Source organism: Amphiura filiformis, chromosome 12, assembly GCF_039555335.1.
Source record: "Amphiura filiformis chromosome 12, Afil_fr2py, whole genome shotgun sequence".
NCBI lineage: Eukaryota > Metazoa > Echinodermata > Ophiuroidea > Amphilepidida > Amphiuridae > Amphiura > Amphiura filiformis.
Genome location: NC_092639.1, coordinates 12,946,933 through 13,004,127, shown reverse-complemented (window position 1 = coordinate 13,004,127; position 57,195 = coordinate 12,946,933). Strand labels below are relative to the sequence as shown.

General features: G+C 36.6%; 2 protein-coding genes across 2 annotated transcripts; one reads left to right on the top strand and one right to left on the bottom strand.

Annotated features, from left to right (window-relative positions):
- Positions 1 to 21,411: 21,411 nt before the first annotated feature.
- LOC140166634 (uncharacterized) lies at positions 21,412 to 27,773 on the bottom strand. The gene is made up of 4 exons (XM_072190133.1): positions 27,339 to 27,773; positions 25,614 to 26,625; positions 25,006 to 25,161; positions 21,412 to 21,716 (listed from the first exon to the last, which is right to left on the bottom strand). Exons 1-4 carry the CDS (start codon positions 27,537 to 27,539, stop codon positions 21,412 to 21,414), a joined length of 1,674 nt encoding a protein of 557 aa, XP_072046234.1. The 5' UTR covers positions 27,540 to 27,773.
- Positions 27,774 to 36,709: 8,936 nt separating this feature from the next.
- On the top strand, positions 36,710 to 52,537 carry LOC140165811 (guanine nucleotide exchange factor for Rab-3A-like). The gene is given in 11 exon segments (XM_072189134.1): positions 36,710 to 36,907; positions 37,602 to 37,797; positions 38,904 to 38,964; positions 38,967 to 38,998; positions 40,488 to 40,565; positions 42,091 to 42,270; positions 43,327 to 43,467; positions 45,689 to 45,903; positions 47,614 to 47,713; positions 48,314 to 48,380; positions 49,310 to 52,537. Coding segments are annotated over 11 exon segments (1,182 nt in total). The 5' UTR covers positions 36,710 to 36,866; the 3' UTR covers positions 49,381 to 52,537.
- The last annotated feature ends 4,658 nt before the right edge of the window (positions 52,538 to 57,195 follow it).

The window sequence follows — 57,195 nt, the reverse complement described above, 5'->3', positions numbered from 1 at the left end:
ATGTTTAAATGCTTGAACCATATTTTGTACTTTGTTCGCAATTTACCAACCCCCTTTTATGGAGGTCCAAAACCCTTTAAGGGGTACTACACCCATGCATTTTTTGTGCATTTTTTGCATTTTGTGAAGAAATGAGAAAAGAAATTGGACAAAGTGGTATGCAAAATGAAGGGCAAATCTTCTCGTTCAATTGGTGGCATCAGTATCAATGAAGCTACATGTACATGCTTCTAATGATATAAGCCAAAAGGTGGTACATCACTGATGTTTTAAATTCACTTCATTTTGGAAAGCTTACTATCAACGGATTTCGTTAAAATTTTGGATATGTGTTGCTAACACATTAGGGAAATAATGTTGATATGTAAAATGGGAATAAGTGGTCCCTGATTTCTTTTATGACTTCATGAACTTGGTGCTCCACAACTATCAAAAACGAACCGGTTAAAATGCTTCTATTTTCAATGTTGAGCTATATTTTGTATTTTGAACTTGCGACACTATTTCAATGTCACCCATACCACCATATTAGGTAGTTTTCCGTAAGCTTCATTTTTGTGATTTTGGCCGGGGATTTTGGTAACTATTTTATATTTATTTGCCCAATTCATCTCAACTAGGCAATCTAAATTGTACTCACCATTTACATCCCAAGGTATTTTAGTATATCTACCTCACATATTTCCATTATAGACAAAATATCAAAATTGATGCCTCATTATGACATGTATGATATCACAGACTACCACATGTTGATGCCTGAATTTGACCTGAACCAATTGACCTATAACCTGACCTTTGATGACTTTATAGCCTTTTTTAATCTCTTTTCCTAACACCACATTATAGAAGATAAATACATGGTGTACTATTAAATTGTCTATGTGGAAGAGATTAGGCCTATTTAATTTATTCAGTGTTATAATCAGTGAGTACATTTCTATAGATGGTATAACAAAGGATTTAATGTATTCTATTCATGCACCCTACTTGAACATGTTGAAAAGAATAAATTATGGACAATTTATGGTTTGTTATGAAACACGCATCTGAGTTACCAGGATACATGTAAACAAAAAATATATAGGGCTAAAATGACTTACTATACAATGGTTTAAAAGCACCTTTTTTTATTATTATTTTATTTTTTTCTTTATTTCACATGATCCGTGCATATATTGCCGAGCTATAAATGAAAAAATATTTTTTTAGACCAATCAAACCAATACATGTAAGAGACCCCAAGAAATCAGAATGTTGTGGGTTCGAATCCCATGCTGACACACATTCCATTGCATTTTTTTTCAAGTTAAATTGTTAGTGTGCCGGTAAATATTAGGAAAAGGGTAAACATTTAATTTTGGGTCTTTCTTGGCTTAAAAATCACCTGAAAAAACCAGAAATGCGCAAATGAATTTATTGGGGAAATTATGGGTCTTTAGAGCCGTGGAACTTTCCAATTTTGGAGCTGCAAAACCCAAAAGGGGTTCCAGGGAACATAAGGGGCTGTGCAATAATAATACCCGGGGGAGGGTAAAATTCATTTTTGGCGAGCCAAGGTTTTTTGCGAGGGGGGGGCGCAAGCAATTTTTGGCACATGGCGCCTTTAAATAAAATGCTCTAAAACAGCTTGGGAAAACATTACGGAAACGCTTTAATTATACAAATTTTCCTGCTCGCTATGCTCGCAACATATATCTAGACCATTTGGGATTTGCAAATTGGGATCCAAAGAATTTGGTAGCCCGAGGAACCGGTACTCCATCGCTACGATTTCCACTGGCCTTATCCGTAACAAACACGAATAGGGCCATGATGTGTCGGGGCGGATTTAGACCCCCCGGCACGCGCCCCCTCTAATTTTTGCAGAGCGGCGCCTGAATTTGTGTATTATTGCAGATCGGCGCCTGACTTTGTGTGGGCGCCCCCTCTATTGAAAACTCCTGGATCCGCCCCTGTGTGTCGGGCTAGTGCAAGGGGGGGCAAATATTTGGCAGGCTGAGAGGGGGGGGCAAGCGATTTTTGGCAGGCCAAGAGGGGGGGACGATTTTTGGCAGATTATTGCACAGCCCCTAACCTTATGTTCATTTGTGTTAAGTGCACCCCCCCGGCAACAACCGTGCAGATCATTGATTTGTTCGACCGAAATCTGAACGTCCCTTTAATCCTGGTCTCGCGCCCACCCTGTCTGGTCGCAAAATGTTATGGTATAGCTCCCTCATGCGGTGTGTTTATGTTTTGTAACGTTTTTAAAAGTAGAAAATAAACACAAATTACCTTCAAAAGCTGTAAAACCTGAAGTAATGCCTCCTAAAATAAATCAAACTGTTTTATATTCTCAATTTATTGATTAACTTGGAGTTTCTTCTTTAATGGTACATATTTGAAAGGTTAAATGAAAAAATTGATAATCATTCTTAAAATAAAATAGGAATACTCTCAGATGGCGTTTCCGATCTCAGGAAGTGGTACATTTTCAGTCACAAAATCACTAAATGTTTTTATGGAAAATGTCATATTAACATAGCTATTTGGATGTACGAATTGGAATTTGAGTGGTAAGAGGTACGTATAATTCATTCGTTTTAGAGGAAAGAAGTGACGCCTTTTATATGTCGGCGAATCCATCTGTTACGTTCACTGCCGGCTTATCTTCTTAATAAAACTATGAAATCACACCATCAGGCGAAGTTTTACCATAGTTCTTAGACTAGTTAGAGTCCTTTTATTCCTCTCTCCATCCTCTCTCCTCTTTTCTCCCATTCCATAGTTTTACGACATCACGGTCGGACATTACATTCAAAAGTGAATTACAATAATAAAATACATTCGCAATCATGGCGCTTACGCAAATCTGCGGACATAGCGCGCCACGCCGCGTACTAGTTTGAGCGCATGTTGCAATTAATCGCGCATTGATAACATTACTACATGACACCATCTCTCAGATCTTGTACATTTTGCACTATCTTCATCTTGTGACTGTCAGTGTCATGACTGTACCATGTCCATGGTACGTCTTGCAATGCTTGACAGTGTCAGTGACACTTCAACTTCAAGTTCAACTTTATGTTTACTTTAATTCAGCCTGTCGACTGAATAGTGAATGCACTGCATTCAGGTGTTGGTGATGTAAATGTTGCGTTGTGTGGGATTATTATTATTATCTTGATTTACTTGACTTGATGTGCCTAATAAAACTGCCTATATGTCAATCATGATGTGCACACAAATGAAATAGTTCCACATTTAAAGGCTTGACTATTGACTCGGTCCAACATCCGGGCTATCTCTAGTCTCGGGCCCAAACTGCATGTGGCTCACGGTTTGTTATGAACAACAGAAACCAGCTGTGAAGGAGGCTACATAGTAGGTATGCTAGGTGAATTCAAATTTGCCATCAAACTGCATCATTTTACATATCAAATTAAAGCCTGAGTTAGGGGTAGGTTAAACAGCATTTTAAAAAGGGTGATGTTTCATATTTCTTAGGGAACAGGCTTATTTGTGCAGTATGATCTCCTGAGCATTTTGACACCATTTTCATCCAAATCAGCCAAAAAATGAGTTGGTGCCGGCCAAAACAAGTATTTGGACAGGGGGGGTCTGAAAATCAATATTTTTGACAATAATCATTATTATATACTAATTCTGTTAAAGTTGGTGCTGATTTGTATGTAATTGATGTCTAGAATTCCATTTATGAAAGTTGCATAAAAATTGGAGTTGTCGCTTTCTTAGAAAGTAAAGCCAAAACTGAAAACATTTTTTGTCATAGCACTTTCCGTAACAAAGTTACCTCTTGTCAAAGATTGACTTTCATCAAAAAGATTCTGCTAGCAAAATTCCCAAAACGGCATTTAGGGGTGTTTCTAGATCTTAGTCTCATGGCGATAGCAGCTTTTTTAATGGAACTGCTATCAAAATCCTCTAAAATTCCATGTGCGACTTGATTATCACCATAAAAAATCATATATTTGGGTCAAGTGAAGTATAGAAAACATATTTATGTAGGTTTCCTTCACCGGCCTATTCTCGAAAAAAATTCAAATTTCTATGTACATTTGTAAATATGCATTGTGTTTGGGCCCCGGTCTCGGCGAATTTTGCTGACTAGCAAATGTGTTAACTAAAGTTTGCCTGGGATACCTATACATAGCGATGTTGTTGGAGTGACATTCAATTTCGGAAAAAACGACACTCGACCATGCAATTTAATTTTAAGTTTGTCAGTATATAAACGGTAAATCAAGTAAGTTTCTTCCACTCAGAAGACTTAGAAACGGTTGTTTGATTCCACTGACTATTTGCGATCAAAATTTACATAACACCAAATGGCAGAAATCATCAACAAAAATCGAATCAGGGACTTGTTTTCACTCGACCGTGAGTCGCATCATCAACCGGAAGTGACGTGGCACGGACCGACAGAATAGTAGGAATTCCAATTGAATGAACGCAGCTTTCAATAGCGTGACATTTTTTTGCGTACACTGCACGATGTACACCAGCGTGTGCGATTGTGCGTAAGCAACATGGAAGTGAATCCAACCATGCCAACGCAATGGTGATTGGTTAGCATTGTATCCATTCCAAGGTTGTGCGTTCATGTTGTAGTTTGAAATACGCGATACGATCATGGTTGGATCGAGTACAGCTGTTGAAATCTGCATCCATAGAATTCCTACTATAGAGTAGAGGGCTAGAGGCCTTTGGTTTGCTATCGTTTTTCAGCAGCTGGCATGGCTGGCAGATTCAGCACTGTCATTTTTCACGAAGCATGGTATAAACTTTTCTGTTAGTGTTAAGGGCTGGGGTATGAACGTTTGGACAGTATTTATTTTGGGACATTAGAGCACATCAGACATATCGATTGCATTCTGAATACGAAGAATGTCATTCTGATATCAAATAATTTTGATTTTTGAAATTAGCAATTTAATACACATTTTATGGCAAATCATTAAAATTGATATTTTTGATATTTAACAGTACTTGAAGTAAACTTTGTAAATTTGATGATTTATACTTAAAGTGTATGTAGGTGGGATGAAAAGCCGACGATCAATTGAAAATTTTGACCTTTCAGATTGAAGATATGGATTTTTTTCCCAAAACACCAAAAAAAATTAGGTCTTTTTTATAAACAATTCCATATCTTCAATATGAAAGGTCAAAATTTTCAAATGACCGTCGGCTTTTCCTCCCTGCTACATACACTTTAAGAATATATCATTAGATTTATATAATTTACTTCGAGGACTGTTATATATAAAAAAATTGAAAATATCAATTTTTATAATTTGTCATAAAATTTGTATTATATTGTGATTTAAAAAAATGAAAATTATTTGATATCAGAAAGACATGCTTCAGTATTCAGAATGCAATTCGATAGGTCTGAGATGCTCTCATGTCCCACAAAAAATACTGTCGAAACGCAATAAACGCTCATTTTGGATCCCTTAATGTTTAATATTGAGTGATATTTTGATGAGTCAACTGTATCATTTAGGTTTAGAGGAAAAGTTGCTTAGGTTGAATAGTTTAAATTTGAGTTGAATGAAACAACATTTTTGATGCGATCATTCTTATGTTCGCCAGCTGTGTTTACTTCCGAACTTCCATTGCTTTACACAGTGTTATGGAGACTTTACTCAACAGATCATGAGATGCAACAGGACCGTGATTATAAAGCATCTCTGCAACAATTTTGTTTTGTTTTGTTTTGTTTCTTGCCAATTGTTCAATGGAAAAAATTTTAACATTCACTTGGAGCACTACACGCACCTGACATAACTTGCTTTTGCTGTAAGTCAATCTTCAATTGCGAGATACCGGTAGTAGGCATGGGAACGTTAAACGCATGTGTCGTTAAACGCACGCACGATCCGTTAAACGTTTAGCAATTGTGGTAAACGTGTAACACACAAGTCATTATCAACCTTCAATTTTCCATTTTTCTATGCTAATCAACAGTTGAAAGTAACAAAATCTGAAGACGACTAATAATTTACATGAAACTTACTCAAAACATTCATTATTTAACACTAATACGTCAAAATAATGCATAGCTTGGGCCGTTGACTTCGCGAATTTTACCTTATGTACGGCGCCATTGGTACTAGCATATTCTGTTAGAAATTCCGGTTTTGTGAGGTGCACCGCACCTATCGTTACATATTCATGAAATCTTGCCGCCAGACGGGGCTGGATCAATGCGTATTTTGTTAAACGCACGCATCACTGATGCGTTAAATGTGTAGGAAAATAAATGGAATAACCCATCCCTAACCGGTACCTTGATCTTGTCTAATTGTTGTATGTTCTATCTCTTTTAGGTTGGTGGATACATTGTGCATTCCTGTACCAACTTGCTACTGCTAGTTCAATTGGATTCTGGGTTCAGTTTCTCCCGAAATGTCTCTGCAGCCACCAAGCATGAATTCAGTGACCTTTTCCATCATTTCAGTATCATACTGATAATGCGTGTACCGTCAAATTGAACAAAAAACATACGCTCCCTTAAATTGCTGACATTTTTGTTGTGCAACTAAATCTCGTGAGTTAAAATGGCAGCTGCAGCCCATCTCACTGTTCAAACGACAAATCTGAATGTGATGAAGTCGCACAGTGATTCCATGCTGGATGAGTACCGTCTCGATTGTGGTTTCCGCCAGAGACAGGACTGGAGAGGGAGACGACATCGTCAGAGGAAGGACCGGAAGATGAGGTGACGGAACCAGAAAAGACAGAAAGGTAAGCGGCAAACTTGTGAAATCTTGGGTGAATTGAAGATATGTGTAGCATTTTTGGTATTATGGGTATTAAACAGGGATGAGGTAAACACAACACAAAAAGAGAGTCCTCACTTATGTAACCTGTCATAAATCTAAACCTGCTTATATGATGTGACAATCTCATTGACACGGTCGTGTGGAGCATCTTGTTAGCTCCAATTTGATACGGGACCACTTTGCTACCAAACCTCTAAATTGACAAAGATACCAGTATTATGAAATTTGGTGCATAAAGTTGCAAATTAAAAAAGGAGTACACAGAGCTGTAGAGGTGAATTGCAGAGCGCAACCATCCCATAGCCCAAAACAACCAATAGGTCGTATCGATCCCACCATGGCCTGGTATTCATCAGTACTTAAAAGCATTGTAACATTTTGTGCGTTTTAAATTAACAATTGAATTAAATCAGGTACTTGGGATAGCTGACAGGGGCTCGTCGTGGGCAAACAAGCTTGGCCATGCATAGAATTCCAACTGTGTGATCATTTTGAATTGCAACTTTTGAAAATGCACCAAATTTTGCAATTTTTGCATCAATCTGGGTCAACTTGCCCAGTTTAGCATGCACTACTTTATAACCAAAATTGACTTCACTTCTGCAGATGTATGAATGAAAAATTGTTATGATGTGATCTTTTGGAAGTATGTTATAAAATAACTATTTTGGGCAAAACCTCCCCGAAAAAAAAAAAAAAGTGGTTTGCCAGTGACAGTGAGGTCAAATTATTGCTGGATTTTCAAGTGTAGGTTATTGAACTATTTAGGGAAGTGATCAATGCTGATTTATTTATTTCAGTAAGGACATTTAAATTGAACAATTTGCAGGTCTTAGGATTAACATCATATGAGCCTTTTATAGTACAATAAATCTTGAGCAGAAGAAAAAAAATTCCTGATTTGTAAAGCTTGTCATTGTTGTTGAAAACTATAATCTTCATTGTCATCAACTTGAAAGAGGATTTAAAATCTGGTTGGCTTACAATGACACTGCAATTGTTGTATGCATTGCATGTTTGGAGTGTTAGAGTGAACTCTTTTGAATGTGGTTGACATTATTAAATTCATCCTACATGTATGTGTGGCACAACCATGATGCCGCTGACCTTGACTAAAAGTGTGTAAAAATAAAAAAATAAAAGAGGACAATTGTGACATGATCAAGAGGAATGAGTCGGATGTCGCTAATATTGTTTTCGAGATATTGGCAAAAACAGTGTTCAAATTATTTTGTTTTATATTGTTTTCAGCCATTGATAAATTGCTCATAACTTGGTAACCAGATGTCCGATTTTGACGGGGTTTGCATCAAAATGTAGCATTTATAAACTGCCAGAAAATGATGTAAAAAACTTCTTATTGAAAATTGCCGATATGTGACTCATTCCCCTTGATCATGTCACAATTGATGTGTGATTTTTAAAGATGAAATTTAAGAGGACGTCCACTGTACATCATGTACATAGCTTTTGTCTAGCTCATCACCATACATCAAATTGCACGGTACCAACACTGGAAGTAGTTCAGACCCCCGGTACAGACCTGAGATGTATGGTTTTCACAACAACTTTGATTTAATGGCGCACAATGCCGCAAATAATACACGTCTCATCACATTATTTTCGCTAACAGTAACAGTAACAACATTATTTTGTATTATGCATTTTTCACCTGAACCTGAAATTTCAACTTCTTTCCCATGGCCAAGATAATTTGGGTCATGGGAAAAAATGTTAAAGAAGCCCTGGTCAGTCTAGGGGTTATACAGATACCTGAGAAACCAATTTGAATTTGCAGAAGTCTGGAGTCATTCAAGTGCAACATCTCAGTGTCTTCTGTCCTTTCTGTTTGTTTGTTTGTTTGTTTGTTTATGACTCAATTGGACACAATTGGGTTCAATGTTTTTTGTAACATGAACAAAAATTAATGAGGAAATGTTGACACAGTTAACTTGTATGATAAAAACTATCAAAGTTGCTGCAAATGGCTTAAAAGCCAAGTTACAGTGTAAAAGAATATTATAATCCCGGGGAAAAGTCAAAGTTAATCAAGGTACAATGTACATGTACCGTATATTTCATCCTGCAAAAGTCTGTGAATGGTCAGGACATTGGGTTCATTTTGCCATTAATCATGTCTGCGTCTGACATACCTGTTGACATTGCTTTGTTGATGCAGTTTGCATGAAGTGGGACATTGGTACATTTAAATACTGGTCTCCATTACTCATTGGCTTAGCCATTGACTTCGTCATGAAGAGGGCAACAACAAAGAATTAATCCTGTTGCCAGCTAGGAGTTCAAGATATCCAGAATAAAAGTTAGCTTCTTTGGATTATGCTGATGATATAGCTCTCTTTGAAAAGACTGATGCCAAGATGGTAGAGACAATCGAAGCCAGTAAACTAGGACTGCAGATAAGCTATAAGAATACAGAGATCATCCATTGGCGATTCGGCCCATCCAATAATTTCAGTGCTTACTGCAGTGCTGAGGGGTCTGATATCAAAGAGCTGAAGAACAAATAGGCAGAGCCACAGGAGCCTTCAGAGAGCTGGACAAAGAGTGGAAGGATCGTAACACCTAGCACTACTTTCGGGCTCTGTTGCAGAAAAAGCGCTTCGGTTGAAAGCCTTGCGCTACACGCTGAGATGCTCACGCTACGGGCTCGCTATAAGTCCGCGGGGGTCACATACTGCGGCTACGTAACATCAACCTGGAGACCAAGCTGAAGTCCTACTATGCTTGTGTACTCTCCACACTCCTTTATGCTGCAGACTTTCATTTCTAGAAATTGGTGGAGCTCTATTAAATCACTCTACGGACTTAATCATGGAGCTCAACAAGGAGCTCAATTTACAATGTCCAGCATTTAAAACATGATATTTTCAAGAAATGAGGAGCTTGATAAATATCACTCCTGAATTGTTGTCAGGAGCTCTCCGAGGAGCTCCGGAGCTATAGAGCTCCTTAAAAATGAAGGTCTGATGCTGCTGATGCTGAGTGCTGGACACTCACAGAGATGGATGAGGCTAGACTAGATGCTTTTGACATGCACTGTCAATGCAAAATCCTTCGTGTGATATGGTCACACATGTATCAAATAGTGTATACAATCTTAAGACCAAACAGCCCCAACTCACATCAGTCATCCGGAAACACCGCCTACAGTGGTTTGGCCATCTGCAGCGAATGGATAAAGACCGCACCCCCAAGAGGCTCTACCTTTGGGAGCCAACCAATGGGAGACACAAACCTGATTGTCCAAAGACATCATCATGATCATGGAGAGACATCATCCACAGAGACATCTCAAGGGTGGACCTAAGGGATTATACATGTAAAGGAGGCTGAGGTTATAGCTCCGGATCGTTGGACTTGGAAGCATCTCTTACAATGTAAGCCATACAGCCAGAAGGTGCAGAAATGCATGATGCTGACTGGTGGATCTATTCAACTGACTAGAAATTGTCACATACTATGTATTCCATTCTTGGGATTTAAGGAAGATGTATGAAAATGAACATACTCTCCTACCCCCTATTTTGTACAACTTTATGTGCGGGGGTGTGTGGGCCGTGGGGGTTGTAAACTGTTAGACAACATTTAATGTGGTCTTACAAGTTGAAAATATTGAAACAATCTTTGTGGAAGCAGGAAACATTTAATAATTTGTTGAACTCTTAAATTTTCAAAAGATTTTTGCCAATGCAAAGATATGATTTTGTTTCACAATACAAATGTTATGATATGAACATAGTGAGTTATGAGCAAAGGTTGATGATAACTGATAAAGTAAGATACAACATTGAACTTGTCAAAAGTGCACTCTCAGGTACCCGAGGTATTAACCATTTCTTGTTTTTTAATAATCATTTTTGCTACATATCTCAAATGGTAAATGGTATTTAACCATTATTATGAGGCCTGTGCCCCAGGCACTCACCTTTGTAATGTGAAATAACCAGAAACTTACAATGTAGCATCATGTTTGCACACTGCACTTGTGTTATTTGCTTTTCTGCAAAAGCGACCAAGTGTAAAATCAGCTTAATAAAACTACAGAGAGAGCTCTAGGTATCTGATGAATCCTGTTTTAATTTAGGGTCTGATGTGGATGAAAGACTTAGCACACATTGGCAAAATGGATCTTTAGGTCAAATTGTCATCAGAAAATCACCTACATATATGGGGGCTAGGGCCAGTTTCTCAAAGCATGGCTTGTGGCCAGGCTTCCTAGGCCATCAGGCTTAAGCCCAATTAGTCCTATACCAGTGCTTACCAATTTCACACCTTGCATCACTTCGAAAGATAAATCAATAAAGTGGATCCACATTGGCAGGGCTAGTCTACTGGCTTAGGAAGCCTGACCACTAGTAGCGAAGCTTCGAGAAATCGGACCCTAGGGTCTTTGTGAAAAAATATTTTGTGTTATCATTCAATGTAAAAAGAAAACATGAAATAGAGTGAACAATAGCACACTCTTCTGTCACCCTGCATGTTTGATAAATCCAAAAAAATGTATTATTATTTATTTATTTTATATGTTTGAGAGGATCTTTGAAAATATGAAAGATATTGAAGATTTGAAACATATTTTTAGATTTCCCCAACAGGTGGAATTTTACATGCTTTTTAATTTAGTGGTATAGTTTTGTATGTTGTCTGTTAACATTTAAAAACAAAGCTTTTCCATTTTATTTACTTGTTATACATGTATCAGCTAGCTAGTGTACAATTTTAGTGAATCATAATGCAGCTTCCCAGAGAGGGGCGGGGAGAGAGGTGGACACACCTTAAACTGTGACCTAAGCATTGTGTGTAAACATAATGCATTGGGTGTACATCCATTATTTTATTATATTTGTGCATGCTTGTCATTTTTATAGTTTTTATTGATTTTTTTGTCCCATTTATTTGTCAAATCAATGAGTGAGATACATTTACAGGATTACACAGTCAGTATTGACACACTTTTAGTAGAACTTAGTGTGTGGCCATAATAAAACCTAAATGGTTAAGGGATCTGGAATGAGCGTTTTGAGCGTTTCGACAGTATTTTTTATGGGACATAAGAGCACATCAGACATATCGAATTGCATTCTGAATACGAAGAATGTCTTTCTGATATCAAATAATTTTGATTTTTTGAAATTCGCAATGTAATACACATTTTATGACAAATTATTAAAATTTGATATTTTTCACATTTTTGATATATAGCAGTCCTCGAAGTAAATTTTTATAAATCTAATGATATATTCTTTTAGTGCATGTAGCTGGGAGGAAAAGCCAACGATCAATTGAAAATTTTGACCTTTCAATGAAGATGGATTTTTCCCAAAAAGACCTTAGAATTTTTTTTGGTGTTTTGGGAAAAAAATTCCATATCTTCAATTCGAAAGGTCAAAATTTTCAATTGATCATCGGCTTTTCATCCCACCTACATACACTTTAAAAGTATAAATCATCAGATTTATAAAGTTGACTTAGAGTACTGTTAAATATCAAAAATATCAATTTTTAATGATTTGCCATAAAATGTGTATTACATTGCGAATTTCAAAAAATCAAAATTATTTGATATCAGAGGACATTCTTCATATTCAGAATGTAATTCGATATGTCTGATGTGCTCTAATGTCCCACAATAAATACTGTCCAAAGGTTCATACCCCACCCCTTAATATCCATAAAGTAATTTAAATCCCTTAGAATTGTATTGTCATTTGAATAATCTTAAGTTGTGAAATAGTTCAATTGTATGTTAGGAAAAGCAACCTTTGTTATCATCTTTGCAAAGAGATTAGTTGAGAAACTGAAAATGTCATGAACTCGACTTGTGTAGACAGAAAGCGGATTATATCTACTCCCTATTCCAGAAAAATACAGCACTAAATTTTTGAGATTAAAAAAATATTATCAAGTTCTGCCAAATGAAACATAGCTCAATCCTAATTATTCATTTAGTACTAACTGGAGATAAAAGAAAAGAAAAAGTTCACTATTTTACTAATTTCTTGAAAAAAGAGCCAAAAACATGCATTTTCAGCATGTTTTCTGACAATCGAGTCACAAAAATCAAAAAGCATTCAAAATCTTGAGTATGCCGAATTTTTGGTCTAATTTTAACTTTTTTGTATTAATTTAATTAAATGATTGGTTATAAGTTCATGAAACATGTATTTTCCAAAAATAGAATGCGTAAACTGAAATTAGTCTGAAGTCTTTGGGCTTGATTGTCATAGCATACGAAAAACACGCTAAAACACATGTTTTTGGGCCTTATTTCCAAAAATTGGCCAATTATGAAACTTTGACTTTTATTGCTAGTTAGGACTAACTAAAGGATTAGGATTTAGCTATGTTTCATTTGGCAAAACAGGATAATATTTTTTAATCCCAAAAATTAGTGCTGTATTTTTCTGGAATGGAGAGTACTGTACTGTTCTGATTGAAAACCAAACCAAGGCGAAAGACCCTTTCAAATTATTTCGAGAATATTTCCAGACTTGGACCAACAGATCGAACTGACGTACTAATTAATTTGAACCTGTCTCCACATTGGTTTTCAAGATCTAAATTTACACACCATCTGACAACAAAATAACTTGATCATGTGTCATACATGTACTGAATGTTTGTAGTCGCAGGGAACCCCAACCACAAATCATTGACAATATAAATAGAACTAGTCATCTGTGTGAATTGCCAGTGCAAATTGTCATGAATTGCTCATGCAAACTTGCTATTTTTTAATCACACTAATTTCACTGAAACTCCGCACTATGGCTTAAAAAAACTTTTTCCTTGTTTCTCTAAAAAAAATCACAAATTTATGACAGGAACCCCGATATTGTACATGAAATTTGTGTAAAATTTTATTTTTTGGTAAAAATATCTGCAGTTGAATAGTCATGTACCATTTTGTACTGCTACAGGGTGTCCCCAAAAAAGAGAACCCTCATTGCGCCCTCTTTTTCTCCTATTTCCGAAAAGGGGATCAAATATATTTTGGTATAAGAAGCTATTTATTGTTTTTAACCAAAACAATTATTTCAATCAGCTCAGAACTTTTGAAGATACCATAGCAAAATATATTTGATCAACTTTTTGGAAATAGGAGAAAAAGAGGTTGCAATGAGGGCTCACTTTTTTTTCGGGGGCACCTTGTAGCTACATGTAGTTTGGGGAAATATTTGAAATAGTATGCAAGTTTGAAGACAATCCATATCCTAAATATTGTACTTCAACTCCCAACTGAGGACACTAGTGGTCCACGATAAACACACACGCACGCACATAGCGGCGCGGTACAGAAGAAAGCATGCACGCACCTGTGACCTTGCATTGCATACACGCTTAGTACGCTACATGGGTTCAACAGGTATGTTCGAGCTTGGCCAAGAATTATGGTACATCAGTTTGTAAAATATCAAGACATGGTAGTGAGCCTGGGTAGCAAGTAATGTAGGCCTACTGTAAATGTCATGGACACATCTTTGCTGGCCTCAGGTTGCCAACATTTATCAGCCTGAATCACTGATGGTCATATCACCAGAAAACATGGTTGTATGTAGCTACGCTGGGCGGTGGCGGGCGGACCCTGGCACCCTTGATTTCCACCTGGCACTCAAGTTAATTTTGAGCTCAAATACCCGGCACTCCAGTCTCAAATGTTTCAAAATCAATGAATAATCAGAATAAGAATTAGCAATTCTTATCATTTCATTTTTTACCATTTCATATAAATTTCACCCGGCACTAAAATTTGCCTAGCTATAACCCTGCCGGAAAAGTATCCAAATTTTCTCTTTTCCAATTGCTTTTCTATTTAGAGATGCCACTTTACAGGTTTTAGCCTGAATTCATGTTTTTTGTGAGTCCAAATTCCTGTGTTTTTAATTATTTTCAGCCAGTTTTCAGCTTTTTTGCTTGCATTTACGTGCTTTTCAGGTTTTTCTCACCAGTTTAAGGTTTTTTGATCAAACTGAGTGGAATCTCTGTTCTATGGAACTGTGGAACAGGAAATTATGGAAAAATCAAGCGAGCCAATGTTAAAATGTTGCATTTATGGGACATGCGATGGTCAAAAGTCGGGAGGGAATCTTCAAAGTCGTCCAATTGGACTACCAATTTGGTAACACTGGTCCCTGGTGTTTCCTCCAAATGGCATCATGGTAGTGCAATGAAAACAAACTAAAGGTGAATGGAATACGAAGGCACTGGTCCATGTCAAATGGGAACAGGGAGTTTCACAGTTCGCAAGCAGTCCTTTACTTTTGATTTGACCAAAAAGGTTGTTCATGAAGGTTGTTCAAAGTGAGGTCTTTTGTATTTGTTTGAACAAGCTTGAAAGCTCTTGATGAGTCATTATGTGACTGGCCTGGGCATAGTTTTCACAGAGTTCTTGCCGGAGTTCTCTCTCGAAAGTTACTAAAGAGCTGTTTTGCTTGCATATAATATAAATTGGATATGGATGGGAACTTTGTGAACTTAATCGCTTAATTTGGTTTGCAGAGATTTTTGTTTGATATCTGTCACAGCAATTAGGCTCATCAGAACAACTAAGCAAAACAACAAAACATCAATAATTATAAAAATGCCATAATTAAATTATGTACTCTATATTCAATTATGTCAACAAATATTTACACATTGTACATATCTCTACATCTACGTACAGGTATGCATACATAATGGGCAGTTCAGCTCCGAGAGACCTTTTGTTTTGTGCGCTTTATACATGTCACATACATTTACAATAAACTATTCTTACAATTTCAGACTACTTGACCTTTTTGCATAAACTCAATATTTTGAACATTTTCTTTATGTTTAAAATATCCCATCCATCATGCTTGTCTCATTGACAACGGTACCAGTCTGTGCTAGCCCTACTAGATGGGTCCTTTTAAAACCATGGATACTACAGCTACGGGCCTTTGCATGAAAACCGGTATCATAGGAGAACCATGGGGGCACTTGACTTAAATAATTATGTGTAGCACGGAGCAGCCAACGGAGCGCCAAATTTTGAGAAATAAGAACTGATTTTCGGGCAAAATAGGGGCTTAATGAACTGAAATTAAACTGATCAATTAAAATTGAGCTGACATTGAGGCGGTCACATGGAGCTAAATAATTCGAAATGTTTTCCAAATTTGAGGTATTAAGAGCCAAATGTGGGTCTTAAACTGCTGGAGAGCTTGAAAACAGGGTCTGAATGTCCCGGGGGGGGGGGGGGAACAACCTAGAACTGGTTCTGTTTTCTTGAGGGGTACAAGTGAAGTGCAAGCAGCCATCGCTGCAAGGAGAAATTTGACTAGCGTAAGAGAGGGCCTGTCACAGGCCCCTCTGCACTGAACATGTGCTAAACCAACCTGGAAAACCAATCTACCCATGTTATACAGTATTGTCTTTTCGGAAACCAGTAAAAGGGACCTATAGTAGGGCTATTTGTATTTCAGATGTGGTTTTAGTTGGAAAACAACCTCAGTTAGTTGATCCTGGTTAATGCAGAGGTGATGACCCACAACAGAAAACTATGCCATACAATGTACATAATATCTGAGCTGGAAAATCGAACCCCAAATTGTGTGTGTGGCAAATGAAAAAATTGGCATTTTATTTAATAGTGCTAAATTGTGATATATAACAAGATCTTGAGATTTATATTCCTTCCTATTAGATACATTGAGAAAAAAACCCAGCTCATTTAAATCAGGGATCCATGAAAAAATATTTTGTTGATGTACTGATAAAAAACAGAACATCACTATGCTGAATGAAGACGCCGTGATGGTGTCGCAAGCTATGTCGCTGCTCAATGAAGACTCTGAAAAAGGTAACTTTTAAATCAAATGATATACATCACTTTAAATTGTGTGCATGTCTGCTTACACCATATGCTTACACCATTAATGATAAGCAGGGGTAGTGCAATAATTACATGTACCGTACCTTGGAGATGATAGTAGGGGAAAAGATTTTTTGGCAGGTCAAAAGGGAGCAAAGGTTTTTTGGCAGACCAAAAGGGGGGGAGCAATTTTTTACACAGATACCTGTCACGGCCCTGCATCGTCTATTTCCGTTCACAATACATTACACCCAATTTGGACGATAGAGGGCCGCATCAAATGTCACGTGACCACGCTAATGAGCATTGTTGTTTACAGTTTGTTTGCTACTCTAAAAACAGGGATATCCCCGGTCAGAAGCCAAAATTAGAAAAAGGGTCTTTAGAAACTATTGTAGGAAGGCCGTACGATCAATTCCAAGCCATTTTCCTTCAGTATTTGAAGTTATTTTCACCCCAAAATGAGTAAATGAAATATGCAATCCATAGATATGGCGTCACATATCAGATTATTTTGTTTTTATTTGAAATTTTGGCCGTTATAGCTCAAAAGACACCCCTTTGAAGCCTGTACGATGTTCTTGCATCTATTTATAGATGGCATGCGGTGTTTCTAGAATGAGAGTAAGATATTTCGTCTGTAAACTGAATTCTAAAAATGAACCGAAATGCCAGCAAATCGGGTTATGTTTTTCATTGTTCTCATGGCAACCCGACACTATTTTAACCCTAACTTTAGTTTTAAAAGTCCAAATTCCACCAGGATTTCGATAACTTAGAGAAAACTCATGTCTAAACACATTTGAGCAGTTTCTAGACACCCTGCGACCTTTAATAGCTTCACAAATGACGTCAACGGGGTCACGATGTCGTCATTTCATTCAGATCCCGGAACTACCAATTTTCGGCGTGAATTTTCCGTCACAAATTGGTCCATTTTTTATATTTGGGGGTCAAAAGACATATGTCTTGTTCAATATTTTCAAACTATGATATGTCTGTGACATGTAACAGAAGAAATTACGTTCCTAAGTAATATTCTTTAATTGTTTTGGACCCATATTCATAAATGAAAATTTGTGCAGCCGACACCTCTCGCGTGCGCGAGCAATGCATTGGGCATTTAAACATGGCGACCAATGTTTACGTTTATTTGCGGCTAATTAAATGGGAATAAAATTGGTTAAATCCTTGATTGTGGGAACCAATTTCAGCATAATTTAACCAAGTCGAGCAAATATTACTTCAATTTAATTCCAAATTGAGCGTACACCACCTTTTTATATGAAATTTTAACCCCCTTTTTGGTCGCATGACTCGACCGTGTGTATATTGAAGCTTACTGTATACAATTTCTATTGCTATGTAATTCACGTATAAAATCATCATTTCTGTAACATCTAAGTCATTCAAAAGCGTTATTGTAACATGTGAATAGTTTGTGTTGTTGTGAAAACATTTGAGAATGTTTGCTTATATAATTTGAAATGTGATAAATTCAAAACAATAAGGACACACTGTCTTGATGTATTGCAACTTTTGTTGACGTCGACATGACAATACAAAAAGCAAGTGCTTGATTCCAATTCAAATTAAACCTTGGTTCACGCTAAGTTTGGTTGGGCCGTAGGTTCCTATTTTGCTAATCACGATCAATCGTAATGCCTACTTGGGGCGAGCGCATGAGCGTTGACAATACGCTCAAAGCAAATACCTAAAAGTACCATTACCAAATTTATGTGAACCAGGTTTGGGGTTCATAGTTCGGAAACATATTCAGGACACATCTGAGGGCTGGCTATGTATTTCGGGACTTTCCAAATTCTAAAACTGATATACCGGCCCAGGTGAAGTGGACAAAAAACAAAAAAATTTCCTGCCATTCTGTAAATGATAATTGGTTTGTATCATTTTAGGGTAGCCTATTTGATTTGTATTTATATGTTCCATGCACATGTGAAATGAAGAGATGAAATAAAATTTAGCAATATCAAGAATAAATAAACAAAAAACCATGTGAGGAGTGTTTTTCTTCTGTCGTGCATGCGTGGTGTTCTTGTGTGCTCAGTGGCGTAACGTGAGTTATCATATTGGGAGGGGGCACCGACCATGATGGGGGTGGGCACCGAGTCTGATTTGGTGGGGAGGGGCACAAGCCATTTTTTCTATTTCAAGCTATTTTCCAATGGGATTCTCTATATTTTGCGATCTATGACGCTACGCCACTGGTGCTCATTCAATGATTTGCAACCTTTTTGATGGACTATACCAATGCCATAATAATTGGGTTGAAAAATCTTTTCATGCAAGTAACGTTTAAGCTGGAAGAAAAGAAAACGACACCATAGTTCTATGTACAAGGTGTTTAATGTTGTAATCTCTCATATTTTACATATTTACAACTATTTGCATATTTACAGTTTTAAATTCTCTCATTATATTTTACATATTTACAATGTACAATTATTTTCATATTTACAGTTAAAAATATTTACATTCTCTCATTATATTTTACATATTTACAATGTACAATTAACTATAAACATTTAGATTTTTTTTTTAAATATTTTTGATTTTTTAAATTACTGCACATGACAAATAATGACAATTTTTTCCGGAACCCAAAAGCCTAAGGATTGTTGAAGTGTCGGATAACATGCCTAAAACATGAAACATGTTGAAAGACCAAAAGGCATACGCTGTGTCCGACATAATCCGACACACTGTAGAAGACCTTGGCATCACAGGATTTTACAGTTTCCACACACAGCATAGGCCTTTAGTGTTTCAACATGTTTATATGTTTTCAGCAGGTTAGCTGACACTCAATTCAACCCTTTCTGGAAAAAAATTGTGTTCCAAAATCTATTTACAATGTACATGTTGTTTTTGGTCTCTCCTTAAATCTGCAAAATTCTAATTTCAAAATTGAGAGCAAAACATTCAGGCTTTTTATTCCAAGAATAAAGCAGTGTAGTTTTAAAAATTTATTAGTCAATTTACAATAATATTAAAAACAACAGCAAAAACAAGTTGTTGCTGGTGGTTGACTTCCACATTAACATTGTGACACAATTGCGATGTTCAATTCATATACTTGCAAGCAAGATTATGCGGAAGCGCTAATTACATTAATGTTATTGCACTGCATGATGATCGATAAATGCAGTATAGTAACAAAATACATTGTAGCGCTTCCGCATAATCTTTTGCTCATTAGCATGTTAACTGAATATCGCAAGTATTCCACATTGCAAATACTATTTATCATACACACATGGATAGCAAAATACCTGTTGTATTCTACAATCAAAAAACTTGCATGCTTGAGTATTATTTACATGTTAAAGTATGCAAAATTTAAGTAAAAATATGGCAAAATGATCTTTTCAGGTTTTGATATTATAAAATTATTATCCATGCCTATAGCAGTCACAGAAAACATGCAATAAAAAGTTTTCCATGACTTGCTGAATGTTACAAATTGTACACAAAACTGCACCATGCACTGTCACAAGTTTGAACAGTTTAAAATTACTTAAGCCCACTCAAAATGTTGTGTTGCCTCATGGTCAGCATCTGACGAGCAGGAATATCACGGGTTGAGGCAAACATACGCTCTAATTTGTTGACATATGGATGGATGCTCTCCGAGACCTGCTCTGTCAACATCCCTATGGTACGCATTCGACGTACTTGGCGAGGAAGTTCCACAGTCAGCATATGGAACTTGGGTTTTATAGATTCTTCCGGAAAATTAATTGGAAACCAAGTTCCATATTCCATACATGCGGAACACAACTGTTCAACCTCGTGACAACACAATGGTGCATTTTTTGTGTACAGTTTGTAACATTCAGCAAATTTTGTCAGAAGCCCTGTCACTTTACTGACCATCACATCACTACCAAAGGCTTGCATGCCATTTTTAGTATCTACTTCTACTTCTTCAAAGATCTTACCAAAGCACTCAATACTGGCTGGTTGCAGCACTTTGTGTACATCGGGGCCTATGAGTGCCCCACTGTGGTAAACCACTCGCTTCAATTTTAGCTCATTCATGGTTTTGTCAAACCTGGCTTTGAATGGCCCACTTTCTTTAGCTATTTTTGACAATACCCTTCTAGCTGTGCTTATGCGTTTCATCAAGTGCTTTCTTACACGCTTTTCAAGTCTTTTTGATGACTGGTTTTTCTTGGCGGTGTGTTTTCAGCCGACCTCGAAGTGATAGCTTCACGGGAAGTGTCCACTAATGCACGATTTTCACGGCGAAAGTGCTCGGGGTTCAGTCGTTTCAGTTCATCTTCTTGCTCTGCGCACTCGCCGATTTGCCGATCCAAATCGCCTTCATCTTCCGCGAGAGACTGTATATGCTCTAAAAGTGTACCACGGCTAGTTATTAGCTCCGTCAGAGCATCTGACGTCAAACCATCAGCTGCTTTGACCTCCGCATCGAGCGCAATAGCCATATTTTCAATGGCGTTTACATTTTGAAGCCCAAGCCCAAGGCTGATATGCAGCGGAGTCACACTTACAGTGTCTATGATTGGACCCGTGTCCCAGTTCAGCGGTTCGTGAATACAATTGTTGTACTCCGCTGCATTAACCCCACCTGCAGCTGTGAACAAGGCTTATATTAACCAGGCACCCAGGCTCTTTTTACCCCATGGTTACCCAGTTTTGGCTCCTGGTGTATCCAATATTTTACTCTACAAACTATAGGACCAGGAGCCATCTTTGGGACCAGGAGCTCACTTAGCTCCTGGTCCAGGCATACTTAATATAAGGCCTGGCTGTGAAGAGAGCATTTGATGCACAACAGCCTTCATAAGTACGCAATGTACTTGCACCAGATGAATCATCGTCATCAGCCTGTATTTGGTCATCGGAACCATTGTTTAGCTCGTGCATCCCATATGACGACCCTTTCTTCAAGTCGGCACGAGGGCAAAGGCAATGGAGGCAGAATTGTCTTCCGTTTGGTCCAGATAATCCCAGTAGTCTAGCCAACCATTCCCAATCTCCTCCAAATGTGACCCTTAATTTCTTGTACTTGGCACCTGTGGTTAAAATAAAAGAAAAAGAAGGTGTAAGGAAACAACCACATTAGGTTTCATCAGTGCTGCGCATGCGCATTAATTAGGATAGTACCATTACCTCAGGATGGAAACAGTTAAGACACCATGTACCACTGCACCGGCACCACATGAAAGTAATTGTAAAAAGCTAAATGGCAGGATTACTAGCTGCTAGCACTACATGCAACCCAGGTTTTGCAACACGAACAAAGCACAATTAATGTTTATGTAATTCTATATCTACAGCAAACTCCAACCTGAATGGAATGTTTTGCACACTATGTACACCGTACCCGCTGCCACAGAAAGTCGGCATTTTTTATACAAAAAGAGAGCTAATGAAAATGGGAAAAGCGGGTGAAATCTATACAATTTACACTACAAAGAGATTGCAACAGTCTTTTATGTTGAGATCTCTTGGAAGCTTGCAAAAGGGAATGTGCTGTGAAAAAGAAAAGTATGGAGAAACAAGAAATGTCTTTAAAAAAGACGGCGCAGTGAATGAAGAAAAAATGTTGGATTTCACATTCACTGAGAGGACCTTTGGCTTAAAAATGAGCTTTTAGAAACGACACTGTAAAAAGGAGAATTATGTTTGTTTCCTTTATTTTATTTTGTCTTAAAACCCACAATGAGGGCACAAATTAATTTATATGCTGAGTACTTAGTTCATTTCTTGGTATACTTAATAACATATGATGACATTTACTTAAAATGAAGAACATATTCTCAAGTTTGTACTTAACATAAATGAGTTAAAAAGTTGTATGCATTTGAGCCTTTAATAAGGCCTAGGAATGATTATAAACATAATACTGTGGTATGGGGTAATAGCAATTCCTCATTGATAGCATGGATAGTGTCTAAGTCTGATGACGAGTCTTCAGGTTCATATTGTGGTTTGGATATACCATTGACTGACATCGGGTATGGCCATTGCTTTCAATTTTGCGATGAATAGTTATATCATTTTATGAACCAATTACAGGTAGGCCTATTTCTGGAAAGCATTAAGAACAGAGATTAAACTGACCAAAATTCAAATCAATATTCAGGGTGTACTAGGCGATATACAGTGTGTAAAAATGAACTTTTAAGGAACATGTGGTATATTTTTCTTTTCAGGAATATTTTCTCAATCTGAGGACCACAAAATCAAACAGAGCTTGAATTGAAAAAGCCAACCAGAAATATACTTTATTTTGGGTGCGATGTTTGCTTCTATGTATACAGGGTGATCAAAATTTACTTCATTAACAGACCTAATTATTTATTCAAAAGGTTTAATTAGTGCTAATTAGCTGCTTAAACTGCTTTCAGTCATAAATACTCATTCCAAACCAGAGAATACAATATCTCTTTGTCACTTTTAGACTACACTTGCAATTCTGATAATTGACTGTTTTACATAGACCCCTATGAGGGGTGTAAGTATTCATTTTGAAAATATCATTATCATTTCATTTGTTCAAGAAAAATGTCACGCCGTCAGTCTTTTGGGAGTCTCAACTTATAACCGCATGGTCCTTTACACTGCACCATTAGGCCTATCAATTTAATATCCAGACCGAATAGGCTATTTAGTAATAAATAAAGCAACTTGAAACAAAATGATGGAGAAATTATCACTTTCAGTAAAAACAAAATAGTATGGTCCACAACACAGAAGTCCTAAACAAACTGTAGGCGAAACAACGGCGAAAATTGCATAAAAATAGCTGACATGTACCGCAATATCAAAAACTGCATTTGGTACATTTTACAGGTTCACTTTTAATACCATGCTTACAGCACGGTGTGTCAATTGCGGGAAAATCCGTCAAGGTGTCCCGAAGAATAATCATTTACAGTTGAGTCACGGTCACCGGCCATCTCGTTTGCATATCCATATTAAACTACAGCGCCTCTAATGACGTGCATGCACTGTTACTGTGCGACTGACAACAACCTTTGTTTATTACTTTAGACAGATCAGCACGCTGTGATTGGATGTACTATGTAAATAAGTAAGTTGTTGTTGTAATGGTAACACACCATACTTTGGTAACACGAAACTTCACCCATCCCATCCACATGTAATGACACGTGATACAGTTTTTGAAAGCTAACTCCCCAGGCTAAATCCATATTCCTCCGCCGGCAAAAATATAGCCCATGATAAAATTAATCATCATTAGTTATAATTATTTTCTTCAAATGTGGTTGTCGGGTTCAGTATACCACAATTAATACAACAATAAAACAATTCCCACCAGATAATTACTTGATATGTATACTTTCTCAATCTAAACCTGAGGTATAATATGGTTTCAGATCTAAACCAAAATCAGTACCACTGACGTCATCTCTGTCTACCAACCAAGTTATCAAAATTTTTCTATGGCATATGCAAGGTATTCTACCGGGGCAATACACTAGGATAAATTATTACTTGTGCTGTGATAGTTGCCATCTGCGACGTGATTGGAAATTATGCACATTTACAGAAACATAGGCCTACGTTTAAACTGTTAAAATACATCACGCATTTTGACTATAAACTCATCTATACCATTTTACTAGAAATGTACTATCTCCAAGGGCGCTACGACCAACTCAACGAACTCATGCATATGCAAACGAGCCCAATCCCTATGCTAAATCAGGGGTGTGAGAGTAGAAATTGACAGGACGCATGCTCAGCTAATGCTTGTAGCTAATATACCTCATGCAAGGAGCCCAGGTTGAGTGTGTTGTTGAAAATCATTGCATTAAAAAACACTTCTTTCAATGAAATCGCATATAAAATCAATGGATACACAACCAAAATTCTACAAAAGTCAATCTTTATATTAATAAAGCTACCGATGTGTACGAAAAACTTCAGTGGTACAAAATGCCTTTCACATTCAAAAATTTCAGTATAGTAACACCCAGCCAATTCAGAATTAATGCAGCACTGCTGCAAAAACCACAACAAACTATAAAGACTTCAAACTATGTGGTACAAGAAGTATAAAGATGCATAGAGGAATCAGCAAAAAGGGCAGCAAGACTTCAAATGGGTGCTAAACTATGTAGCTCTTGATCACTGCACACTTTTTCCATACTTACATTAGATTTGAATTCCAATTTGAGTATCAAAATGTGCCTATAAAATAATTATAATAATTATTAAAACATTTTATACAAATGCATTTTTTATCACGAAGAAAAAAAATACAAATTTTGAATTTTTGAAATTGCTAAGAAATTTAAAAATTTAAATCTAATTAACCAGCAACCCACTTACCATTATAGGCATACGATTTCTCAGAACTCGAAGGGCAACTTTGACAGCAGTACTGGCAGTCTGAGCTACGTGTGCGGTTGCTAGTGTCAAGGGGCTGCAAGGTGTTGGTCATGTGATCTTGAATCTCGGAAGCGGACATCGGCTCAGGAGTTGGACCTGTAAAACAAAAGTATCACAATTTAGGTCTAAAAACTTTTTTTTTCACAAAACTTGTCAAATTGTAAACAAGATAATCAATAAAAAATATGTTGACATTTTTCTTGCTCATAACATGGATGCTTTTTATGAAATATCCGTGTTTATTTACAGATAGGGTGCATGGTTAACAAAAACATGTAATTTGCTAAATAGCGTTCGCTAATTCGATAAAGGCATTGGAACTTTTTTCTTATTTAAAAAATAAATCTGTTTTTTTATTTATTTTTTTTTTCAAAAATAAAAGGCCTAGGGTCAGTCATGTTATGCCAATCAAACTATATTTTTGGGGCCTTATTATTAACATTTATTTATTTTTAATTTTGGCTTTTTTCTGTTTTTCTGCTTTCGTACTTGTATACATGTTTGCCTGGATTATCAATAAATCAAATCAAACATTAAAAATTACTCACTCTGTAATTGTGTTGGACGGTTCACATCAAGATGGAAGTCTTTGGCAAGTTCCTGGATTTGGTCAAAAATAGGCTTGAATGCCAGCTCAATATTCTCCCTGGAGTCTTTACCTCCTTCAAACATTCCTAGCATCTTGGCCGATTTGATAGAATGTCTATTTGATGCGTTCACTACTTGCAGCAAGATCTTTGTTGCTTTGCCTCCTTTGTCACCAGAGATGTGTATCCATAGTGTGTCGTCATCATTGTTGTCTAAAAGTTCCAATTGGTTTCTTTCTTGCAAAAGTTCCAGTGTTCTTGTAATGACATCGTTCACATTAGCTGCTCGAATGGCGTGGATGGGTTTCCCTGTATTAGCGTCATTAAAGCTGATGCATTCATACTCAAATTGCAGAGCCTTTATCTCCTCCTTCAGCTGTCTTTCTGTCCCCATTAAATTAATTCCCAACTCCTTTAGCAACACACGCTTCACATACTGCCACGATTCCATTGGCATTCGGCTTCTTAAATCTAATACCGTCTCTCTAGTAAATTTCCCAAGAGTCTTAAAGCCCGCCTTTTCCAAAGCTTTAGCATAGCCTTCACGATCCCGTTTGAACATTGTTGCTCGCTGCTCAGTTACAGCCGTTGTTCTTTCCTCAGGTGTAGAAGTGGCATCACAAGCTAATAAAGATTGGAACTCCTCGATAGCTTCACTTCTATTGGCTAATGTCTGTCGCGAACAGTTTGAGCTGGAGACGCGTGCTTTAGGACCACAAAACAAGTTCAGTCCAGGACCACGTGCTGGTCTTGTCGTGAAATTTTTCACATGTTTTCCACTGGCCTGTGTATTAACTACCTTGGTAGCCATCTGGTGGAACAGGATTTCTTGATCGCGGGTCAGATATGAAGTTTCTGGTGAGCAGTCCATCAATCGTGCAAGCTTCTTCGCCGCCACACCATCTGCACCAATTTCATCATTAGTCCCAACCGCTGCGTTGACAGTACTGGGTTGGCTGGATGTGGTGAGCTCCTACGATAAAACACACACAGAAAGAGAAAAATAAGTAAGACTGCTTTTTTCAAGTCCCATTCAGTTTTTATAATACTACCGAGCTAGCACCCTCTCTCATCGCATCTGCAGCCAAGGGCGAGAATGAGAATCAAAAGGAAAAATGTGTTAATACAATTTAACATGAAAGGCCTACAATTTTTTTAATTTTTTTTTTTATAGAGTTATTTTGGTACCAAATGAAAATTTGGGCATAGTGGCCCCGCTCGGCGCATGCCAATAAGTATAATACATGCAAATGACACACGCAAGTATGCATCGGCACATATTAATATTTTCAAAAATCACACGTTTTTGACGCAATTGAAAATTTACGCATAATTTTTTAAAGGCCTATTTTTCATGCATGTGAACATAAACATCATGATCTACTTTGAATCTATTTTATAAAATTGAAAATAAAATGATGTATGTTTTTATTTTAGTAAATAACTGCAACTTCTGATATTTTTCTCTCTTCCTTTTTCAGCTACCGTACCGTCATGGTTCGGTCAAGTCCACTATTTAAAGCATTGTTTTAGTTTAATTTAAAAACAGCCCATTCTGATACATGTGTACAGTTACAGCTTTTATTTGCAGATCACACTCATTGCAATGTTTCATGCAGTTGAAATTGAATCATGATGATTCATGGTTTAACAAAAACATTAAAACTAAAGCTTAAGCTTACTTACAGGTTCAGGATTCGTTGTTGGCTTTCGCTTTCCCCCTATTTGTTGATGTCCGTGATAACCTTGCTGTCCCTGGCTATCAACACGATCTGGACGAAGTGTACCATCACTTCTGTACTTCATAATACAGCCATGACATGAATGACAAATACGACTGTTTTCATCAACAGCGACCCGTTCATTTACTCGTACACCAAAACACATCAATATATCAGATTCGTACTTCGTTGTTGGATGCGTACGTTTCTTAGCACGAGCGACAAATACAACACCGAGGTGGTTGCATTTTCAACACAAAATACTGCTCAAAAAGCGCGTAAATTTGTCGGAAAAGTAGTAAATATTTCCTCGCTACGCAATCGCATTTGTTTACTACACAACCAGCTGATCGAAATATTTCCAATATGGCGCCGGTCGGCGCTCTGCGCATGCTCCGTACGAAACCTGAACGTGGTAAAACTGTGAGGGCAGGCTTAATCTCTTGACATGTCGACGGCCCGTGCTGTATGTGGGCACCATTTCGATATTATGCCCTGAAAAGAGCATAGGGGTAGAATTTTGTGAGAATCCTCTTGGATTCTTGCAACAGCATTTTACAAGAATCGTTAGATTCTCTCCTATTAAGGTGGCTGTGTACTCTCAGACATGCATGTAGTAAAAGTGCAATAACTTTGTAATTATTCGCATAAAACATATAAAAGTATACATTTTTATGAAGGCAAGACATCAATAAATCTTAATATAAATACAGATTTGGGGTAAAAACAACAATTTTGAAGAAAATCACAAAAGGTGAGTTTTTGGCAATATTTGTTAGGTACATCATAACAAAAAAACACTCTTTCCAAAATATTTTATTTTGTTTTTAGCTCAATCTTGAGGCTCCATTCCAAAAACGGTTTTTTATTTTTTGATATTGGCCTTATTTTTTGAGATATTGACCATATAAGGCATCAAAATGAACTTTTTAAAATTCAAAAACGCCTATTTGCCCAAAATGATGCCCAAAATCGGAAATAGACCAAAATATAAAAAAATGAGAAAACCGTTTCTTGAGTTGATCATACTTTTTACGATGATCATATTTGCTTACCTATAGATGCTGTATTTATTGAGTTATCGTGTACCTAAATCGTCATTTTACCGAGAAAATGAACATTGAAATAATGGCCGTTGAAGTTTAAAGTGGTCACATTTTGCACTTTCATCGAATCTCACAGGAGAATGCGACAGTTTTCGTTTTTGTAACTTATATTGCGTGAACATCGGGTAAATCCACAGCCCCTTGAGAAGTTTGAGCGAAATCCATTCATAACTTGATATTTAAATCGGGGAAAGAACTTGAAAAACCCACATTTTATCAGCTAAAAGCGGAGCCATTTGACCACTAGGTTTTTGTGAAATCATTGCTTCCGTGGTGTTTCCATAAGATGCTTGCTGCGTGCAGATAAGCGTCAGCGTATCAAGGCCGCGTATTTGTCGTTAACAAATTGCGCGATCACGCAACGCGATGAGTTGTTGCGTGCGTGTACCTTGCTGGTCAACAAAGATTTTCTTTCCTTTTCAATTTCAAACACGAGTGGAATAGTGAAATAAAATCCTTAAAATATTGCAGTTGGAGTTTACAAATCTGGATTTTCATTCCTTGTATTTATAAAAAACATAACAAGGTACAAACATATCATAAAACCTCAATTTTGAGAAAGAAACAATGGCTAGAGTACACAGCCGCGTTAAGATTTACTCTAATGTGTACATACATAGGCTCACAAAATCTATGAGAATCTCTGTAGATTCATGCAAGTCAGTTTAGGAGAATCTTGTGAGAATGGATTCCTGGATTCTTGCTGAATTGCTGAGCTTGCTGAATGTGATCGTTGTTTCTAATACTTTTTAAATGCTGTACATACGATCTGTAAGTGTTTGTGTCCTCATTTGCGGATGTTTACCAAAGCACTCACAAACAATTGATATATCCAAAGCTCTGCATATTCCCCCACCATGGAACCTGAAGTACTGCTTATTATACATACCAAATCAAATTATGAAACACAACCTCAGACATCTGCTCTACCTATGGACGCAATAGCACGGGACATTCCGACAGGCCACAAAACAAGCGCAGTGTATCAAATTAACTTGTTCATTTTTGAATGAGTTCAATTTATTATAAATTATTGCTTGGCAAATTGCCGTGTTTATATTAGTAGGGTGTTAACGATGTCAGCTACGCTCAGTGAATATTTGGGAAGATAAAAAAGATACTATTTTTCTGCATTCATATGTCAAATGTGGGTTGTTTTTTTTGGTATGTCCATATTGTTTTCAGTTGATACATTTCTTTAGTTGCGTGTAAATTATAATGAGAATATGTAAATTGCATACACATGTAATTCTAAATATGAAAGATCTGCAGTGCTACATAAAATACAGTAATATAGTAATGTTATGACTGTTCTTCATGATCATCTTTTTCATTGAACAGTATCAAATTACTACCGTCATATCACAGATTTCAGTCATATCACAGATTTCAGGAAAACAAAATTAACTCAGTCACTAGCTTTGTCGTTCATTTTGCTTTTTGTGATAAAGTCCCATACATTTTGTGATGATAATTTAACAGATAATACACTGGCTCACCCTGTATACCATCCATTAGATGTGTAATAAGGTTAGTTCTCATCTTTAGATGTGCTAAATAGCCCCAGGCTCTGAATGAACTGAAAACCTAGCAAGCTAGTATGAACGTACGGTGATGTACCATGCAGGCACACCACCTTGCAAGAAGCAACTGACGTCACTGATGAGCAGATTTAGCAATTGGAACGAGTGCTTTAACCCTTAGCAGGAATACGTTGTACATTTTATATATATGTGACATGATCAAGGGGAATGAGTCACATGTCGACCCTGGTCGAAAATGAGTTTTACATAATGTAGATAGAGGACATTTAGAGCTTTAAGAAACTGAAAACCCTACGTTGATACGACTTTTCTTTACAAAGTAACATCAATTTATCAACCGCTGAAAACAATATAAAACAAAAGAATTTTAATGCTTTTTTTGCCAATATCTCAAAATCAATATTAGCAACATCCGACTCATTTCCCTTGATCGTGTCACATATGTTTGAGATGATGTGTGATACAAAGTCATGTGACTAAACAATTTTTAGAAAATCAAAAATTTTAGTTTATAATTACACCAGTTTGATTATGATGATGATAACACAACAATAACAATGATACCAAGGAATGGTGATGACATCGATGATAATGATGATGATGATGATGATGATGAATTATACATGACAAGGAGAAGTAGGAGGAGGTATAGATGGATAACAGCTTGTTTCATGATGATGATGAACATTATTTTATATTTCATTGATCTGAAAATCATTTAGCACAAAAATGCAGGGACATGGAGAGAATGCAATATGTACAAGCATTCCTATCAGTTTGACAGTTGCTAGAAAGAATGGATGTACCTCTTGTTTATGTTAGGATGACTTCTCAATCTCAACCATATTGGGCCATAGGGGATATGAGGGAATGTGTGAATTTCCCTCTGAATGTGGACCCAGAGTGAAGAAAAACTTATAAATAACAACTATCAGTGCTGAATGTGCCATATGGTAGAACAATTTCAATGTATAGGCAATTTTTATTTCTTTGTTTAGTTTTTTCCATGTTAAAAATTTTGAATTCAGAGAAAATCTTTTAAGTCACTTGTGGCCCAGAGTAATTGAAGGGATCGATTTATAATCCATTGAGCCAACTGGTTGATTGCACATACATTACACTACCTTCATGGTCTGTGGTTTGTTGTTTTTATCATAATAATATTATGACATCCCTTTTAGTAGGGATAACCATCAAAATTTCATGTTGACCCTATTGCTACAAAAGATTGTGTTCTGAGTAGAACTAATCAACAGAAGTATTTTGGTGGTTAAATGGTCAAAATCGGTCAAAAACTTTTCAATTATGAATTATCAAAGTTTCCCATTCTGACCGGTCATTGGAGCGAAATAAAATGACAAGGTCCAAAAATAGCAGTTGGGAGCAAAATTGGCATAAGCATATATTTACCTTTATATATTTCTTTATTTTAACATATTTGCAAACATGAAACAAGCATATTGTGAAAGTATCAAAGGGTTTCTTATGAAATGGCACTTAACTAGTCACTGGCATAACTTATTTTTTCAAACCAAGGCATTGAAATCATGCATTTAGAGGACATTTGCCAAAAATCATCCAAGATAGCCGATATGGCACAAAATCAAAATTGCACTAAGTAGGTGAACTTTTTTTTCACAACCAAGAATTTCAATGTTATTGGGTTTAATATGACCAATTAGTAGGTGTTAAACAAAATCTTAAATTTTGAAGGTCATTGACTCATTCACAACAATAGAGATTATCCTCATCATGCTCATGAATGTGTATTCCTGCAGTATTCCTCATTCAAACCAAAGTAGCACTCAATAATTATGAGTATCTTTGTTCAAACCAATTCAATGCTTGACCTCGGAGTTACCTGCATGACTATCGCGGGCTATTTTGAAACAGTTATGGTTGCACATTCAGGTACTTCTTTTGAAAGTCCTAAACAAGGTATAGCCAGCAGCAAGTTGTAGATGTTATAGGCCTAAATATAAGAAAACGTTTAGGGTTAAGATCAGGTGAACAATACATCGAATGAGCACGAAACTTCACATTTATGTTCAGAAAGGTGTCTTCTTAACATGATTTGAAAGGAATATAAAAATTCCAAAGGGAAGCTGGTGATTTAATTTGTAACTCGAGATCTACTTGTTCAATTTTTTAACCTTTTTACAGAGGGTATGATAGAGGTATTACTGGCAACTCTGCCAAATTACAGCTCAGTAGGCCACGTTTTTCACCTGATCTTACTGATTTGAATATTTTGTGCCATTCTTGAGCAGTGCTAAACTCAGCCACTGGCAATTAAGCGCACTGTGGCGATGGACCAATTTTGACTCGCACTTACAGAAAAACAAAATAAGTTATGTTGCTGTAATTTGCAAGATAGTTACAAAATATAATTGGCAGTAACTTCCCTAAATTTTACAGAAAAATATTGAAAAATAAAAGAATGAGATCAATTTAGAAATGTATGTGCAAGCAGTGCACAGTTGAGCTCCCTGCATGTCTATGGGAGTGTTCTAATCAAGTTGATGGTTCATTGGTCATCCCTACTTTTAGAATTGGGAATTGCTTTGCTCACTTCCCTGCTTTGCTGAAGCATTCTGAAATAAAGAATTTTGACCCATCAACAGCCTCATCCCCCATTTTCTCCAGCAAAACTGAGAATTTGGTATCAGAAGAAAGCTCATATTTTTCTCATTACCCCATCAGTCAAATTTAATGCATAAGGTATGTTTTCATTTTGATCTGAATCTGAAGGATATATTCTCAACGCGTCTCATTCAAAGTCAACCAAGAAGATATGGTGTGCGCAGTGTGCACTACGCAAGAATGGTGTGAATAAAAACATGGTGAATTGTGGTAACCACATCGGAAGTGTATGTACTATCCTTATCCTATGGGGCATTGTTATAGATGTTTTTGCCTTTCATCAAAACCACTTGATACAACTCGATCAACATTTGGAATGTAACTGTAAGCATTTTATATTCTTCCATGCTGTAAGATAGAAAATAGAACATGAAAAATCGGACCACACCTCTTTTAGTCCCCATTAGTCTATCCACTTTCATTAATATGTGTGAATTGGGTTGTTGTGTTATGACCCGATGTTTTGACCTCGACGTCAGAAGTCTACTTAAATGATGTCCCACAACTTGTGGCGATTTCAAACTCAACTTTAAATTGCGATTTTGCAGTGTAAAAGAGTAGGCCTATGTGATGATTAGAAGTCAAGTTCATAATGTTTATAATTGAAACATGAGCAAGTGATGACGTAAAGTCAAATTCCCTCTCTGTTTTGAAGTCAGGCTGCTTGGTGTACATGTATGTGGAGTAAACACTCCGTCAACAAATAATTGATGCTAATTCTTACTCGCAATCTGGATTATAGCAGCTGAAGTATACTTCTCTCTGCGTAAATAGGGTCTAATAATTATGACGTAAATGCTGTGAATGTTTATTATTTTTGTATGTGTTTGAATTCAGGGAACTTAAGCCAGACACTATTTAGGTGTTTTACAATCCAAACATACCCATTGTCGTCAATCCATTTGTTTATCTGCTTGTTTGTTTAATTCAATAAAGATAGCTCCTAAAGATGTCATAGGTATAGTAGGCCTATGTATAACTCAACATGACAGTATGAATGTCTTGTGATATGTCATGTGATTTGAAAGAGCACAGTGGTTGTTATTTTAATAAAGATCTTGTATCCCTTTTCAATGACATCATGAACATCTTGTGATACATACAGTTGTAGAATTCTAGATGACATCAATTCATGCCTGTATACAATGTATGTTTGAATTCAGAGAACCATTACACCTTTGGTATCTCCGGTTTCTCCAGCTTATGGCCTCAAGTTCAGTGATCAGAGGTCTTTTAGAGTGATGTAATATCATTATGACGGGTGTGGTTTATGTATGAGTTGCCAGTTGCGAGATATGAGTTTCAAGTTGCGAGTTTAGAGTGATGTACTTTGATAGGAGCAAATCAGACTATCAGCTTTGGGAAATTTTAGGCCTACATGTACATGCAAGTAAAGTCTTCCTTAAAGATATCTGTGAAATAGAAATATCATATTAATTTCTCTTTGCATTTTAAAACCATGGTTGCAAATTAACTGGTTGTGTTGTTCTTGAGATGTTCCGAGTTTAAATAGCTGGTTTTAATGTGAAATATCTCGGGAATATAACTCCAAATTTGGTAGACAGGATTTACTTTCACTGTGTTATGTATGCTATTTCTTTATTTCAAGCACCACATTTCCCAAGAATGAGGTTCCCAAATTGTACTTTTGCTTAGACCTGAGATTCAACATGCAAGAAAATCCTTCTATAGCAGATTCAACCCATCGTGGGACGTTTTTCCAACAAATCCAGGCTGCCGATCAATCATCTGTGCCTCGTCTTTTAGCGTGATATGCATGATCGCCTGGTAGCCTGAATTTGTTTGAAAAACATCCCAGATGGGTTGAATATGCTATAGTACTATTTTACTAGTAGTCTTTTATTTAAATCTCCAAGACCTGTACATGTCCCTACATGTACAGAACTACATGTAGAAGCACCCCCTTCGAATGGCAGAAGAGGCGCATAACCAGTGTTTTTATTATTTTCCTGTTAAGAGAAGAAAAAGAAAAGCCTAAGCATGCTAAGAATATTTGTAAGTACATGTACATGTAGTTATTCCCTGCCTCTACTAAGACATTTATTTCTTAAAACAAAAGACATTATTTGAAATTTTCTGTGACATAGCAAATCAGTGTGAGCTGCACACAAATATGTTTTCACTACATCATGAATGATTGTTGCAAACTTTTCAGTTGAATCCAGAGAAAAGCTCAGGAGGTCTTGGATGTCTTCTGGTGAAAATACTAAATTTCATTATTTTTCAGCCAGATAGCATTATACAACATCTCTAAATTGAATTCAGGGAAAAGAGCAGCAGGTATTGGATATCTTAGCATGAAAGCTAGGGCATTGACGCAATGAGCCCATTTCGACTGCTCAGTGCCAGAAGTGGGTAAGTGCAATAGCTGCCATGTGTAGATGAGTACAATACATGTACTAGTACTTTGTGTAAATCGCCAAAATGTTCACAGGGCAGCTAATTGCACTTACCCACTTCTGGCACTTCATATCATGCACCTGTCATATAATGTGAAATGTGATATAACATTGGTAGATAATTGAGCTGAATGTGTTTTGACAATATTGGGAAAAAACAGTCTGTCTTGAGTTGTGTTCACATTGTCGGACGTACGCCCGACGGAACTTGTTCGGCGCAAGTTGCTAGGAGTAGCGGGAGGCGCTGCCAGGAGTAGTGGCAGTGTGAACGATGGTCAGCGTAAGTTCCGCCAGGCGTACGTCCAACGATTTACTCCTGACAAAAGTCAGGAGTAGCAAGCTGGGCGTAACCTCCGCCAGGCGTAAGTTGCAATGTGAATGCTGCTACTCCTGGCACCCGGTGTAGGTTTGACCTTTTGTTGGTCGGAACTAAGACATTACATATTGCGTGGTTGAAAAAGGTCCCAGAAACACCGGAAGTGGTAGCCGATGTTTACACCGACCAGAAGTGAATGCTTGGTGGAACTGGTCGGCGTAGAGCTAGGAGTAGGCTAGGTGTGGACACGCGGTATGAGTAGCGAAAATATTTGTGGAATTTTTATCAATGTTAGCGTAACTTTACACCGGGTGTAACTCAAAATGTAAACACGACTAAAATTGGAAAAAAACAGTCTGTCTTAGCCAATATTTGAGTAGACAGGTAATTGGATTTAGGCCGTACGTTCAATAACTCTGGGACAATAACTATCTGTACGGGGCAAAAGAGGGGGAAGCAATTTGTGACAGGTCGAAAAGGGGCAAGATATTTTTGGCAAGTCAAAAGGGCGGGCAAAAGATTTTTGCACACATTTATGGGGTACAATGTAGGAAAAAATATTCTAAACTGACTTTAGGAGAACAGTACAGAAACATTCAATTTCATGCTCGCTATGCTTGCATTCATTATATATCTAGACCATTTAGGGTTTCAGCAGTGTCGTGTGGGGGTGGGGGCTTTGGGTGCTGAAGCCCCCCGCACTTTGTTAAAAATCATTTAAAATCAGATGTTTTTTGGTGATTTTAGCCATTAATCCCCCGCATAACTGTGAAAGCCCCCACAGGAAAAGATCCTGGACATGCACGTTGGTGGTTTGCAAATTGGGTTCCCAAAAAAGATACCAATGTTCATAGGGTATAAGCAATTTTTTTACAGCCAAGGGGAAGGGGAAAGTATTTTGTGGCAGGCCATTTTGAAATCTACCTGAAATTGATCAGATCAAGAGTTTAATGTGATATTAGAAAGTTGCCTGATTCCATGACTGATTCCACAAAGTGCAGATGATATTTTTTGTGTAAAAATTAATGTAGTATGTAATTAAATTTTAGATATGAAATAAACAAATCAAATTTCCTTTGAAGATGATATACATTGACATTTTGTACATTTGTATATATATATACCGGTACCCCTTATAAGGCAAGACACTCCTTTTTACCAGGAAATAGGAAGGAAAGTTCATGCCCGTGGCGTCAAGTTCACCTTATAACTTCCTTAATGAGGCAGTCTACGTCATACTGTAGTATGATGAACCTATGATATCTTACATTATAAACAAATGCAGTATGATAGCAGGCTCACAATATAATGTGACTGGTTTAGTCAATGTGTATGAGTGCTGGTATAGTAGTATTGGCTGTGTCTGCAAAGCAAGCCCGGGAAAGCAAGTTGTGATTTTTTTCAGCGAGACTTTTGAAATAGCGGAGTGAATCTTGTAACTTGGATTTTTACTTGTCAGTTGTCATGGGTAGTATGAAAATGGAACATTGTGTGTTTGAAGTGAGGTAGGTTTGAATTTGTCATCCAGTGAAGGCGCCAGGAATTTGTTTGGGGGTGGGGCAAAGTGTTGTGGGTTGTAGTAAATAAGACTGTTGCTGTAGCCTGTTAGAACCTCAATATTGACAGTTTATACTTGGTGTTACAGATTTTAATTATTTTTTTTTGGGGGGGGCAGTGGTCTCATCAGAATTTTTTTATGGGGGTCAAAGTGAATTTTTTTTTTGGGGGGCAAAATTTGTTTATGGTGCCAAACAAGGACATGCACACACCTGATTCCTAAATGATCAAATGAGGGCACAACTACTCCTGCAATGGGGACTATCCTCTATTTTTATTGCTGTAGTGATAGTGATAGCATAATGCATTTGACGCTTATGTACCCATAGACGGCTATATGAAAGGTCCATGTTTCGCTGCAGTTTGATAAAGTGTGTACAAGATTAATTTGTAGCCATTAGCCAATATCCACATTTGACAGGAACATGTGGGCCTACATGTAGGGTTGAATCTGTGTTTATATGGAATGGTGGATTTATGTGGGTAGTGTGTCCGCCTACATTGTAGCACCTGTACCAGTGTATATGGGGAGGGTGTGGGGGTGTGTGTGTGAGAGAGAGAGACTGATTGTTTCATGTTAAATTATACTTCCAAAGTTGATTTCATTTCATCATTATACTACTACTTCTGCATTTATTACAGTGATCAAGACCAAGAAGTTGAAGATACTGACAAATTTCCAGAGAATGATGACATAACTCTGCCAGAAGATGAAGAGTTCCGCAAGAGGATGGAGTCAATGGACAGTCAGGGACGTAAATCCAGGACGGCATCTATCACAGAAATCAGAGCTCATGCTTTTGATAAACTGCAGGAAGAGTTGATGAAAGCACAAAAGGTGAGATATGGTGCAAAATATGGTTATTTGATTGAATTTGAATATGGTGACTGATCAACTTATTTTTAATTTCTGCTTTTTCAGATGGTCACATTTGGCTTTCTCTTGCTTAAAAAAGAGACTTGGCTAATGTCCATGTGCTTTGGACATTGCTCAATGTCCATGTATCCCCAACAAATGCTAAACTTTTGTTAAAACTTTATAAATGTGTTTGATATAAAAAAAATTTGTATCAATCAATTGGTAAAAACATTGAGACATTTAAATGTTGGGCTATGTAAGGGAACAACCCAAAAGTTTAATGACATACTATAAACGAAAGTCCCATTTGTGAGATAGCTTACCCCCTCCCTCACTGAAAATGCAAGTGTAAAATGTTGAAAATTCAGATTTTTGACCACTTCCCCCCTTAACAAATGGACTTCCGTTTTATAAGACATCATCAAACTTTCGGTTTGTTCCCTAATATTCATGAATATGTTTTTAAAATGTTTTATATGAATAAGTACTACCACATCATTTTCAAAATGATAATCTGGCAAACATTTTTACAAAACATTTTGTAAAGTGTTTGAAAATAAATTTATGTCAGAATGTTTGCAGCAGGTTTTCATAAGATGCTAGAGTTTTTGAATGCCATAAAAACATTTATACCCTATATGTAACCTGACATTTAAATGTTTTCTTTCAAAATGTTTTGTGTTAGCTGGACTGTTTACCCAAGGAAGGAAGCCAGTATTCAAGAGCTCATGACATGTGCCTTGGATATAAAAGTTTTGGGTTTGATAATGATTCCCATGCCTGAACATTTGTCAAAGTTTTTGATCGTAGGTTTGCACCAGCAGATCTATTCATCCATTATGCTACCTGTTGAAATCCACACCCCTGCTACAGAACACATGACCTTAATATCCCACACAGGGAGTGTAAATTTCAAATGGGGTTACCTCGATGGGGATTCCATTTCAAATCTACACCCCCTGTGTAGGAGATTAAGGTAGTGTCTTGCATAGGGTGTAATGTGGAATTCACCTGGAATATTTGGTTTGTTGATTCATTGATTGATTTGATTGATTATAGTTGATTTACTTTTTGTTATTGAACAGACATTACAACTGAGGGATGAACAGGTGTCTGAGTTATCAAGAGTGAGAGACGAGATGGATCGGGGATAGAGGAACTCACAGCCAATCTCTTTGTGGTAAGGGCTCATATTGAAATACCCTACCACGTTTTCACACAGAAAGAAGGCAGGATTCCCCTCGCTAGGCGCACGCCTTAGGAAAGCTCGGTCAGGAAAGCGCGCTCCTAATTTAAGTCAGTGAAGTGGCTAATTGCAGTGTTATAATCACACAGGATTTTAACAAAAGAAGGCTAGCACAGGAAAGTTGCAGGATGGCGCACACCTTCCTGTGTAAGGGAATTTCAAAAAGAGCCCTAAGACATCCTATAGCACTATAGTCGTGTTCACATTTTGAGTTACACCAGGCGTAAACTTACACTAACATTGATACAAATTCCACAGATATTTTCACTACTCCTACCGTGTATCCACACCTAGCCTACTCCTAGCACTATGCCGACCAGTTCCACCAAGCATTCACTTCTGGTTGGCGTAAACATCGGCTACCACTTCCAGTGTTTCTGTGACCTTTCTCAACCATGCGATATGTATAATGTCTTAGTTCCAACCAACAAAAGGTCATACTTACACCGGGTGCCAGGAGTAGCAGAGTTCACATTGCAAGTTACGCCTGGCGGAGGTTACACCCAGCTCGCTACTCCTGACATTTGTTAGGAGTAAATCGTCGGACATCGGACTATTGTTAACACTGCCACTACTCCTGGCAGCGCCTACTGCTACTAGTAACTTGTGCCGACCAAGTTCCACCGGTGGTACATCCGACAATGTGAACACAACTATGTTCAATATGAAAGGTTGATGCATAATTGCCGTCTGGTTTTCTGCTTTGAATACAGAGTTACACAAATGTGTTTGGACAGTTGTAAATGTGTGTGTCTAATTTGAGTTCATCAGGGTTTGGAATTTGGTTTGAATGTAATACTCACATAGATTCTCGTTAATGAATTTGTGCGACTGTGAATCAAGCAGCAGCTTACATGTTTTTGTAAGAACCAATGAAAACATCCAACAATATACTAGATAAGCACTCGATGCAATGGGGACTATATCCCTGCTAGCCACTGTTGAGCTATTTAATATAAGAGAACTTAATTCAATACTAAACATTGTAGAAAGTAAGCAAGTTGCATCTTGTTGCTAAAGCAGTTTTGAGGCTCCTATGCAGCTATTAAATTGTAGTGTCTCATCTCAAGTTGATAGTAACGCCATGTTGGATTTTGAAGTGGCAGAGACTCGAATCACTGCGTTTACGCGGTTTTGTCGCCAGCATACCTGTAGACAAATCGCCCTTCTACGTGTGTTTATATGCCCCACGGGATTAGGTTACCGTGCGCGATTTGAATCTGCCACTTTGAAATCCACAGTATTTTTAATATGCTTCTGATATACATTAAGTGGTGTTCAAATTATTGATAGATGGGACTTGACTTGTTACATGAAATAGCTATTTGGCAGTGATGATCATGGGAGGCCTTTTGGTAAGATATCTGAAGGTGAATAAAAGTCAAACATTTTTATTTTCTTATTGTCTGTTTACCTTTTACAGGAGGCACATGCAATGGTACGTGAAGCTAATTTAGCCAGAGCAGCTGCAGAAAAGAAATTAAATGAAGCCACTGGAAAGGTTGGTACAAATCCTTGGCCTGCAAGGATTGTTTTGTTAGGCCAAGTAAAATTTAAAAAAATGTTTCTAGTGCAGGTTTCCGAAATAAGGGAGGAAGCTTGGGCTTTTAGTTTTTATTTTCATCCCAGAAGCGATGCAAGTACCCACTATTTACAGCTGTTTTAACATAATACAATTATGCCTGGAAAATGGCCGGGGGAAATGGAGGAGGCCTTTTTTAGTTTGTTGTTACGACAGGTAGGCCCCTCTAATGTTCTGAAAACATTCCAAAAGTGTTCCTTGCATCATAATTATATAGAAAGCATCTCAACTTCCTAGACACATACAAAGAATTAAACAAAAATTGAAGAGGCCTCAAAAAAGGAAGCAGGAGGTAACAAGAAACATGTTTTGTTTATTTTTTTTACATTATATACAGATGGGTGTGTCCTTAGCTTCAAAGGACACACTTTTTTTAAGGTTAAAACTTTTTCAAAGGTTAAACTTTTCAAGTGGATGAATACATTATATTCTAGGTCATGTGTTTTACTAAAAGGAATTAAGTGACATTACCTTATGGTTAGAATTAATTCATGACTGATTCTGAAAAGTCCAATTGTTTAGAGGTAATTCTAGTGTATACAATTCAAAAGTTGAAGAGAAATGGTGGATATGACAAAACTGATTCTGAAAGAAAAAGTCCAATTATTTAGAGGTATTCTTGTGTGTACAATTCAAAAGTTGAAGAAAAATGGTGGCTATGACAAAAGTGAATTATATATGAGTAAAACAATGTACAGGAAGTAGAATAAGCTTACCTGTTCAGTCGTTATGGATGATTTGGATAATATAATTATAGACGTGTGATTGAAGCTAAAGTTGTAAATGTGTGCAAGATTTCTTTGTTTTTCCTTTAACAATGAGTTTTGCCTGGTTCAGTGGGTTGACTGGTTTAAGAATGTAGGTAATAAATAAATAAATTTGTAAAAAATGAAGAATAGATGAAAATAAAGCATAAATTAATAAAAAATAATGAATGTATAAATTAATTAATTTATTAATTACTTAAATAATGAATAATAACTACAACTATAGAATAAATTTACAACTTCCTAGATGTATTACTGTTCTTGTTGAATCACAACAACATCATCTTTGAGCAAATCAGTTGTTGAAGCAAACAGGGGAGGTTGATCTGGTTTAGACAGGCCAGTAACTAGGGGAGGGGCAAGGGTGCAGACCTTCCCCAATCTTCAAAGGCCAAAAAAGTCCCTTTTTGACCCAAAAGCCAGTAAAAAATAGAGGTTTTATGTCTTTTTTGGCTAAAAAGGTCCACATTTTGAAAAAAGGATTTTTTTTTCTCAAAATCTGCCCCCCCCCCCCCCCCAAGTCCACTTTTTCAAAATCAGCCCCCTCCCCCACAATAAATCCTGATTACCAGCCTGGGTTTAGATTAGATATGTATGAACTGCATTTAGTTAAAAGTACTTGCCAATAAATAAATACCACCTATAATACCACTTCAACTTTCATAATATTCTTGCAGATTGACATGCTTCAAGCGGAAGTTCAAGCTTTAAAATTACTAGTAATCACATCAACTCCTAGTTCTCCTCATCCTGTGTCTCCTAAGGCTGATGATGGCAAGAAGAAACCAATCTTTAAGAGAAGTAAGAAGAAGGATAATAGACCAGTCAGCATGTACAGTCACCAAAGAAACCACAGTGTAAGTGTCTTAAAAAACTGGTTGAGTTACCATGTACTAAGGCCTAAAAAAAATTGTTTGATTGGCGTAATATAAAAAAGAATTAGGGTAGGTCAGTTGGCAATTTTTTTTTATTATTAATTTTTTTTTTTACACACATTTTAAGCTGTAAATTGCGTATGATAAAGGCCTTCGAAATTTTTTGTTTCTTTTTTTTTAATATAATTTTTTTTTTTTTTTTAATAATTTTTTTTGCTAAAAAAAATAAGAAAAAAAATCTAGGGTTGGGCCTATTTTTAGGGTCGGTCGGGTTACGCCAATCAAACAATTTTTTTAGGCCTAAAAAAATTGCGGAGATATCTGTAGCAGCTGCTAGAATTTTTTAGATTTTTGAGCCTTTTTTTACCATTTGTTACAATTTTAGACCATTTTCATAAAATTGTTCCTCCTCCCAAAAGTCACATTAGGCTCAGGCAATTAATTGTTAGACACAATTGATATGAATTTTTTTTTTTTTTAATCAATTATTTTTGATGTATTGAACATCACGTTACTGTAATGGGTTGAGCATCCTTTATTGCATAGAATCCCATTATTACACATTGATGTGCATTTTAAGTGTAGAAAGAAGTTTGTAACAGTTGTTTCACTTGTTATTCTGGTTGTAGTTTCAGCTAATAATCTCCTATCAGTTGAAAACATATGAATTTATTTGCTTAGAAAAACAATAGATTATTTTGGATAAAATCAAAATGTCGAAAATTTGATAATGGTGTTTTTAAATAATCGAGTACCCAATTTAAAATCATAATCGATTATTTTTTATTAATAAAAATATCGCCCAAGCTTGAGTCACATTGTTCCTCCTCCCCCAGCCCCTCTTGAAAAAAGCCTGGTTAGTCACTGAATGGAATTACTATGAAAAACGATTAAAAGATATCCTGGCACAGTTTGTAAAATGATGCATGCAGCAGTTTTGATTAAAATCTAAATTTGAAAGTGTAAGCTGACATCCATACCTTCACATGTATCCTATTACATTTAAATCATGATTGCATTTGTTGCATCGTATTTCAGGGCTCCTTCGTTTTGGATACAACACACACAGCCACAGGAGCAGCACTCGCTAGTACAACAGCCATCGCCATAACAACGGGTGACTCGCATGGAAATCAGTTAACAATACCACCTCATAATAGTCCTGTATTAAAGAGAGAGGTTAGTGAAGGTTTCTTGATGTTTTAATTTTGGGGCCAGATCGATTAACTTTGGACCGTCTAGAAATTTCACATATGAATTTTTAGGACTGTGAGAAAGGACATTTATGCATCAAATTTTGAATCAAACCTATGAATATGATGGTCAAGTTGAAGTGAATATTAATGGTAGTTAAAGTGAGGAAGAGGCTTAAAGGTTTCAGTGTTAAGTCAGCCTTCTTGTTAGCCCATGATTGTAACACTAGAACTTGAATTTGATGTTCTTTAATTTCAAAATTTACGAATATTTTACAATCATTTTCGAGAAACTTGTCCACACATAGGTCAAGTTCATCTTGCTTGATTAATTTGGTCAAATACCCCTTATTAAGTTTTGTTAATATTTTACAAATATTGACTGCTCTGGTTAAAATGATAGGCCCTTCATGATCTCAAAACCATGCTATAACCTGAGATGCTTGCTGATAGTCATAGTGTGGTTTTGAGTTAATCTTAACCGTACCCCGATAAAGTCGGCATACCGTAAAACCTTGTCTACAAGCATATATATGCCTCTAAACAGTTTTTTTTTAATGCAAGAGACGAGAGGCAGAAACTCTCCACAAAAACATTATTTGGAGTTTGAACAACTATATTACTGATATAGGCGACTGTACAAACACGTATTATTGTAAGACCAATCTATTGTAATGTGTTTGTGGAGGGTATTTGCCTTTCGTCTCAATCATCAAAAAAATACCTCGTTTAGAGGCATATATGCTTGTAGACGGAATTCTACGGTATGTTTTACATACTGTACCAGTTGTAGACAAAGATTCCCATTAAACATTCTTGTTATCTGGCAGTACTAAGCATGCTTGGATTTAGGGATGTATGCAGATCAACCCTTGTGCGACCGTAGGCAGCGGGCATCGAGCGAGTTTACTATGCCCGTCACCCAGGGCAACGAACAACGGTCAAAACTATGCCTGTACTTTTAGCCAATCAGATTAAAGGATAATTATGTATATAACATAATAATATGTGTTTTTAAAAAACAATCTTTGAATAGTCTTCAAAATTTGCTGGATATTGCACTGTCATGTGGCATAAATTTACATAGCAAATAGCACTTCTACAGACTCTTTTGCAGGTTTAGGAAGTAACAGCAAATATTTCAATTTATGCAGAGTGCATTAAGGGGTGGGGTATGAACGTTTGGACAGTATTTATTGTGGGATATTAGAGCACATCAGACATATCGAATTGCATGCTGAATACGAAGAATGTCCTTCTGATATCAAATAATTTTTTGATTTTTTGAAATTCGCAATGTAATACACATTTTTTGGCAAATGATTAAAAATTGATATTTTTGATATTTAACAGTACTCGAAGTAAATTTTATAAATCTAATGATATATTCTTAAAGTGTATGTAGGTGGGATGAAAAGCCGACGATCAATTGAAAATTTTGACCTTTCGTATTGAAGATATGGATTTTTTTTCCCAAAACACCAGAAAAAATTAGGTCTTTTGGGGAAAAAAATCCATATCTTCAATATGAAAGGTCAAAATTTTCAATTGATCGTCATTTTCCTCCCACTTTAAGAATATATCATTAGATTTATAAAATTTACTTCGAGGACTGTTATATATCAAAATGTGAAAAATATCAAATTTTAATAATTTGTCATAAAATTTGTATTATATCGTGAATTTCAAAAATGAAAATTATTTGATATCAGAAAGACATTCTTCAGTATTCAGAATGCAATTTGATATGTCTGATGTGCTCTCATGTCCCACAAAAAATACTGTTGAAACGCTCAAAACGCTCATTCCAAATCCCTTAAGATATTTTTTTCCATTAAATCACCTTTAGTAACCTAAAGAAGAAAACATACAAACTGTAAGAACAACTTAGGTCCATAGTTCCATACCAATCTCAAGCAAGAGAAAACTCAATTACAAACAGCAAATACAAAAAACAATGAGGAAATGCATCAATGGGGAAATTTGACTAATTAACGTATAGGAACATTCAAGTCTTTTGAATTGCATTATTAATTTTCTGGTATGTGTTTCAGGCCAATTTATGGTCGTCTGTTTTGTGCAAGAGAGTTCAGGAAGCTTTAAAATATTTCACTTTATTGATCTTGAATTGACTGGCACTGTAAACTGATTCCAAGTTAGAGTAAACATAAAGTGATATTGTACTTTTCATATTTTTGTGCACACAGGTCGACCCATTATTACTGAGAGACTTTGAGAAGTGGAGGTCATCACCGACGTTATCACGTGATGATGCATTCATGACCAGAATCTTCAGCGAGGATGTTCAGCCATGTTTGAATTTCACCGATCAAGGGTTGTCAAAGTCCGTCCTGGAGAGTGTAGAAAGCAATACATTGTGTATGGAATCCTGGCATCATGATGAGAAGGGCACAGGAGCAAGGTAGGCTGGGATCTTACTTTGACGGAGTTTGCGTGATGCCTTCTTACCTGAAAGTTCTCACTTTTATGAAATGGAGCTTGTCCCCTTCCCTTCAAGGTTTGTTCTCATAAATTGTGAGAAAGAAATCCAAAACCAGTCCATTTACTCAATATTTTAAGTTAAAACCACTTCACAATCATGACAACCAGAAGCTATTTCTTATAATGCAAAATTCCAGAATAATATGCTCGTTAATTAAAAAGTGCCAGGGTTTTCTTTAATGGTATACTTGATCAATACCAAATAACTAGAACTCCTAATATTTGGAAAATTAAGTGGAACAAGCATTATATTATCATGCAAGATGACAAATACAGTAAGCCAAATAATTAAGGTACCAGCTACGTTCACCCCCTGTATATCCTAAACAAAGGCAGATATGTCATAATTGGAACCAACAGCCAATATCTGCATCTTTTAGCTCAAATTTAAGACCTCATTCATTGAAATTGTTCAAGAAATAAAGACACGACAATCAAAAAACCCAAGGAAGATTCAAATTGAAAAGTTGCAGTTTGCCACATTGCATGCCCTACTGATTTGTACTCAAACTAGCGCCCAGGCCTGATTATTCCCCGATTTAAATCGGTTTTCCAATTTTTTTACATTTCCGGAAGTGGAAGAGCAAGAAAATTTTTGTTAGTGGGGAAATTAAGAAAGTGTTAATTATAAACTTTTTAGGGGTTGCATGCATTAAAAATGAAAAACAATTTTAGAAAAAAACCCATACAATTATATGCCTCAGAAACCCAATTTTTACCCTCTGATATGGCTAAAACCCAGGAGCTTCGGGCCCTGGGGCTTAGGGGGGCTTCGCCCCCTCGACCCCCACCGGGCGTTGCCCCTGGACCCCACCAGGGCCATTTAGCAGGCCCCTGGACCCCCGCCGTGAGGGGCGATACTACGGTCGCTCCGCTACCTCCGTTCGCCAACTTAAACCAAAACAGATTTTTTTTTAGGACCACAATCAGGCCTGCTAGCGCCGTGCTTTCATTGATTAGCACGAAAAACTAGCTTCTTGCTTTCATTGATTAGAACACAAAAGTGCAACTTTTTATTTCATATCTTCATTAGGTTTTGGATCACCGTGTCTTTAATTCTCAACCAATTTCAACAAATAAGGTCGTAAATCAGAGCTAAAGAGAACAGGCATCGGCTGCTTGTTTTAATTTTGACACGTTTGTCTTTATTTAGGATATACAGGGGTTGGCACAACTGCTACCTTAGTTCTTTTGCTTACTGTAGAATGATGATATGTAGTGTATGAAATGTTGGAAGTTCTGGGTTCACTAAAAAGGAATAAAAAAGACTGAAACCTGTTCAAAGATTGTCTTATATTTGCATAGTTTGCAAAGAGAGTAATGTACATGTATATATGCAGGTGACATTTTATCAAGTAGCATTCCAAAATCAGGGAATGTCTTTTGGAATTTGCAGGAGAGCATTTATTTAATACTCTTCTGGAGCCTTCAAGGAGAGATGTTTAGAACATTTACAATAGAATGTAAGGAGAGAATGGTCAGTTAAGGAGAGCTAAAAATCACTCTCCTATATCAGATTTAAGGAGAGCAATATAGAGCGATTGCTCTCACTCTCCTCAAAAGGCAGTCCCTGCAAAATATTTCATAAAGAAAGTTATCTAATGTTGATTGATGTTATTTTTGTTAACAGGAGATGTGCTTTGACAGATCAACAGAGACCATGTTTATATCGGATAAAGTTAGACGAGTCCAGTGACTGGTGTTATATATGTCCTGCAGCCAGAAATAGGGTAAGTAGAATATTGATAATACTCAGGGCTGTCAAGTCTCACTCATTTAGCTTGAGACTCACACATTCCTGCACTTTCTCACGCTCTCACCCCAAGGTGTAAAATCTCACGCCAAGGTATTAAATCTCATGACAACACTCTTTCTTCAACCAAAAAGCCATCAATACCCCAAAATGGCTACAAATGCACCCTGAGTCTATAAACTAAATGGCTGAAAATGCACCCCCCATTGAACCCTGGCGGTGCCTAGTATACGCTCTCGTGGAAAAATTGAGTTAGCTTGAAATTCCCCTTGACAAGGAACTCGCTGCTAATTTGTCTCGTTGCAATCCGTACGAAACTCAGGGAGCTGATCCTGGTTGCAAAGGTTATTTGTGGAATGTCTAGGGTGTGCGCTCTTGAAGCAGCAAAGTCCCTGATGTGTTGTTGAATGGTTTATAGAATGATGTGGGGCCATAGTGGTCAGCGACAGCCTGTAAAGTGTGCTGAGGCTTGTGGATCAACGTCTAGGCGTTGTGCCTGTGCGTAGCGCACTATAAATCACTGCGCCTTTTTTTTCTCTTTTTTTTAATAGTTTTGTTCTTGCTTGTGTATTTGCAGATTGCAGCTGTATGTGACTTCTACACCTACTTACGATATATCCAGCAAGGTCTTGTCAAAAGTGATTGTAAGTTTATTTCCAATTTCATGCACTATATTAAATTAAGTTAGAAACAGCTCTTGGAAACTGCTTATCTACAAAAATAGCCTATGCAGTTTAATTCACATGTGGTTAATGGCCTGAGCTTTCGATCCTAGCATGATCTTTATCAAAGGCAGAGTGACAAGACAACACACATACATATATTTATAACAAACATAGACAGTGGGGCAGGAAATGAGATGAGACAGATATTATGAAATGGTCAATGGATGAAAAAATTAAATCGTTAAAATTTGTCACCTCAGGAACTGCCATTTCAAGAATACGGAGTAAACAAACAATAAAATACATAAGAAAATAGACATCACAAAACTTTAGAACAGACTGTTAGTGTTTTCAGTATAGACGAATCCAACGAGCCAAGTCATGGTCAGGATTTGGTCTGCCATTACTGGGTCCCCGCAATACCAAACTAGTGTTGTGACTGCCCAATTGGGTGGATTAAAGCCGCTTATAAATCGATATTAAATTCTTTTGTGTTGTAAACTGTCATCATTCTTTTGTCTACGTGTAACATGGGTGATAGAATGCAGTTTAAAATACCAATCAAGGCCGCATCATTTCACATTTTAGGTGAGATTGAGCCGACGGGGACCCAGCTATGGCTGCCATTGAGGTGTAGGAATGCATGAAATTGGATTCGTCTATATGATAGCCTAATGTTTATGCCTCCTTTTGCCTCCATAGACCAGATCATGTCACATATTTACTTCCAATTATCGTCCAGTTGTCTTTATCTCTTCCAATTCTGCAAAAGGAGTTGTTGAACTGATCATTCAAAGATTCCTTAAAAAACATTATTCCGCAGAAATTTGGTCAAATTCGTATTGTAAGTTTTTAATCAATTTTGCACTTACCAAACTCATCATTTTTTCTCTTTCAAATGTTTGCAGTGCAAGAAGTCTACTGGGAAATGACAAGATTAAGAAAAGAGATGTCCTTGGTCAAGCTTGGTCTCCAGTAACAACAGAGATGAGGAACTCAACATCATCTTGTTGTCATGACAACTCATCATCAAGCAACAACCTCAAAAGAAGGCTGATATCAAGTTATACCCACCAATACAAACTTAGTGTGTGTTTTATCAGTATATTTTTTTTGCAAACGTTGGAACAAGGAGGTACCTGTTACCATTAAGAGAGGTGCTATTTTGAAACATTTTGATATCCCTAAATTTGGGAATTAAAAATCTTGTACTAGATGTAGAAGAGTATTGTGAGTGGTGTTCTTTTATTACAGAATATTTGCTGAATGAAGTCAGAAGCATGATTCCCATTAGCAGAATCAAATACAGGATTCCCACTGTCCTTGAAAGTCCTTGAATTTGAAAACATCTTTTCAAGGTCCTTGAAAGTCCTTGAAAATTGGAATTTTACGTAAAGTATAATTTTGACAAGGAGAGGAGCTGTCACTTTCATTAATACACAGCTTTTTGTGTTGTGGTAAGTCCTTGAAAATCATGCTTTTGGACCTTGAAAGTCCTTGAAAAGTCCTTGAATTTTAAAGGCTTCAAGGTGTGGGAACCCTGAATGAACCATATTGTATTGAGATCAATTAATATGTATTCATAAGAGCCATTTTAGAGGCTCTGCCGATTGTGATTTTCAAAACAGTACCAAGTAGGCATGATGGTTTCTGAAAAATCTTTGAGTCAGAAATATTTTGATTGAGCAAGTTTTGTTCTGCGAATGGAATATGATTGGTCTTCTGACTGACAGCGTGGAGTCATTTTAGAGGCTCTGCCGATTGTGATTTTCAAAACAGTACCAAGTAGGCATGATGGTTTCTGAAAAATCTTTGAGTCAGAAATATTTTGATTGAGCAAGTTTTGTTCTGCGAATGGAGTATGATTGGTCTTCTGACTGACAGCGTGGAGTCATTTGAGTATGGTTATGCATAGCAATGGGCTTACCTATTCCAGGCCAGATGAAATCGATACATCCCTATGGACATAACATGCTCAATCTGAGGCTATTGACAGACGTGTTAATACTACGCTTTATTCTGCATAGTACGCGTATTGTTATAGAGGGCCATGCTACGGGCTATATGCATTGTAATGTACAAGAAGTAGCCTGGGTTTGGAACAGTAACCTCAAATCATGCACTGCCTATCTATGGAAGATATGACCTTAAAGCATCCACACAGGGAGTGTGAATTTCAAATGGGGGTACCTGAATGTGTAACTCCATTTGAAATGTGCACTCCCTGTGTAGGAGATTTAAAATCACGTCTTCCATAGGGGGTGTATGGATTTCAACTGAATTAGCCCAATAGAATATAGCAACATCATTGGTAATGTTTGCTTGGGTTGATGTATGAGGTAACTAATAGGTGTCTAACTGTAAACATGGTTTGACAAGCTAATCAGCAGTATTTTTAAAGTCTTACCGTATTGTTTGTAATAAACGGTCCCCCTGATATTTTTCATGGGCGTCGCCATTAGTATAGCCGTAAATCCCTCTTTTCTACAGGAGCACCATCGGGAAATTTAACCTGATTTTTAAGTGTTTTTCACTGACAATTGACCTTCAATAAACACCCCCTTTTGGAAAAATGCAACGCCCCGGGGAGTTTATTACAAACAATACGGTATCTGCAACCTCAATCCTGCATGGCTTGTGTTACACACTTAGTGATATTACACTATGTACATCAAACTCAGCAAGCTATAGAAGGTGTGTGTATATCTTGCTTGACAAGATATAAATTAAAGGCTGTTTTATAAGATACAATTTTTTTGTATTAATATGCATGCATTTGACAGTATACTTTCATATTGTGACAATGTTTTCTCTGTATGGTGTAGAAAATGACTGATTTTTGCAGTTTACCAAGTGAGCATAGAAGTGTGATGGGTTTGAAATACCTGACAAATGGAAAACACATCGAATTGCAGTTTGAATTTATTGCTGTTTGTCATTTGTCCCATCCTCTTCTGATTTGAGTACATTTCAAGTGCTTCTTAGAGCACAAAAATGTTAAGTTCTTTTGTAAATCAATACACTTAACATGTGTGTGTTCCAAGGACTTTCCTTATGGGCAAAATCAGTCAAATTCTAATGAACTTGGCATATATCATCAAGGTTTTGTCAACTGTTGGTTAATTTGCACAATAAGATTTGTGTTGTCGGTGCATATTCATAGATCTTACATATTAAGATTTATGTAGTGAAATTCACCCAAAGGGCTGACATTGCTTTTTCATTACTGATTGTATATTCGGGTAATGTCAGCCTGGAGGGAAGGAAATCAGCTGTAGAAGTGGAAATTTTCATTTTAAGGTTATTTTCGGCTTTTTCACGTTCTGAATAGCTGAGCTTAGAATTGGGAACTAAAAACAGGTGAAACAGTTCACAATTGGCAAAGCGCAAAAAAATTGATCACATCGAAAATTTTCATTTTTACAGAGATGATAGTACTCCAATTTCCATTTTTAAAGTGTTCATATTTTATGCTTATTTGACCTTTGACCTGATTCAACAGTTTGATAAAATTTGATGTTTGTAACATAATGTTGTAACATTACAACTTACGATTTATAGCAACTTACTCCTATTCAAAGTAATAATGTTTGTACACCTTTTACAAATTTTAACTTGTGCTTGCAAGAGGTAGCTTATTTCTCAGTAACCTTGTTATTATCGTCACCTTTTGGTCAATATGACAATTGCTATCTAAATGGGCTATTAGTATACGTGTGCCATGAAAGCGATATATTTTTTATATATACATGTACATTCCTACAGCAAAAAAAATTGCAGTTTTTTATGATTTTGTAGGTGATAACAACTCATTCTTTGTAACAGTCTTTGGCATGTTGTTCGAGTTTTATCAAGTTTTAATTATATTCAACCTGATGTTATCTTTCAGAATTTTTTAATTGTGAAACTTTTTGTTAGTATTTTGCAGTACATATTTTTTATGCTAGTATACTTCCAATATGCAACGCTGTCGACATAATGACTTCCAGTAGATATTGAGGCAACGATTTAGAATGCAGAGATAGATTAAATTTTTTATTCAAAAAGGTTAAGGGATCTAAAATGAGCGTTTATTGCGTTTCGACAGTATTTTTTGTAGGACATGAGAGCACCTCAGACCTATCGAATTGCATTCTGAATACTGAAGCATGTCTTTCTGATATCAAATAATTTTCATTTTTGAAAATCACAATATAATACAAATTTTATGACAAATTATAAAAATTTGTTATTGTTCAAATTTTTGATATATAACAGTCCTCGAAGTAAATTATATAAATCTAATGATATATTCTTAAAGTGTATGTAACAGGGAGGAAAAGCCGACGGTCAATTGAAAATTTTGACCTTTCATATTGAAGATATGGATTTTTTTCCCAAAAAGACCTATTTTTTTTTTTGGTGTTTTGGGAAAAAATCCATATCTTCAATACTGAAAGGTGAAAATTTTCAATTGATCGTCGGCTTTTCATCCCACCTACATACACTTGAAGTATAAATCATCAGATTTATAAAGTTTACTTCAAGTACTGTTAAATATCAAAAATATCAATTTTTAATGATTTGCCATCAAATGTGTATTAAATTGCGAATTTCAAAAAAATCAAAATTATTTGATATCAGAATGACATTTTTCGTATTCAGAATGCAATTCGATATGTCTGATATGCTCTGATGTCCCAAAATAAATACTGTCCAAACGTTCATACCCCAGCCCTTAACATTGTATTGTGTCAGTGGAGGGTTTTTTGTCATCTTTTACTGAAGTAGATAAAGTTTGTTCGGCTTATATAAGGCGGAAAAAATGAGACTCGTAACACCGTGTATTGATATAGAATGGAATGTATGCAGTTGGGCTTTTACGATAGTTGTGCGTTGCATAATGCGTGGCTGGCTCACATTTATGTGAATATACGCAGACGTGAGTTGGGACTTGGCACACACAGTAACAAAAGCTGAATAATTTCCGCCTTATATAAACCGAACAAATTTTAGTAGACGAGTAGACGATTATTGTCATCATTATCTTTATGCATGAGTACCTTGTAAATCACCCATTCCCAAAATCACAATATTCTGTATAAAGATTACATAATATTTCATGTTCATGAATTCATTATTCATAATTAGTTAATTAGTTTCATTGTTATGCCAAGTATGAGTATTGTTTTGTCAATACTCTAAAGTTGCCAGTGTTGAATTCAAAAGAAATCTTGCCAAAAAGGTTTTTATAATTGTTATATCAGTGTAATCAAACTTGTCCTAATTTTTGGAGGAAAAAATATTTAAGGTGTGAAAAGCACCAAAATGTTCAATTTTGGATGCATTTTTAAAACTTAATGAAAAAAAAAATTTTTGGAAAGAAAATGTGTACAAAATAATTCTCACGATCTACCTAACCTATTTTTTCAGCTCATTATGCCAATATAAAAAGAACTAGAGCGGTTACCGCACCATAGCTGAACCATGGGGCTTTGGCAGTATATTGTGGTGCATGTATATATCACCCCTTTATGACCCCTTAATGACCTTAAATAAATTTTAAAATATTTTAAACATGTTTAGAATGTCATAAGGATCATTGCATTTAAATTTCAGCTCAATTGGAGCATTTTCGGAAACTTGACCTTTGACGCCTTTATGACCCCTTAATGACCTTAAATGAATATTAAATTATTTTAAACATGTTTAGAATGTCATAAAGGATCATTGCATTTAAATTTCAGCTCAATTGGAGCATTTTTGAAAACTTGACCTTTGACCCCTTTATGACCCCTTAATGACATTAAATGAATATGAAAATATTTTAAACATGTTTAGAATGTCATAAGGATCATTGCATATAAATTTCAGTTGAATTGGAGCATTTTTGGTTAAAATGACCTTTTTTGACCCCTGTGACCCCTTGGATGACCTCTGATGTTCGGAAATATTCTTATCATTTTCTTTGCTTCTTTCTCTTTCATTTTACACCACTTGGGGGTTCATACCTTCGTGGCATTTAAAGATATGTCCATTTTAGACCAAATGGTTGGTAAGTAAGTAAGTAAGTAAGCAAGTAAGTAAGTAACATAGACTAATATAGGCTGATACCATTTCATGGTTCAGCAAAAATAGGCCTCAGTATATATGTTTTTCTTTTTGGTGAACTGTGGAAAGATAGAAATGGGCTAGTCCAGTTTTAATCCACACACCCCCTTTGGAACACCCCCTTAATCTCCTACACAGGGGCTGTGAATTTCAAATGGAATCACCCATTCAGGTAACCCCATTTGAAATTCTCTCCCCTTGTGTAGGAGATTGAGGCCATATCTTCCATAGGGGGTGTAAAGATTTCAACTGCCATTTTGGAGCAGATGACCCTAAATGGGTGATTCCATTTGAAATTCACACTCCCTGTGTGAAAGATTAAGGTCATGTCTTCCATAGGTGGTGTATGGATTTCTGGAATAGCATATTGGCATATGTTTTGTGCAAACAGAGCTGTGGCTTTACATTCCAATGAATTACATAAGAGAGATGACTCAGAGAAAACCACACATTATATCTGTCTCAAGTGTTTACAATATTTTCAAAATAAACTATTTCCGATACATATACAATTTGTTTGCTTTTCTGGAATGCTCTTGAAGCATGCAAACAAATGCATTATTAAAATGGGAGTTAAACATCATCTTTTTCTTTGGAATTGTTTTGAAAAGAACACAATTTTCAGTTGAAATTAACATTTCAAATGAACTTGTTCAAAGATGCATCGATAGTGGTTTCAAATTCCTTATAGAAGTCACAAAAAGTTCATTGTATGAATTACAGATGGAAATAGCACATTAACCAACTCTATTTTGAAACTCACCCAAGATTCAGATTCTTTCTCAGAGGGTGTATGAAATTCAAATGGAGCTGCCTGATGTGTTTATTCCATTTGAAATTCATACTACCCCTGTGGAAAATGTTTCCAAAATCCACAGGGGTAGTGTGAATTCTACATGGAATAGCCCATTATTGCTTTTATCTCTCCAAATTGGTAATAACTAAACTGCAACAAAACTGTCAGTGATGCCCTTTTGCAGTGGGGGAGAGGGAGACAGAAAATACCAGAAATTATTATAAACTGGATCAAACCAGATCAAATTATCTACCTCAGATTCATAATACATCCATACAGGGTTCAAACAAGAACAACGAAACTCGTACAAACCGAAAGATTTTACAAGCCAGGAGTCTATTTTCTGATACAACAGTAATTGAGCTTTTTAGAAGGATTTTGTATGTTTAATAGAAGGATTTTTTACGGATGACCTGATATTATATGTGTAAATATGTAGTAATACAAATTTTTATCATTGTCTAGTGCATGCACACAGTGCATATAATATGTATGTTTGTAACTTTGTACTCTATTCTTTGTGAATTGAAGCTACTAGAACAGTAGAACAATTTGATTCAATATCCAAAATGATTCTTGTATAACTACACATCCCACGTGCAGTTAATATTTTACCAATATTGGTGTGATTATTTACTAATGAATCATGATGTATCGGATTTTGAAGCAGTTTTTGATTGTTTGCAATCCACTCATACTTGATTTATAGAGGGCATGTCATAATTTACGGTTTTGTGTATGATTCAGAGGTACCCTAGTTTCCTCAAAGTCCTGACTCCCTCGGTCTAATGTCTTTGGCTGTATACAACTGGTTTGTATTGAGTGATATGTAACTGTCAAATATCTACTTTTACATTACATAGTGTATCATAAACTAAGAGATTTTTTATACCAAATGAGAATTTAAAACCAGTCAATACATATCTTGTATCCAAATATTTTAGAAAAACAAAACCATTCCTGATCATTGGCAATGATCAGGAATGGTTTTGTTTTTCTAAAATATTTGGTCAAGTGATGATTTTCCTCTAGAAACACCACCTCTGTCCGTCCATAGACTGCTGTCCTCATTCGTCAACCTTCTGGATTGACGACTGAGAAAACTATGTGGAAAAAAAGTGATGGATTTTGCAACAGGATTCCTGTGGCAAAGAACATGCGCAGTTGTGTCCAAATTGACCTTTTGACCGAGTTTGCTGTTTTTAGAACTTCAGACCGTGATCTTGTTACAAAAACGCGGTACAGCGACGCTGTAGACGGGCGCAGCTAGTCGTTCACCGTCATGCTATAGCGCATAACCAAAGTCGCATTTGATATTTTTAGAAGTCCGTCACGATATGGACTGTAAGTTAATCAGTAGTCACTGCGAAGCATAACACAGTACATGCGCGGTGTAGACGGCTGATTGGAATTAGTCTACTCTGTCCAAAGGACAACAAAACCATTCCTGAACATCGGCAATGTAATGATGCAGTTCAAGTGATGATTTTCCTCTATAATTTGGTTCACCTCAAGTTTAGTAGTGACGTATGTGCATATTTCGCTCGCCACAGTATCGAATCGCGCGCGATAAGTTAAACACACTGAGTATACACGCACGCATACATGGGCATTTTGTCGGCATGCTTGCGGCGCAGACCCGAAAAAGCATTGACGTCACTACCGAACTTGAGGTGAACCAAAGTATAGAAACCATCTCAAAGGACAGAATGGACAATTGCTGCTGATGACAAATTGTTTCTTTCTGAATGCGAGTATTGGGCTATTCCATTTAAAGTCCACACTACTCCTGTAGAAGATTTTGGAAATATGTTCCACAGAGGGAGTATGGATTTCAATTGGAATTGGTACATTAGGCAGCTCCATTTGATTTTATTACACCCTCTGAGAAAGATTCAACCTGAGTCT

Excerpts from the sequence above, each read along its gene's own strand:
- LOC140166634 (XM_072190133.1), bottom strand. The coding sequence starts at position 27,539 with ATGTGTTTTGGTGTACGAGTAAATGAACGGGTCGCTGTTGATGAAAAC. Across the intron at positions 26,626-27,338 it reads CAACAACGAATCCTGAACCT|GAGCTCACCACATCCAGCCA; the intron begins GTAAGTAAGCTT and ends GTTTTATCGTAG. Across the intron at positions 21,717-25,005 it reads GAAATCGTATGCCTATAATG|GTGCCAAGTACAAGAAATTA; the intron begins GTAAGTGGGTTG and ends TTTTAACCACAG.